General features: G+C 33.5%; 2 pseudogenes; both read right to left on the reverse strand.

The window, feature by feature from the left end:
- Positions 1-36098: 36098 nt before the first annotated feature.
- Positions 36099-36216, reverse strand: LOC120617185 (uncharacterized; annotated as a pseudogene).
- An 11255-nt stretch (positions 36217-47471) lies between these two features.
- On the reverse strand, positions 47472-48364 carry LOC120617132 (sorcin-like; annotated as a pseudogene).
- Positions 48365-72089: the final 23725 nt, after the last annotated feature.

A 72089-nucleotide genomic window follows, 5' to 3' on the forward strand; every position in this document is an offset into this window, starting at 1 on the left:
TATTTAGGGAGAAAGTCTCAGAGGTGGAATTTGGATTCAAACCCATGTAACTCAAACTTAAGCTCTTAATTAGTATTTAAAATCCCTCTCATAAAGTACCTAATTAATAAATATCTTTGGAATCAATTAATTAATCAAAACTACATCGGGTCGCAGCAGTGCCAATAATATGTACTATCATTCTAAGTTCTCTGAGTGACCATGAAACAAAAATTATAAATCTACAACTTTCATGTAGTTAGAGACCTAAAGTGGCCTGTCTATCATTTCAGAGAAGCACCTAGATGATAATGATGAAACAAGATAAGTTAAAAATTGTTGAAGATAGTTATTGATATATTGGGTTCATTATACTATTTTATCTGCCTTTGAAAACCATGATAATGTCTATAATTAAAGTTTTCTTTAAGCAGCAATTTTAAAAACTTTAATTTCAAATGCATTTGGTAAAATAATCTCTTTTACAGAATTAAGAACCCTGAGGAAAAATAAGATAAAATAATACAAGGTAAATACACAGGTAACAACATTATTTCCTTGAGAAATATTTAAAACTGATAGTCCCAGCATTCCAGGTCATTTGAAAGTTTCCAGGTTTCTCTCTTCTTCCTGTCCAGGTCATAGTTGCAACTGGGCTACCTGGCCAGTACATACCTGCCTCAGCCATGCCCTAGACCCCGAATTATTTGCCTCTGCTGTTCTTACAACCTGCTCATAAACCTCTATCCTATTATAATCACTTTATTGATCAGTCTGAACTTGTAGAGTTCAAGGTTTAATTTTTTCCCAATGCTTCTATTATCCATGCTCTGTCAGCTCTACTTTCTTTTAACTATTGGAGTGGCCATAAGGACATTTCTTATGGACTTTCAATTACAGGGAACATAATAGACCAAGAATTCCAGGTGCTCTCCTCTGAAATCTATTGTCTTTATTCTGAGGCCACACTTCCCACAGGATGCTTACAAGTAAATGACTGAGTACAGGAGGGATATTAAAGCAAGTCCATTTCTGGAAGACACAGACTCCTCTGATAGGCAACTTTGGTTAACGAGCCCCTAAGCACTTTGCTTAAACTTCCCTAGGTTGTGACATTTTGACATTTATGACATTTGCACCCAAACTTCCTTCTCTCTCTCTCTCTCTCTCTCTCTCTCTGTCTCGTTCACTGAGAGTCAGTACTGCATTGTAATCTGATGCCTAACTCTCCCAGACTCTCTAGGCTTCTGCTTCATTTTCTCTCACAGGTGGTTTCTTAATAAAAATCCCTGCTTATTTAATCACCTTGGCACCTGTTTCTTTGAGGACTGCTAATAATACAACTACATTTTGTGCAGATTCCCTAACTCCATCACCTTTCACTGTAAGTTATTTAGATTCGTTTAACTCTTCAACCCTGTATGGTATTTAACGTTTATCTCTTCCCTTCCCCCTGATTTCTGCCAAAGAAGCTGGGGGAGTGAGGGGTTGTATCTTTTTGTTCTCAGACTGCTTTCAGAACCCCATTTTAACTGTTGCCCTTTTATTAAATACTAACTATAGCTTAATGCTCTCTTCATTGTAAATGTGGATTCAAAACATAGTGAGTTCCTTGAAGGACTTCATCGGAGCATTCTCTAACCCCACCCCCATGCTATACAGTCTTCTGATAAAGGGGATTTGATTCCAGTTTAATTTCCTTCCACTCTCTGCCACAGTTCCAGCCTCTGTTGTAGAACCATTTATACAAAAAGCATCTTTTTTTGGGTGGAGTGTGTACAGAGCAGCTCAAGCTCACCTCCTTCTTAGTGTCTAATTGACACATAAAACCTCACACGTCCTCATCACATTATTAGAGGTGGGAGGCTGATTACTGCATGGCTGCCCTTTCTCTCCTCCCCACCCCCTTTCTCCACCCTGTTCTTTTCCAATAATCTTATTTCTCTATTCAAAAAAATATAGATATCAGATCAGCAAGTCACTTTGTAAGAATACTTCTCAAAGGGAAATAAAATGTCAGGATCCTTTCTCCCTTGGAAATCTCTCACCTCTGTAAATTATTCTCTCAGAACCACATTCACAGTGCTCATGAGTGGGGGACATGCTCCTCCTCTTCAACAGGAAAGGGTAGCACAAGCCTTGTCACTCTTTTCTAGGCTCTTACATAGGACTTCAACGGAGTTTGTTGAAATATTTACCCTCCCTGTGATGGTTTTGCGTAAATGAAATAGAGGAAAGGAGGTGGACAGTTTGAGAAGCAGAGCTTATTTGACCACGACCAAGTTCTGGGAAGATGTTGGACACCAATTATTTGGACTTTCTTTAGAATATGGAGAGTATTCGAAACTTCTTTGTCATCAGTTTGAAGTCCCAAAAATCAATTCCAGGAAATTGAAAAGTTTTATGAAATGTTCTGTGACATTAATTTGCTTCCCTACAAAGTCCAGATTCAACCCTCTTTGATACTGCACCCCCTTTGATACTGCTGGCACTCAATACTATTATCTCTGGCTTTTGATTCTACCCGCAAAGCACTTCATTGGAGTCCTCTTTAATGATGTATTTTCTGGATCTGCCATTCCTCTAGTTTAACTCAGAAAATGGATGAAAAAAATGTAGATATTTGCCTGCATAAACACACTTCTTTCATTTTTTTAATAAGATTTGAGTGATTATTACTTCATCATCTTCTACCCATCTTATTTGCCTTGCAGTTCTTAAATTTGACAGCAAAATGATTTCCAAAATCAGACGTCTTTGCCTCATGACACACATAAGATATTTAAAAACATCAATTTCAGTATCTTATCTAATAGTTTTTTGTTATGAATTATTCTGGGTGTTATAGCTACTGCTTTGGGATTATTTTCTTTGTGAAGAAGACGTCTGTCAAGTTTTATGATTTTAATACTGAAGAGGGCTTCTTCTCTATTTCTTAAGTACTATTTCTTAATCATCGACATGTTCTGAAAGATTGCCATGTCTGCTATGTCTGGCATGGTTGTTTCAAGAACCCAACTCTCACATAACAGACAAAGCAGCAGATTTAGCTACACTTCACTCCTTATCAAGACCTTATGTTTCCAGGGATTACTGATTTTCCTTATATTCCATATGGTCTAAAATAAGTCTCTCATATGTCTGGTCTATCTTAGATCAGTATTATTTCTATTTGCATAATTATTTAGAAACAATTAAGAACCTATAAGTTCACTTGTACTCTCTCAGACCTGAATTTCTAATCTGTGTATAAAATAATATTATAGAAAAATTGGAAGTCTTAAAAAGGAAATGAGGACATGGACTTTCCAGTGCTGCTAAGGAGCACCAATCTTGACATTTATCAATCACTGAATTTCTGTAATTCTTCCTTTTTCATGGAATTTTCTTCTGATTAAGCCTACAAGTAAGCACCCTACATAAGCATAACTTATACATGAAGCTACTGGAATGACATTTTTACCAGTAAAAAGATAGTAATAGTCACAACTCAGAATGAAAGAGGAAGAAATTTTATAGCTACAGATTCAATACTGATGCTCCTGATTTTATTAATATTTTAAAATAGAAACATTTGTCCCTTAGTCCAAAATTGTATCCCAATAGAAATCTTGATTAATTTTTAGTTACCAGATTTATTCCTTGACTGTTAATTTTCTTTTTAATTCAGTCTTGACAGACAGTATTTAGAGTCTTATTCATAATGGATTCTAAAATTTCCACTAAGACATAGCCTAATAGAAATTTTCAACTAAGAAAATATTTTTATCATAGGTTGTGCCCTTTTTTTCACATGCTCTGATATGTCCTGCAAGATCATGTTGGCTGTCTTACCTATTTGTCCCTGTGACACAGTTCATTCCAGATCAGCCTTGTTCCTTTCAGACACATTCAATGTCAAGAACCAGGAGATGACTTTATTGGGAGTTGTAGTATTTCTTAGTCACCAACATGTCTATTTCTCTTCACAGGCATCCTTTATTAAATTCTCCTTAAATTATTGACTCCCACAGCTTAATTTTTATTAGAAAAAATGCCAGATCAGGTAAACCAAAACCATAAAATTACCTTAAAAACAAATTTATCAGAGATAAAAGAAAAGAGTGGGAGAGGGAGAGAGAGAAAGAACTAAGAGAAAGATAAAGGGCATATAGGGCCACTAAGAGATAGTCACACTGATGAAGAGAACTACAGGGCCAGAATAGTGAATGAGAAGCTAATACAAAAAGAAAAACACCCTCCTTCAATATTCTAGAAAAAATGGATAATACAGTGCATCCAGTACAGTAGTCTCACTTTGGTGACTATATACACATGCAACTTGGCTTCTTGAGTTTCACCGTTCACTCTTTCTGTCTGTAACCATGTTTATATGAGTGTTGGGGATCAAGGGGAAGAGTATCAGCTCAACATTTCCAGAATAAGCTGCTTTCCACTTACTGTGAGGAAGTTTCACCTTTCCACAGGTTTCAGATATACTGACTACAATTTCTACTTGCCTAATAGACTCAACTTTAAAATGGTATTTATAATATTTTTTCTAACATTATTTTAGGAATCATGTGTACTAAATGTGGTACAGTGCAATTTTCTTAATAATTTATTTCTGACAGGAGAACTTAATTTTCAGTGAAGAGCATCATCTTATTCTTGGAAATAGTTTATGAATTTCATATTTCAATCACTCATGAGGAAATTCTTTGTAATCTCTCCCTAGGGTCTCTGTCCTCTTTATGAAGTATAATAAAAAACGAATATAACTACATCTACAGAGCCCATGCTGAGTACCAGGTACTCTAAGCAGTTTCCAAGCATATCATTCAATTTGCAAAGTAATTTTGTGAAGGAGACAATATTCACTCAATTTTAGAGATTGCAAAACTAAGAACCAGAGGTTAAAAAAATTGTTATGAAATTATAACTATTTAGAGTTTGGAAAATTTTCCATGTTTTTTCTCTAGTGATCTATTTTGTTAAAAAAAATACATAGATTTACTCCTAAAAAAGAATTTCTATAAGTTTGTCTTTCATTCTTTAGGAAATTTCAAAAAGTTCACCTAATCATAAACATATTTTCCAATCTCTTGCCTACCTCACATTTATTAGGCTACTTTTGTTCATATGTTAGCTAAAAATTTCTAAAGTTTAGTGAAATACATATGTACATGTATCATGCCCTGAGTGTGAAGATTTCACTTAAAATTTTATTCCCTAAATGGATGTCCTCATCTTCAGATCTCAAAATCACTAATAGCCACAACACATGGCACTGGATATTTACATAAACAATGGATAGGTCCATCTGCCAAATGTGAAAATAGAGTAGGTTAGAAGACAAAGGCTACAAGGAAGTCTCTTGTCACCCAACACCAAAGAGGAATGAAATTGAAGGTCCTTATGACTTTAATTAAATTTACTTTTAAAACCTAGTTCTAGAAGTCATCTCTCTCTGTGCATCCCTGCTGTCAATAATAATAACAATACTACACACACACATTGATGATACTCCCTACCAGAGACTCAGTTTTCTTCCTCCCCTGGATAATCAACAACCTCTGAGATAGCAAAAGATAGTAGCCTAAACCTGACTAATGGTCACACTGTCAGAAGCTCTGGCAAGCTAAAGATAACATCTTGACCTAAGCTATATTTCAGTTCCTGAGCTCTAAGGTGGAATGACTTCCTGGCTACTTTCCCATGAGATTGGACAGGAGGACACTGGATATTTGGCTCTAATAGTGCCAGGCAGACAGAATCTTTTTCTATAACAAACTGGAATCTGGCTGCTCCCCATACCCTTTCTGTTCTCACTCCACTTCAAATTCTGACATTCCTGATTAATCTCACTTGATAACATCACCAACACACTTTTACAGTGATTATATAGCCATTTGGAGTTACCATAAAAGCAGGTCCTCAGATAATGTTGTTTCATTCCGCGTTCTTTTGTTATAACGTTGAAGAACTGCTATAGGACCTTAGCTCTTGTTATATCAAATAGCCTAAAGTAAAGTTGGTTTTCTTGTATGTCATTTCACTGCAGTTCCAAGAACCTATGACAATAAATGAAGAAAGACTTACTGTATAACTATCATTAACTGAACAAGAAAGTCATCACAAATCGAAAAAAATATAAAAGCAAGAGAAGTAGATGCATGACAGATATATAAATATTGAGAAGAGCTCTTTTTCTAAAAGGAAGACAAAAAAACATCAAAAATGTGATCTCATTTCCAAAATGTATGCTTTCCCCCACCACTTGTAGGAAGAAACAGGCAGGGGTGAAGAACACAGCTCAGTTGCAGCAAAGAAATCTTCTGTTTATTATCAGAAAATATATTCATGTGAACTCTTTTCCCCTTACTAAGGCTTCCATGCATCTCATATCCTCCTACAAACAATATCTGGTCATTTCTTATTAGATACATCTTCTTTTAAATAATGTCTATTAGAAAAGTCCATTACTATAAGTTTTTTAATATTTTATAACACAATGGAAAAGTTTACATTCATCATTCAATATAATATGACATGCTAGAGTGAGCTGAAAAAAGTAGTCACACATAGGTTCTCCTCTCTGTACTTCCCTATCTCTTGCTTGTATTGCAAGTAAACATTGTCTGCCAAGTCTAGGATATAGAGCTCTGGCAGGGTGTTAAGCTTGCATTCTTATCTTGTTAACGAATGGATTTGCACATATGTATGATGGACCATGGATGGATTTCCTGGTTCCCATCCTTATAAATGTTTGTCTTCTTTCCACAATGTTCCTCAGGTGCATAAGGTTCAAAATTGTTATTAATATTTGCTTGGAATATCTGAAGTTTGAATGCTCAGAAAAGTTTCTCTCCAACAAAACTTTATCAAATTTATTTGGAGTTTTTCCTCTGGAATAAAGCTCATTAATAAAATATATATTAATGGTAAAACATCTTGTTCACAATGCAGAGCTTAAGACCAAAAGATGAGTTTATTAGTCTTCTGTAGAAGACAATGTTAAAAAAAACATCTCAAAAGTGTGGTGGGAAGGCTACCTATACATCACAGAAAAATTCCTGCACACTGGTCTCTAGGAAACATGCCATTAACTCCTCCATATAATAGATTCCCACCTTTATCCTTAATCTCTGGATCATTCTTTCTGAAAATTATTGGGTAACTATTGGCAAGGGAAAACCTGAGTAGGAATTCAGCATATTGAAACATGCTATTTCAAAAACACCAAAATTAGAAAAACAAAATGGAAAGAGACTAACAGAAAGTAATAAATAAGTTAGAATTACTGTTCAGAGGCACTATTGTTGCCATAGTCTCTCCTTAGAATCTCATTTTGTTTAGACTCTACAGGTTATTCTTACTGACACATAACTCACTTATACATATTTCATGAGGATTTTACATCATTTTAAAAGTCCACTTTCTCTTTATTGGCATTTCATGCCAGTTCACCATATCTAATATTTCTGAGACTTCTGTAGCAGAGTCACTGAAGTTGATTAAGATGCATGAAAAAGCCAGTTTTTCTGTATGCCATGGTGTAAAAACACACTCAGACGGACTTAGAAGTTGAAAATCTCCTAGCTATCTTACCCAATAGGGCTCTCCAGAGACAAAATATGTGTGTGTGTGTAGGGGGGGGCAGTTGAGAGACACAAAGAGACACACAGAGAGAGATAAAGATTATGTTGGGAGAAGTGTCAGCTCTAGCCTTTTCTGCTCAGCCTGTGCACACTCAAATAAGTATGGAGACCCCTTTCCAAACATGGGAATTTTTCAAGATAATTTTGAAAAAATATATTTTAAATTATCTTTTTTCAGGATAGCCTAATGTTACTTATTTTTAAATTAATTTTGTTGCGATCAGAAAACATACTCTATAATTTTAGTCCTTTGCCATTTTGAGATATTTATGCTTGAGCATTTTATATCTCTTAAAGAACATTCCATTTGCATTTGAAAACACATATATTCTGACTTTGTGTCTATTATATCATGTTGGTTGATAGTGTTATTTAAACCTTTCATGGTTTATATTTTTTCATCTTTCTACTTTTAACTTATTTGTCCATTTATGTTTAAAAAGTGCCCCACATCTCATCCCACCAGTGGCATATAGTAGTGTCTTGCTTTTTATCCAGTTAGACAATTTCTGTCTTTTAATATGATTCATAATTTTCAGTTAATAAAATTATTAATATCGTTGGGCTTAAGTCAGCCATTTTCTTAGTTAATTTTTATTTGTCCTGTGTTTTGTTCCTTTTACCTTCTTTGTCAAACTTTTTTTCACTGAGTACTTTAAAATAAAAATAATTCATTTTTTCTCCATTATTGTCTTTTGAGCTATATCTGTCTATAAATGTTTAGTGGTCACTATAGGCATTAAAACATTCCTTTTGAACATATGAGAGTCCACTCTGAAGTTATATCATACCATTTCAAATAAATGTAATAAAAACATACAATATATTTCCATTGACCCCTAAGCTATTCTTTATATTATTGTCATATTTTTTACTTCCATATATTTTATAAACTTTACAATATATCATTAACCCTTTTGCTTTAAACATTTAATTTTCTTTAAAAATAATTATTAAAAGAAAACATAATTATTTATATTTGCAGAAATTTTACATTTTCTGCACTCCTCATTCTTGCTATTAAGTCCTAGTGTCTTAACTTTTTTGTTTTAGCCTGAAGAATTCCTTTCAGATCTCATATAGTGCAAGTCTACTAGATACAAATTCACTTAGGTTTCATTTATTTAAAATAACTTTTGCTATGTGGTGACAGAAAGAAATCTCACTATGGGAGGTAAACACACGAGTGTAAATATATATATATGTCTTACTGTTGAAGTCTACAGCTGAAACTGATTGGATTTCGTTAACCAATGTCACCATAAAAAATAAATAAGTAAAATAAAATAACTATTTGCTTTTATTTGTGAAAGATATTTTCATTGTATAAAGAATTTTAAGCTGACTTTTTTCTTTCAGCATTTTAACATGTCATTCCATTGTTTCCTACCTTGCCTTGTTTCTAATGAGAAGTTTTTTTTTTAATTTCTCATTGCTTTTCACCTTATATAATGTGTCTTTCATTAGTGAGGCTTTTAGTTTGTTTGTTTTGTTGTATTATTTTCTCTTTATTCTTGGTTTTCAACAGTTTGATTATGATGGGCATTTAACCTGATTTGTATGTGCCAAGTACTTGATTCAGAAGGCTGATGATTTCCTCACAATTGGAGGAGAAAATAATTTTTTTTTTTTAAATTTTGTTTTATTCTCTCTCACTCCTCTAATTCTGGAACTCTAGTTGTGTATATATTAGGCTGCTTGCTGTTATCCCCCAAGCCAGATGCTTTGTTAAATTTTCTCAAATATTTCTCTCTCCCTACTGCAGTTTTGATAACTTCTATTGATCCTTCTTTAGTCTCCAAGTCCATCTGATGCATATTTTTTATATCTGATATTGTCTTAATTATAGAATCTGTACTTCATTCTATTTTAGTTTTCATTTTGTCTATATGATATTCCTCACTGTTTACTTAAATATTTCCCTATAATTTATTTAACATTGTTAAAATATTTGTTATGAAGGTCCTTGTATGTTAGCTCTAAAAGCTGATTATCTCTGGATAGTCTTCTAATAATTATGTTTTCTGTTGATTGGGGTGTTGGTTTGCTATACACATGTGTGTGTGTATATATATATATATATATATATATATATATATATGTGTGTGTGTATATATATATATCATATATATATCTTGATTATTCTTAGATTTTAATTGGCAAAAACTATAAACAGAAGTTTAATGTGTGTGTGTGTGTGTGTGTGTGTGTGTGTGTGTGTGTGTTTTAATTACAAAACAAACCATGCCTTTCCTTTGTGTGATAGATAGCAGGGCTGATCACCAAGGTTCTAATTCCCATTAGGCTGAGTGACATTTGGACTAGATTTAATTAGGCTAAATTCACCTGTGATTAGGCCAAACCAAAAACTCATGTGACTGTGCTTTTTGTTGATCTTGAAATAATTTGAACTTGGATGGGGCTAACATTTTATAAAATTTTAAGTCATGCTTAGATTTAACCCAGGCACAGTCCCAGAATCCAAGTACCATGAAAAAGCTCAAGAACACATTATTTCTCTCCATTTTTCAGTGCTGCTCTCTGTACAGAAGTCAGTGAGGGTGTCATGAGAATTACTAGGCCTAGACATTTACATTCGTATTTGGGGATATTCAGGCTTGTATGCTAACCATCAAAGTTATAAGACATTAATGCTCAGCTAATACTGTCTTGCCACTCTAAATTCTCTTTTGTTGCAAGCCCATTCCTCCCCCCTGCTCATTTTCAGAAATAGTACTGCAACTCTGCTTTTCTATGGAGGGTTTTGCTGTTCTTTTTCTTTTTTTTTTTTAATTGAATCCACCAAAGCTTTCTTGGAGTCACTGTTCTTTATTAGAACTATAGAAAAATCTTTGTGTTCTAGGTTTTTTTTATTTTTATTTTTTATTTTAACCAAGGGAATAAGATTACTGTGAGTGCTTTAACAACCTAACCTAAAGTAGAAATTCTCTTCCTACATTATTTCAATATTTATTTTAAACATTTCTTATTCTTTTAGTCATTTTGTCAATTTTAGCTTCCTCCTCAATTTTACCACAAAAGTTTTCTGGTGCTCCAAATTACCTACCTTACAACTAATACAGAATCCCAATAAACAAATTTAATGACAATGTTTTAAGTTCTGAATAAGAATTTCTCATGCTTTATCACCACTAATTTAAAACATTATTTCATAAACTCTAACCAGTCTTAGGCATATCTACAATTCCCTGGGTTTCCTTGAGTTAGGAATGCCCTTAGCTTCTATTCATATATATTTAGGAATTCTAGAATTTAGTCGATATTCTCTCAATCAAATCTCAATAATTCTTTTTTTTTTTGATATTCTTTTTAGAATGCAGTTTTTCAGAGAATAGCCTATCTATGGTCAAAGTATTCTGTAACCATATCAGAACAAAGATATTAGCCTGAATAAGACTATCTGATGATATGGAAAATCCTGGTGTGGGAGTATTTATCTGGTAAGGGTATTCATGTGGCCCCCTATCCACTGAAGACTGGAATCTAGTCACTAAGACTGTGAGTGACTTTTCTAACCAGACCACAGACATCATCTTTCTGCCTTTACCCTTACTCCATGAATGCTTTTTCTAATCAAATCTTACAGGTGACCTTCATATTCAGATTCAGCTTATATATGCTAACAGGGGAGTAAAAATGTATCTGAATTACATTAGGCTCTATGGGAAAAAAGTAAACAATAAGAATGAGATAGAGAGTAATATACAGTCTTAAATCTTGATAATCCTCATTTTATGAAACTTTTACCAGAGTACTGAACAAATACTAAATGCCATTGACATTCTGTGGGTATTTATACATGACAGGCTTTTCCTCCTGACTTGCAGTTTTCCTGCTCTGAGCATTTCATTCAATAATCTAAGACCACTCCTTGGGGGTTTTACTAGCAGATTTTTTTTTTTTAATAATTCCAACTGAGATGTTGACTATTTCCAAATCTAAGCAGTACTTTTAATTCATTTCTCATGTCCCTTGTCCTTATTCTTTGACATGTCAGGCATCTCATCATATTCATCATTACTGGCACATGTTGGCAGTGATACTTCATGCCAGTAACTTCTCCAAAGAACCAACAGTCCTTTTCATATGTGGACTGCGTTGTTAAAGACATACTTGTCAAGGCATGGGTTTGAAGATTTTCTAACCACCAGTGTTCCTCAGAGTCTTACAAAGGAGAAGAACTATTATTCCATTATTATTAAGCATTCATACAAATTGGAAATGACACACTAGCTGCTTCATACTTGCCTTCATCCCTATGTCAGGCACTTCTCGAACAATCTCACATTACATAAAAACGCATGAGCAGCAAAAGCAAAAGAAAAAGAACATAAAATCAAGAGGAGAAAGAGAAGAAAGAATGGAAGCAAAAAAGTTAACTAAAGACATATCGATACTAAGAATAGTGGATTTCTAATAGCGCCCCAATCTATAATCATATATCCAAATATGGAAGGTCTAAAAATCAATTCTTGGTCACATTCTTTTTATACAAACGATGAAATTCCCAGAAGAAGCTCTAGACTGTTAGAGGGAAAAAAAAAACACTCCAAATATACAAATGACAACTTCCGAAGCATAAGCATACAAGAAATAATTATGAAAGATATAAACAGAAGTAGAATGAGACAGAAAGAGATTAAGTTTATAGCCATGAAGTCAATATTATTATTCTTGATATTTAAAATTTTTGCAATAGTACTTTCCATTACCCAAAATCTTTTACTCTCGTGATACATTAAAGATATTCACGAACATGAGATTTTTTACCTTGACTTGCAATTTGTCTGTTCTAAGTCACCCTAGATGCTACATGACTTGGTATATATTTTCAGTATTAAAGAGGAGATTTTATTTCATTGCTATTGGGCTCTGCATTGTTCTCTTTGTTCAAAGCTGTTTTAAAAAACATGCAGCAAAGATAGCCCATAGTAATAGGTAAGCTATTCTTTCCTAGTTTAATTAGCAGTGAGTCTTTGTTATTGAAGACTGGACGACTAACCATATACACATCAAAGTATGATGGGTAGCCTTTCTTCCAATATTTTCCTAAAGGAAACTAAGTATAGCTACGTTGGAAATCTGAGTGACAATCAAAAACTTCATTTTTCATCAATAATTTTCTTAGGACCATCCTACAGCAAGATTTCAGGATTCTGTGATGAGAGGCTTTTTGTTTTGTTTTTGCTGAGAAGGGAGTCAATCTAATCTCTAATACCTCTAATTCCATCCATAAATAATCTTTGTTTTCCAAATATTTTGACTCATTTAATATTTCAAAAGTTCATCTGTTTGCAGAACAGCCTATCGAATCAGTAGTAATGAGAAAGAGAGGGAGAGAGAAAGGGAGAAAAGGAGAGGGAGGGAGAAGAAGAAGTGGGAGGAGGGAGAGGGAAAGGGAGAGAGAATATATGTCAGAAAGAAATGGCCAGCTGGAATTTCTTTTAGCATTTCATCTAATGCAAGTCTGCTAGGTACAAATTCATTTAGGTTTTATTTATCTAAAATAACTTAATTTGCATTTTTTTGTGAAATATATTTTCACTAGATAATTTTAAGTTGACACATTTTCTACAGTGGTGACTAGCTAACATGTGGCTTTGTGTATGAATGATCTCTTCTTCATCCTTGCTTGCAGGTAACCCTCAAGAGAAGGGTCTCAGCTCATGTTATTCAATGCAGCCATATAGCTTTATCCAGTGATTTCCTTTACTGCAGAGGTTTCAAAATTTCCACTTTTTCTTCTACTTGTTGGCTTAACTTCCACATAACATATTCTTTTTTGTTGAACATGTGTTCTACATACTACCTCACATGGTTCTTAATAATTCATACTCAACTTGAAGATTTAGGCTTAACTTTATTAGGAGCATTTAATTTCTCAGAAATATTTTTAAGCCCCGCCTATATGTCACTCATGGGGTGGTTCTCTATGTTCTTCCCAGCATCTCTATTCTCTCAGTGAAATGACACAAAAACTATTGATACGTTTACTGAGCTCATTGTATGCAGGAAAACTTTCTCAACCAATATGTAATGCATCTCTGAAGCCTCCCAACATGATATGTGGGAGCTACGATTCACTTCCTTTTAAATGTTGGAACTGAGATACAAAAGTTAATATTTTAAAAGAAGAAGAAAAAAAAAAACTTCAACATTTATAAAGTTTAAAAGCTGTGATTTGGAGCCAGCTTGGTCTAACTTCAAAATCAGTGTTCTTAAGCATGATGCACTACTGATAGGCACAGATAGGTTACAAATTAATGTCTGTTGATTGAATAAATGGCACCATCAAACAATCAACCAAAAAATGAGACTCTCCCAGAAGGAATGACCTTGGAAGCCTCTCCCGGAACATCCATGACTCCATCACAAAGAAGTCTCTCTTAACTAACTTGGTTGTGTGAACATCTCACAGCAGGAAGCTGTATGCAAATAGCATTTTTTCCCTTAGGAAAAAGTTTGCACAAATTATTCCAACTGGGCCAACACTCACTGGTAAATATTTACAATTATGAAAATCCCTTACTCCATTACTAATGACTTGTCCTTATCACCTGGCCTGTCTTGCAACATGACTTGTCAATCAATCCTGAAATATTTGCCACAGATATACCTCTTGCCCTATGTCAGTTTAATTATCAATAAACCCGTTAAAATATGTTCTGAGATGTTAATCAGAAACTTGTCAAGCCAGAGACTCTATAGTCCTTTTTACCATTCAAATAGCACATGATGAATGCTGAAATTTAGATATAGTTTAATTTTAAGTGTCAATTTAAGCCACCTGGCCTACCAGCTAAAGTAAAAACTCAAAAATTCTCACCAGAGCTCTTCCCTATATTATCTTCAATATTTCTTTTCATTTCAGAGTCTGCCCTTTCCATGTGGGGAGTCACTTATAGACATGTGAAAACGTATAACAAGGAACAAAGATATTTGTGTACTTGGCAACAATGTAAGAAGTTGAGATTGTAAAGCGCTGGGAAAAACTGGGAGGTAACTGTTCACATAGCAGTCACTGCACATTCCTTGCAACAGTTTAGCAGAGTGTTCTGAGTTGTGAGAATCTCATTGTTCTACTAGATATAGTAATCTGGCTAACCTTGATTCTTGACTACTGTCTTTCTTATTGTAATGTTAAAAATAGTGTGTTCTAAATAAACTCGGGGACACAGACACAGCTTGATTCTGTGATCCCTCCTGCAATTCTGTCTGTCTTCTTTCTTTTCCTCAGTCCATGCTCCCCCTTTCAGGTACCCTCAATTACTTCGTCGGCTGGCTTCTGACATTTCTATTAGGCATGTTCATCTGTTTGAGATTATTAGTTACTCACTGTTCATGCCTAGGCAGTTTAAATTTCTCCAGATCGTCTAGAATTCTGAGTGGCATCTCCTCTCTACTGCTCTCAGCCACATTCCTGAGTTATCCTGAAGAAAAAGTCCATGGATTCTCTTCTCATGTCCACTTCTTATTGTGTCTATTACTCTCTAACTGCTCTCTAGAATCCTTTCAAAGCTTTCTCTTCATCAATATAATTTTTCATTCATTTTATAAATGTTTATTAAGTACCTACTTTGTGCCAAATATTCTTGAGTTTTAGGGAATGCAGTATTGAACAAAACAAGATATCCCTCTCCGAATGGAGCTGATGTTCGAGTAGGAGGAAAAGACTTGATAATAAGATGATAAAGTAAAATATGTGTTATATTAGATGATGCTAAGTGATATGGAAAAATAAAGCAGTGAATGGAGATAAGAATACATAGGTGTAGTGATAGACTATAATTTTAAAAAGTATAATTGTGGAAGACTTTATTAAAAAGCAAACATTTTAACAAATTGCTGAGATAAGAAAGTGAACAATGAGGCTATCTAAAAAAAAAATTATTATTCCAGGCAGAGAAAATGACTTTATTCTCTTCAGACCTTTAAATTGATCTTTATACTTTTTATCTTAAATTTAAACATGTTTTTATTTTTGAAATACAAGATAAATTATAGTAAATATTTTATAGTATACGATGAGACATTACTATTACTAGAATCACAATAAATGTTTATTTATCTGAAGATTTTATCTATTTCACTTTGAACAATATGGTATTCCAAAAAGTACTCTAGTTAACATTTGAAATAATGTTTCTCAGTCTCTATTGATACAAGGGGGGGTTGGGCCTATGCATTTGTAGTATGTTTAGCAGCATCCTTGACCTCTACCCACTAGATGCCAGTAGCACACACAAACACATACATATTTATGACAACAAAAAATGTCTCCAGATTTTGCCAAGTGTTCCCTGAAAGGCAATATCATCCTCACCACCACCACCATTAACAATTACTGATTTAAAAGAGCCATGGTCAGCAGCCTCACAACTTCTGTAGGTAAAAATTCAGTATATCCCAATAAAAGACAAGCTTCTCCATCAAAGAATAGTGTATAAACAGGCACAATCAGTAATCTTTGTGGTTTATAGTGGCTTGAAAGTGATTAAGTGATGCTTCCCCAAAATTAATAGTGCTGCTCACACATTATCTCCTTGTTACTAAGAGGATTTTGCACCCCAGGCAAGGCAATATTACAATATTTGGGATAGATGAGGTGGAATGGGGGTTGTGCCTTCATGATTTCAAGTACAAAAAAGGTCTAGTATGAATGCAGACAAGTTCTAAGGAAAAGCAGTTTAATGAAAATGGAGAATCCGGAAATGGATTCCCCTAAAACTATACATGTTGCATAACCTACTTTTATTCTCTGATCTATTTTCCAATAGCTTTATTTCCTCCACAGGTACTTCAAGGCATTTAAAAACTCTCCTTCCTATCACAATGTCATCTAGACAAGCAAACCCTTAATTCAGATTAAATTATAAAAGCTTTTTACAGATTGATCCATTATAGCCCACAGAGTGTTTACACATGTTCCCTGGACTCTGAACTGTCTTCAACTTCATGTTAGCCTCAGACAGGCCCTGAACTGGAACTTCATAAAAGTATTTCTTCCTAACTTTAGAGTACATTAGAAAATATTGTCCCTCCAGCTTGTATCAAACATTTCTAAAATCTCTGATCTCTCTCAAATTTACTTACAAATTTGTTTTCCTTCCACCAGATCTTAAAATTGCATCTCCAGCATCTACTTCAATTCAACATCTTCTGTTTCTTTTAACCTCACAAAAAAGTTACCCAGGATACAGACAACATAGAGTGGTCAAATATCCCATTGTCCATGATGTGCTAGTGCTAGAGAATAGGTTGTATAAAGTACCACAGCCCAGGCAACTGAAGAACTGTCTCAGTTGCCACACTCCACTCCCCACCTCCCAGCACTACTGTCATTTTTTCACCAAAAAGACCTGTCCAGTACAGTTGACCCTCGAACAATACAGGGGTTAAGGGTGCTGACACCAGCACAGTCAATCCATGTATAACTTAAGTCGTTGGCTCTCTGCATACATGGATTCTCAACAGATTAAAAACATAGTCCCCAACGTTTATGATTTCATATTAAATTTATACTCAGTAGAGAAAATGTTAAGTGTACTAAGGCAAGACAATCAAAAGTAAGAGGAAAGAAAGGAAAAGAAAAGAGAAAAACTATGGAAATTCTGAACTTCAAAGGAAGAATGGTCAAAATGAGACACAGGGTCACAGAGGCCTCCATCATATCTCCTGCCTTTTAATCAGCATTTCCAATTATATCAGATATTTTTATTAAGTAGAAAAGGTGTAGAAAGTATGTGTGTGTGTGTGTGTATGTGTGTCTGCATATGTGTGTACATATACTTAGAATATAGGTTATAGATTAAACTGATAAGAGTTACAAAAGTGGGGAGACACAAGGATATAAAGACCCTTGTATGCCACTCTAAAGAGATTGTATACTATTGGGGAAGAGAATTGAACAGTAGCGAGAAGGAAACAATTTTATTGCTCCCTTTTTTCATTCAATTCTTTTTCAATGCATATAATACTTCTTCAAACAATGAAGAAATTAAACTCAAAATACTATGTTATGCTTGGATTTACACTCTGTTTTTCTAAAAGTATCTATTATTTTTTACAAACCCTTAAGTACTAAGAGCCTGCCGAATTAATAGCTGTGTATTATATAGTAAGTAATGAAATGGATTGTACGCTTAATACGGGCATAATATTCCCATTGTTGACTGCTTTTGGTCATATACACCAAATAATCCGCTTACAATTGACTACAGTAACAAACAATATACTTTAATTGTTATCTCCTGTATTATACTTATTTTTAGAGTCAGGAAGGGGCTCGAAGCTCTCTAGATAACTATCTTAATTCCAGGTTTTTAAAGTTAGGCACAGATGAAACATTTGTATTATCCCTTTAACCACACTTAGATAATGTTCTCTTCTAAATGCCTATCCAAGATCTTGCTACAGTTTAAACTTTTTCTTACTCTGTCTCTTCTGGAGACAGAAAAAATTCATCACCTTTATAAAACTCCTCAAATAGTCACAGTGGGCTAACATCCGTCTCTGAATTGATCTACACAAACTCATTGTATCTGTCCTCATAAGATGTAGTTGTTATCCCTTTAATTACTTTGGTCTTGCTTTGTAGGCCCTTATTTATTCAAATCTTTCATAAAAATCAATTATCAGAATTGCAAAGCTAAGTTCACTGTTGTACTAATATAGGGCTCGAATCAAATTCTGTTGATACTACAAATATCAAGATAATTTCAAATGATTTTGTGCTGGGGACATATTACATAATCCCAAATCTATGATGGGATCGATCAATATTTTTTATACAAATAACATCTATTGAAAGTTTACTGTGTGTCAAACAGTATAAAGTTCCATTAAAGAGACTGAAATGAAGTTATCTACAATGTGAAATGAGTTTTAATAGAGGATTATACATGATGCCATAAGCAGGGAAAGGACAAAACATTTCATTTTGTCATAGGTCAAAGAGAGAGGAGTACAGATATTCTTAGAGAAAATATCACTTAGGTTAATTCTTAAAAGAAAATGTTATCTAAATAGATGAAGAAAAAAGACATTCAAAACAAAGGACAAGTAAAATATAAAAAGATAAATCTGAGTAACTATAAATCAAACCAATGTGAATGGGACTGGATAAATCCTGGAAAGTATGGCTGGAAAGAAAGCAGGGGACTTAGATCACGTATTGCTAAATGAAATCAATACAAATAGAGATATGCAACAGATTATAAAATTATTTATGTACTAGACTCAACAGAATAAACTGTTTCTGACTCAAGTGACAGTAAGGCTAACTGTGTGTTTTTAAAAACTACTTTGTTGAAATATGATTCACATACAGAAAGCTGTACATATTTAATGTGTACATTATGAGTTTGAAAATAGGTATACACCTGTGAAACCATCGCTACAATCTACGCCATAAACATCTCAATTGCTTACTTCCAAAATATCCTCCCATCTTCTTTATTCTATTTTTTTTCTGTAATAAGAACATTTAATGGAAAGTCTACCCACTTTGCAAATTTTTAGGTGTACAATACAGTATTGTAACTGTAGGCACACTGCAGTACAGTAGATTTCTAGAACTTATTCATCTTTTATACTAAACTTTTTTTTTTGGCATGGACATATATATTTTTTTAATTTAATTTTATTATTAGTTTCAAGTATACAGTGCATTGGTTAGACATTTATATAGTTTATAAAAAAATCTCCCTAACTGCTCTTTCTCTCCTCTGGTTCTCCACTTAGCCATTACATTAATGCTAACTGCATTCCCTATGCTGTGCTCCCCATCTCCATGACTATCTATTAATTACTAATTTGTACTTCTTTAACACATTCTTCCAGTCCCCCAAACCTCCTTTCCTCTGGCCATCACCAGATTGTCTTCTATATTTGTGAGTCTAATGTGTTCTTGTATCCCCATCCCCTTCCACTCTGCTCCTGGCAACCACCAGTTTACCCTCTGCTTCTATAAGTTTGACTATTTTAGATTACTCATATAAGTGGTAGCATTGGTGCAACTACTATAGAAAATAGTATAGAGTTCTTCAAAAAATTAAAAATAAAACTACCATATGCTCCAGCAATCCCTCAGTACATATCCAAAGGAACTGAAATCAAGATCTCAAAGAGATATCTCCACTTGAATGTTTATTGTAGCATTTTCACAATAGCCAAGATTTGGAAACAATCTTTATGTCCAATGAATAGATAAAGAAAATGTGGTATATACATACAATGGAATATTATTCAGCCTTAAAAAAAAGATGATTTTGCCAATTGTGACAATATGGTTGGACTGGAGGACATTATATTAAGTGAAATAAGCCAGACACAGAAAGACAAATTTGTGTATGGTTACAAAACGGGTAAATATCAAAGCCAAAATTTGGATGCATATCTAATTTAAAGCATGCTTTATTACTTGTAACAGGCTGCTTCTGATCCTAATTAGATATGGAGTAAAGTATCTCACCTACATTATTATATACACATTACTTTTAGAGTTACCTTTATTTAAGACCACTTTATTTATTTTTATTACATTTATTGTGATGACATTAGCTAATAAAGTTATATAGGTTTCAATTATTTAGGTACAATTCTATAATACATCATCTGTATGTTGCACTGTGTATTCACCACCCCAAATTAAATCTTCTGTCACCATATATTTAACCCTCTTTACATCTCCCCCTTCCCTCTGATAACCACTAAATTGTGTCTATGAGTTTTGGTTGTCTTGTTCGTTTGTTGCTTTCAGTTTTATATCCCACAAATGAGTGAAATCATATGGTTCTCATCTTTTTCCTCAATTTTAGGAAACTAACTATACTAACTTAATGAGCACATCTTTTTTTTTTTTTTAATTGGTACTAGAACAGAAACATTGCTCTGAAATAAATGCATTCCCTAAACAACCATCTGTCAAAAAGTTATTTCAGAAATGACAGAGAGGCAATCATTTTTGCATCTTTGGAAGATTAAAATAAAAGTTTTTTAATGGTCCAAAAATGTATGATAATAAATTTTATACATGTTGATGTTTTTTTAGAATGACCACTAACATATTAATAGATAAATTGAAAGTACATTTAAGAATGAAGTTCCTTTGTCATATTATTTGGCAACTGATAGTTGCCATGGCTTGAACTATTCATATGAAAAATTATGAGTGATAAATTATTGGAGAATCATTAAATTTACTAATTAAGAATAGCTTTGTGTGTGCAAGTTTAGCTGTAATGGATACAATTGGGTGCTAATCCTCAAGTGTTTATGAAATCTTCTCTGCTGCCAGAATCCTAAAATTATCTGGATTTCTCTCTCTCCAATGTGACTTGGATAAATATTAATTTGCTTAACCAATCATTCAGTTCTATTCTCAGTGATTGAATCTCAGAAAACCATATGACCTAGATGGATTCTAAAACAATTTCCTTCATGCTTAAAAAAACAAATTAAAAATTTTAAAATGTTCCTTGCATTCATGTCTGTGGACTTTAATGCATCAAGATATAATAGTTAGGGTGCCATTTCATGAATGTGAACAAGCTCAGAAATATTTTAAAGATAACAGGAAAATGTGAAGACAATTCTGGGATTTGATGACTTGTTGAACCACTTAAATGGCTAATCTCAGAAGCATCTACCTTTGAACTTATTGTAAAAAGAAAACAGTTAATTCCTTTAATTTTAAGCCATTTTCAGCTGGATTTTCTGTTTCTTATAGCAAAAACGTCCTCCTTGACAAAAGAACATGTATTTCATATGCATGCAGTGCATTTGATTCTACATACTTCTTCTGCCTTCTCAAAAAAAAAAAAAAGACAGGGAGAAAGGTGCGAGAGGGGAGTGAAATAATTTTACAGAGTGGGGATTTATACCTGTCATTTCCTTTTATTAGCAATGGCTTGGAATGAGTGTGAGATGGGAGATATGAAACCATTTCTTTTTCCATTGTGTCTCAGTGTCCACATGTCAGTCTTATTGTGGGTCGCTAGCCCCTGAGTGCGACTTTAAGATTTGGTGCATATTTTTTAACTTCATGGCCCTTAAATGTAAGTCAACCACTTTATTTGATTCTCCTGAAATAAAACAGTCATTTTCTCCAACACTGGAAGACGGTCTGGCTGTCCTGAACTTAGTGAAGAATGGCATTCTCCTCTCTTACGTCAGAAAGATCTGTGACTGATGTGAGTCTGATTTGACAATGCAATACTTTGTTAGCTTATCTTCAAGTCTTTTCATTGTGTTCAGAGGGTTGTGGACAGCAGTAAAGTCATATAATTATTACTAAATTCTTGGAGCACCACTACGTGACAGGCACAGTGCTAAGAGCTTTAATTATCCCATTTAAGTTTCACAGTCATCTTAGAAGGTATAAGTACTAACCCAGTCTAACAGATGGGTTGCCAGCTAGATTGAAGAATCTAAAGTTCAGAAAGATATACCAATTTGTAGGGGATTTGTATAATTTCTAAGTTGTTAGCTATACAAACCATATAATTTATTTTTCCCAAGAGTTAGAAATAAAAGTTTAAATAAGAAAGTCTACTATTGATTGGCTTGTAGATAACAGATTGTTTTCTGCTAGAGTAACTTTGTTGTCTTTTGGTTTATAGGAATTAGGAAGATACTAATTGATTTCAAGTCATCCTGAACTAGGAAGACAAAAAGGGAAATATATTCTGATGTTGTGTTATTGCTATCATTGCCTTAAACCTATATTTCAAGGGTTGTTACACAAAAATATAATTGACCTGCCCATCACTATAAATACCAAATTATTAGGGAAAATAAAAGGTAGACGTGCAAAAAAAAAAAAAAACAAATAGCAAATTTTGCATGTGTACATGTATATCTACATACATATGTAGTAACTGTGTTAACATTTAAAATATTTTTATATTACTACAGGTACCAAATATATTTTCCACTATAAAACAAAGCTTTATATGAAGTTCAACATAAAAAAGGACATTTTGCTTTCCCTAGGTTGTATCTACAAGTAATCAACATATTGACCACTTTCTGGCAGATTTTTTTTCTTTTAGGTGTCTCAAATGGCACAATCAATCAAATTGACTATACAATGATCTAGAATAGCCATTAAGAAACAACCTTGAGGTGAAATGCTTTAACCTTTATGTAACTTTAAAGATTGACTTCCCTAAGGATCAATTCTTGACCCTATACTTTACCTTTGGGTAAAGATAGAGTCCTGGGGGACTCTATCAATGTAAAATTTCATTGAGGTCTTTTGCTTTCATAAGAGTTGTATGCAACTTCATTTATCGTTTTCTTTCAGTGGAAAGATATCTTACTTCAAATATCCTAGAAATCTCTGAGAATTAATTCTGCTATAGCTCCATTTTCATTTTTTTTTTTTATTTTGGGTAAAATATATGCAATTAAGATTTTTTTTTTTTAAAGAGAGCTATATGGCAGCTCTCTCTTAGCTAACATATTTCATAGGATAATTTATTTCAGGCTAAAAAAAACTAGAGTTGAAGGATAATGTCAGACTACAAACAAATGCATATTGCCTGTGTGTAAGTGAAGCAAATTGGTTAATCCTCTTTAGAAGTATAATAAATACATGATGTCTGCTATGTGAAGTATAAGCTGCTTACCAAAATATTATGAAGATATTAGAAGAGAAACTTAGAGACTAATATCCCTTATGGGTACAATCACAAAAATTATCAACAAATTAAAAATTTTAACTTAACAATATATAAAATATATATTATATCATGTCAATTGCATCTCATCAGGAATACAAGGTTAGTTTTTTGTTTGAAATCAATCAAAGTAATTCATGGCATTAACAGAGGAAAAAATATATATATACATATATATGTACCTCAACAGATACATAAAAAAAATTTAACATGCAATGATCATTTGTGATTTTAAAGAAAATATTCTCAGAAAAATAAGATATAAGTTAATCTTCTCAATCTGGTAATTGTGAGAAACAAAACACTAATGGCCAGTATATACTTAATGGTGAAATATCAGTTTCCCAAAGGTCAAAAACAAGTCAAAGATATCAGTTATTTAATTCTAGTTAACATTATACTAGAAGATAATTAAATAAAAGGAATAGAGATTAAAAAGAAAAAAGTAAAACTGTGCCTACCTACATATGAAACTGTTATGTAGAAGAAAATACTATTTAAACTATAAAAAATATTCTAGTGATAATCAGGTCAACATGCAAAAAATCTACTGGTTTTCTATATATTACCTGAAACTAGTGGAAATGAAATAGAAGCAATATCATTTATTAAATTATCAAACGACATCAAATACCTAGGAATACATCTAACAAAAATTACTACAAAATACAAAACCTTGCTAAGAGAAATTAGACTTAAAAAAAGATCTAATACGTTCATGTGTTGGAAAATTAAAAATTAAGATGTCTATTCTCTCCAAACTGATCTATACTAGATTTAGTGTAATTCAGTGAAAATCGTAGCAGAATATTTTACAGTAACTGACAAGCTGATATTAAAACTTTCTTAGTAATATGAAAATATCAAATAGCCAAAGCAATCATGATAAACAAGAGCAATGTTAGCAAACTTAAACTACCTTATTTCAAGACATACTATAAAGCTACAGTAGTCATACAGTGTGATATTAATGTAAAAATAGATAAATTCAACAGATAATTGGTCAGATATAGATCACACATATATGTTTTACTGATTTTCAACTAAGATGGAAAGTTAATTCAGTGGGTGAAGGAAAATATTTTGGTACTTACAAAATATATTCATATGAGGAGGAAAAGAAACTCAACCACTCATTCCATACACAAACATTAGGTTGGGATAGGATTATAGACCTAAACATTAAAGCTTAAACCATAGCAATTCTGAAGGAAACATTTTAAAAAATATGTTTACAATATCGATGTCAAGTCATCCTTAGAGACTTAAGAATTTATGAGTATCATAGGATTTTAAAAGCTATGTACTCATGGGATATATGGAAAAATGATATACTATTTACCTATTATGGTAACAAACATTGTTAAGTACCTAATTCTATGCTAGTTGTCTGGAATATAGCAATGAAGTGTACAGACAAGATCTGTGCTTTCTTCGAATTGGATATAAGGAATGAGGGAGGGAGGAAAGAAGGAAACATGGGAGAATAGAGGGGAGAAGAACAGGCGGAGAAAGAGAAAGAAATTAGGAAATAGTACAGATTTAAAAAAAAAAATCAATTGTAATAGATAAAAGAGAAAAGAAACAGTTTTGGTAACTCCCTAGAAACAGTACAAGAGCTGGAATGAAAAAGGAAAAAAGCAGATAATGATAAGTGACATCACCAAAATGGTGATATAGGAGACCCCATTCTCTGCGCCCTCACAGAGATCCAACAGACATATCTACAAACAAAAATAGTTCTGGGAGAGCTCTGGAGTACAGTCAGTGAAACAAAAAATTTGCGAATAACCACATAAAAAGAGAGACAGCTTCATTTTGCCTGTAACACCACATCCCCCAAGCCAGAATTGCTCAGTGCCAAGAGGGAACTCTCCAGCTAGAAAGAGTTCTCCTTGCTAGAAAAGAAAGATCAGGGTGAGCAACCAGCTTCCCCAGTCTTTTGGAGCATCACATGAAAGTTCCACTTCAATTTCACCTCACCCAGACCAGCAAAGCTGAGACATGCAGAGATGGTAGAAAACAGGAAGAAAAGCAGGGGCTACCAATGTTAGCCACAGGGCAGGAGTGATGTAGTTTACAGTGACCTTCCCTGCACACCACTGAGTAAACCAAAGGTCAGCAGAGCTTCCCCAGATCCTGCAGATTTCATCGGCTTTCATCCCACAGGTTTTGTGTTCACTGATGCCAGCCACCTGAGTCCTTCCAGCAACTTCCCCCACTCCCCTCCAGAGCCTCAGATCTGCACTGGTAGCCATCCTGAACCTCAACAGCTGCATAGGGCAAGATCCTAGACTTGCCCTAATATCCTCAGTGTTGACCCCTAACACCTAGCAAATACTTGAGGCTAGCTCCTCCAGCTGTGTACTTGTATGCCAGTGGTTTGACACCGTACTTAGCCTCCACTGCTGTGTGCATGCCTGGGGAAAGACTGCACAACCATGACAGGGAACACCAACAGCTAGGGCCCCAGAAGCTGCTGTGGGCCCAGACCAGGCCATGTCTTCTATGACTGGCCTGTACCACTGGACTCATCTGCACCTAGTCATTTTTACAGAAATTTAAAAAAAAAATTCTAAAATTGTTATGGTACTGCAAAGACCCTGAATAGTCAAAACAATCCTGAGAAGAATGATCAAAGCTGAAGTTATCATACTTTCTAATTGCAAATTATACTCCAAAGTGACAGTAATCAAAACAGTATGGTACTGTCAACTAATATTTGACTAGGGGGCCAAGAATACTTAATGGAAAAAAGATAGTCTCTTCAATAACTAGTGGTTGGAAAACTGGATAACCACATGCAGAAAAATAAAATTGAACTTCTATCCTAACTGCTTATAAACTGAACTCAAAATTAATTAAAGACTTAAACATTAGAACTGAAACTATAAAACTTCCAGAAGAAAACAGAGAAAAGCTCCTTCACATTAATCTCACAATGATATTTTGCACATGATATCAAAAGCACAAGCAACAAAAGCAATAATCAATCTGTGGGACTACATCAAGCTAAAAAGCTTCTACATAGCAAAAGAAATAATCAACAAAAAGACAACCTACAGAATGTGAGAAAATATCTGTAAAACATATCTGATAAAGATTAATATCCAAAATAATATAAAGAACACATACAAGTCAGTAACAACAAAAAAAAAATCTGATTCAAAGATGGGCAGAGGAACAGAATAGATATTCCCTCAGCACCCTCTACCCCCCAAAAAACATACATATGGCCAACAGGTACATGAAAAGATGCTCAACATCACCAATCATCACAGAAATGCAAAACAATACTACAATGAGATATCACCTCATATCTATTAGAATGGCTATGTTAAGAAAAAAAAAAAAAAAGAGAGCAATAACAAGTGTCAGCAAGGATGTGCTGAAAAGACAACCTTTGTGCACTGTTGTGGCAGCCACAATGGAAAACAATAGAGATTTCTTTAAACATAAAATAAGCTATCACATGATTCAGCAATTCCACTGATGAGTATATAGCCAATAAAAATGAAAACAAGATCTCGAAGAGATATGTATACTCTCATGTTCATTACAGTATTAGTCACAGTAGCCTAGATTTGCAAACAACCTATGTGTCCATAAAGCTGGAAAAAAGTAGATAGAATGGATCATCTTGGAAATTTTCACTGACTAGTCATTTCAGAGTGAAATTTCTATACTCCTATGATGTCATCACTCCTAAAATAACAACTACTAGAGAGAGCATCCATGAGTCCATAAAATTTACATTTAAGTGGCTCTCTGGATCTGGTTTTAATTATATTTCTATTTTTCAAAGTTTACTCAAATCATAAAAGTTCTTGAAGGTAAACTAGAAACTGATGTAAAAATATTAGATTTGTGAAAATTTTTCTTTCTCTCAAATACCTAAAAATCAGTCATATCTTTGGCAGCATATGTTGTCTACATTGTCCTACAAATCACCATTTGTGTACCAGTTTATCAAAGATTTTGAAATCATAAATAAAAGTGCCAGTTTTGTTAATTGATGTACATACATGATTTTTAAAATATATTTATATTATAGATGTGCGAGTTAACTATTGAACCCTTGAAAGGATTATGGCAAAAAGCACTAAATAAAATGAACTCCATTTATGACTCTGCAAAAGATTAGATTATAATTTTACACCTTTTACTTTAAAAGTCACATTTATACCGTTTTTCTCTGAGATATTAGTGCTCTCTGAAGTTATCTTTCTTCCTTAAAGTAGCTGATTCAGTGTATAATTTTGTATTTAATGTCGCCTTTATTAAATAGGCAAAAACATTCCAGCCAGCTCTCTCATCTCTGACATTTTCCACTGAATCAGTTGCCACTAAAGCAATATACATCTTCTTTATTGTCAAATACAATTAGTCTGAGTTTTTATCTACCTATATCTTTCATTCTTAGCATATCATCCCAGCAAGTTGAATTCCATGTGACTTGAGAAGAAAGTTTATCATCTGTGTTTCAGTCAAAATACAATATTTAAAAGTGTCATAGTTTATATAACAATATATTTATTGTTTGTGGTATTTTTCCCTAATCTCGATATTGCGGCTCAGAATCATACCTGCAAATAATAAGAAGCCTTTGCATTCTAAGGGCCTCCAATTATTGAGGCAAGCCATTTCTTCAGAGGATTTGCAGAAAAGTACTTTGTGGAGTCTGGAATGCCTTATGCATGAACACAATTGGAACAGGTGGACTACTTTTCCTACATATAGACAAGCCAAGGATGCTTTGAAGAAATCAAGAAACTGTTCTTCAATGGATGAATGAATAAACATACATAGATAAAATATTATTTATCTCTAAAAAAGAAGGAAACTCTGACATTTGAAATAACATGGATGAAGCTGGAGCACATTATGCTAAGTGATATAAGCAAGACACAGAAAGGGACATAGTACATGATCTCACTTATATGTGGAATCTAAAATAGTCAAATTCATAGAATGAGAGAGTAGAATGGTGGCTGCCAGGGTTTAATGGGGGGAGGAAATGGGGTGGTATTGGTCAAGAGATACATTTTTTTAGTTATGAAAGATGAATAAGTTTTAAAGACTTAATATACAGCATGTTGATAATAGTTAACATTGTATACTTGAAATTTGTGAAGATACACCTTAAATTTTCTCAATCCATACAAACAACAGAATGGTAACTATATAGAGGTGATGAATACGTTAATTAGCTTGATTGTTGTGAACCTTTCACAATGTATACATGTATTATAGCATCGTCATATACCTTACATGTATACAATTATTATATGCCAAAGATACTGCAATAAAGCTATTTTTAAAAATTCATGTATTCGAACCACCCTTTTTCTACTAGGTTGGAAACTATTGAGCATCTTTTCTGTAAATTTTCTTTACCTCTCAACCAATATAGCACCTATTTTCCTGGGGCATGGAGGATATTGGGCCTGGAAAACGGTTAATCTTCTTGCACTTCTACAATTTGTCCTGGTTTACAAGAAAGCAACTGTGCAAGTGTCCACCGAAGGGCTACAGAACTTTAGAAGCTCAAGTCTGAAAAAAATGGAACCTCTCTAACAAAAGCTAAGGTAAATAAAAAAGGTAACATAACCAAGCAATAGCTCCCATTCCTGGAAAATGTATCAAGAAAGAGAGAAGACGCTCAAGGTCCTCAGAAGAACACACTAATATGCTCAACAAAAGAGGTAACATTTGGCCACCTCATACACAGAGGGAGTGAGAACAACAACTAGAGAGGTTGTGACAGTTAATTTGCAGGAGAAAGCAACATTTTCCAGTCAGATATATAGACATTTCTTTTTTTTCCCTCCCCATCATGGTTATTATAACACCAGAGAAGAGTCCCTCCACAGAGCTAGAATTAAGTCAAGCAGTACTAGAAAGATAAGAAGACGTAAGAGGTTTAAATCAAAATGGTATTGAATTTTCAAAATGAACAGGACTGATTCTCAGAAATAAATAGACTAAAATCTTTGAATAGTCAAAAATTATGAAAAGTCATGATATCAAGAGGAGATATTTGTAAATATATATTCTTTTTATTACTTTTTATTATGGCGACATTTGTTAACAAAATCCAGTAGGTTTCAGGTGTATTAAATACCTTTTTATTCAGTGGAAAATAGGAGTATAATACAGCCTGGCTAGGCACAGTTATTATTAAAAAAAATTTATAGCATCAATGAGCTGAAATCTACCAATGATTAAATTATATTTGCTACATGCTAGCATATTTTGAAAATACAATGTAGTATAATGAGTACATAATTTGGAATTCATATTCTAGCTATGCCACTAATAATGTATTATTAAGTACCTCAGTAAGCTCCCAAAATCTTCTCTAATTTACAAGATTATTTTGGAGATTAAGATAATGAACCAAAAAATAAAATAAAATAAAAAACTACCTTATAAGCTGCAATATAATTTGGTAGAACTAATAGTAATGCAGGAGAGATTTGGAAGCTATGTAATGTGTGTCTGATTCTATGGCATTAATCTTTTCCTCATTGTATTGATGCCTTTCACCTCTGTTTTCACAACATTTAGAAATTTTCAGAATATAAACTTTAATGTACACTTTGGTATGAGGTGTAGTTTACAAAGAAGATGAAATTTATGGGATAATCTGAGACAAAAGGTAAGAGAAGACTGAATAATGAAAGTTAAGATTATCCTATGTTTGCTGTTCACATTTGTTCATGTGTTTTACCCACATTAAGTCAATATCTACTATATGTCAGTAGACATATAACAGATATAACACATATTTGTATAACGTGTATGAAACACGTATATATAACGTTTATATAAACATATGTATGTTCATATTTCTGAATGTTTAGGAAATTAAGTTTTATGAAGATAAAAATAGTAGAAAAGAGTATAGAGAATGATAGCTCATGAGGATAAATCTGGCTTTTTCTAATGAGGTGGCCAGGAAAATGGTCTCTGAGGAAATATTTAAGCACACACCTAAATGAGATGAGAATATTTGTGTCTAACTAGTAGAAGAGCTTCCCAGTCACAGTACTGGGAGAAAAGGAACTGTTCCTGGAAGACACTGGAAGGATGCAAGAAATGGTCAGACAAGAGGTTGTCCCAGTAGTGAAAAAGGGGTCAAGAAGCACCCAGATTGTAAAGGCATAAAATGTGCTTGGAAGCTAATAGATTAAAAAAAGAATTTTATTGTTCAAAGATAACTGGCAAGTTTATAGAGGAACTGATTCCTGCGAAATGTTTTAAGCTAATATTGTGCTACCCTTGAAAGAGGCTTGTGTTTGTGGCACAGAGTGGTACAGATAAAAAATATTTATAGTCACTATTTATTTTATATGTAGATACCATAATACTTGGATATGAATGGATAGAGGGATAAATTACGAATAGCTCCAAGATTGTTGTATTTTAACGAGATAGATAACAGAGAGAAAGAGGAGATGTGATCATCATGTAATCCAAGATTCAAAGAGTTTGTGTCTTCTATCCTATTTGTACCTTATCCTAAACTTGTAAGCTAATCCAAAATCTTTGTTTTAGTTCTTACAGTGTATTTCATGTTGGTTTAATAAGTCAAATGTTTAAAGCATTTTGATTTGGTCTTTGAGTGTTTCTGTTCTATGACACCTAGGATAGTTTGCCTTGTAGTATACTTAAAAGCTACTGTTGCTTCAAGGTAATTTTCCATATGATAGAGAAACAAAGAAATAAGGCAACAGTTGGAGAGATATGGAAATTTTAAAGAGGACTTTTAAGAGGAGAGATAATACAGATTTATTTACTGCTAGCAATGACTCATTAAGTGGGGGCAGAATTATGATGCAAGTTAGAGAAAGAAAATTATGTTCACACAAAAACCTGACCACAAATATTTATAGCAACTTGATTCATAATAATCCTAAACTGGAAGCAACATTAATGCCTTTTGATGAGTGAATGGTTAAACAAATTTGGTTACATCCACACCTTGGAATATTACTCAGCAAAAAAAGGAACAGGTTATTAATACACCTAACAATTTGTATCAAGAGAATTTTACTCACCAAAAAAAAAAAAGCCAATCCCAAAAAGTAACATGCTCTATGATTCCATTTATAAAACATTCTGGAAATGACAAATTATAGGAAGGGAAGACAGATTCATGATTTTTTCAGGAGCTATGGACGAAGGAAAGGAGGTAGCTGTTTTACATAAAAGGGTGACGTGGGCCGATAGAATTATTTTGTGCCTTCACTGTGGTTGTGGCCATATGAATCTCCACATGTGATAAAATTGCATAGAACTAAATACACACGCATATACACACAATTGAGTGCATGTGAAACCGATGAAATTTGAATAAGATCAGTGCATTGTATCAATATCTATTTCTTGGTTGTAATATTATAATACAGTTAAGTTAAAAAAGATATTACCATTGAGGGACATTGAATGAAGGATATATAAGATCTCTCTGTATTAATCCTTTCAACTTCTTGTGAATCTACATTTATCTCAAAATAAAAGTTAAATATATGTATATGTATGTATGTATGTATGTGAAGTATATGTATGTATACATATATAGAGAGATAGATATAGATATAGATAATGTGTGTGTGTCTATATATTCAGAGATTGTGTGTGTGTGTGTATATTCAGAGAATATACACACATACACATTATCTATATCTATACCTATTTTATATATTTGTATATTTAACTTATTTTATATATTCTCTGAATATATAAAAATTGGAAGGCAAAAATTAGTGAGCATGAATATAGACAGTACCTAGATAGAACTTTGCCACAAAAGAGTCTTGAGAGGTGAGAGAGGACAATTTCAGAGACTGGCTTTAGATGATAACGTAAATAGCTTATATATCATGCTAGATTGGGAAACAGTGCATAAAAAGCAATCAATGCATTTCAAAACATTACAAAACAATGAGAATGCAATATATTATTAAATGTAGAAAATAATTTGATAAAATTAAACGAGCTTTCATGATTAAAACTTCCAGCAAACTAGGACTATAAGGGAGCTACTTCAACTACCTCGATTTTAACAAGTAGACCTACAGAATGTTGATTGCTAACAACCTGCTTAATGATGAAATATTGAGTGTTCTTCCCTAAGATTGGAGTAAAATAACGATAATTCAGTATCTTTTTTTTTCTGTTTATAATTGTACTGGAAGACCTAGCTCATACATTAGGATTTGTATGGTGTGTGTGTGTGTTCTTTAGCTATTATTCACTACTTCTATTTTTAATAAGAAAGAATACCTCTATTTAATTTATTACAGCTGTAATATACAAATACATCAACTTATGTTGTATCCTTTTCAACATTAAACAAAACCATACTTAATAGTACAAAACCTGCAAAAATACCAACTTTTATTATATCATTATCCACATTAATAATACAGTACATCATTGTGATCACTTTACTAGACACCTAGATCTGGATCTGCAACCATATATAAGCCAGCACCAAGAATATGCTATAAATATTTAACAATCTTCTTCATCATTAGAAAGCTAAAAGCCATTCTCCTAAACTCTTCTATTTTTTTTTTGGCATACCAGAAAGCATAAAAGCAAATCAGAAAAGGCAGTTTGGCCTCCATAAGTCTTCACAGATTAAGGCCAAGTTAACTCAGACCCCAGTTCTTATTTAAGATGGTGATATCTAACCTTCCCATGGGTATGAGCTATGGAAAGTTAGCATATAACAACTATAAAAGAGAGCCTCCTGGAATTCAGCCAAGTATGCTAGAGCCTGGAAGTGATGATGCTTATTATAAATGTTCGTGGACAATCTCAAGGACTCATGATCAGTAGGAAATCCCAGCAACTTCTGATTAGTGGTCTAGATTCCAGGCAATGGAAGCAGACATCATATAAAGACATTCTGGAGAACAATAGAATAGATGGAATAATTCACATTTGGAAGTAAAAAGAATCCTTGAAAATAGGCTATTTTTTAAGTTGAACACATGAAATAACAAAGAAGCATATCTCTTGTTCAAGGTCAGAGACATAAAAGATAGCTGAGACAAGAATCAGATTTTCTCCTGCCCAGTTCAAAATTCTGCCCTTGATAACATAGTGCCAGTAATCACCATGCAAAAATCCATATGTAGGTGCATATAATCATCTCAGGAAATATTTGACATGTTCTAATGGTAGTTGTGTCTTCATTCATGAGTTTTCTGTTCCATAAAATATTGAAGAGGGACCAGGTGCTGCATTCAGATGAAAGATTTGAGCAGAATCATATCATCACAGATCATCCAACCTGGAATGCAGTAAAGTGGAGAACTAGTACAGTTTTGAATGAGTAACTAGCTGATGGAGCAGGACCATGTGGAATGGCAATTTTCATTTGAATGCAGCAATGAAGAGCTTTGGCCTCCAGTTAAAACATGTTGGAACATGTTCACATTATAGTTATCACTTCAGCTTGAAGGAAATTAGAACCCATTCAATGAATGATTGATAAATTGGCTGAAATTTATTTTTGGAATGTCAGGAATCTAAAGAGACTAACATTAACCATTGTACAGAACATATATTTTTTTCTATCCCCTTTCATTACATTTATAGGTTGAAGAGAACAGTTTCATATTATGACTTTCGTGAGCTTTGGGCACTTTTGCCTTCCTTGACCCGTTCGTCCACAAAAATATTAAAATTATGTTTTTAAAGTATATTGGCACAAAATGAATATATCAATAATATATTAAAACAATTTCTTTTACCTAAAAGTTTATTTTTTTCTAATGAAATTTTTAAAAATTAAAACATTCTAATGAGCCCCTAAAATTATTGTGAGGCTGAAGCGATGTGTCTTTTGTTTTTAGCCAATAAGCTCCTCCATAGAAGACAGACATCCTTCTTTAGGAGCTGAAGAAATCACTTGTATTTCACAAATCAGAAGTGTAAGGAATGCCAACACTTGCTCAGATGTCTTGAATTTGTCATCAGTAGAAACATTTGATTCACCTATAAATGCAATTTTTCATATAAAAACAGGTTCTTAATCACCTCGCCATATTTAGAACTTAAAAGTGACTTTAAAAAAAGTAGAGATCGGTCAAAGAGTTTCACTCTTTTTCTCTACAGTCACACTTTATTTTGAGCATGAAAGCAGTTTACATTGCAAAAGTCAGATTTACCACTAACAAAATCAAAAACAGTACTTTGAAATAAATGTTATGTTAATGTATATTTTAAACACTTTCTTTTCTATAATGGGCTAATTTCATTTTATTGCATAGGACTCATGGAGGTGGAAAAGAAAAATTTTCTACATGTGAGGTTTTAGAAGAGAGTTAAACTAATTTTGCATCACTAGGCTGTCAACCATATACTTTCAGTGATTCTTGTGGACATGTCAGGATGAACAAGCAGAAATAATATCTTGATAGAATAAGACAAAGGAGAAATATGGAAGAGAAAAAATGGTGACTTGCTTTGTAGCCTATGATTGTTAATGTTTGATATTAATAATTAAGGTTTCCATTATGTTTATTTATGTGACTGTCTCCTTTTTCTTTAAATAACTGCAACAATTACCTGTGAAATCATTATATATCAAAATTCACTGCTTGAAAACTTCCAGATACTAACAGATCTTTATGTAAAGTATATATAAACATGTCTAAGCTGTTTTCTTTTGTCTTTAGATTTATTATATCTGGGTATACTTATATGACTAAAAGAGAAAATGCCAGTAAAAGTCTCCTTTATTTTTTTCTATTTTATATTATTTTCTATATTAAAATACTTTCATAGTCCTTGATAACATTTTCAATTGTACAGGGGGACATGATGTTGCATAAAATAATCTCTGGAGGTGTTTTGGCTTCTACTGTTATGGTAGCAGCTTCAAATTTCCCCAGCTGTCTGTCTCATAAAAAATTTAACTGGAATCAGGTGCAGTAATATGTTGAACTTCTGGTTGAATGACACGCAGTGATTCAATCCAGAACCCAATCATAGTCAATTTATTAAATTGAAGAGTGCTTTCAATCTTTCAGAGAAAGTCCATGACATAAATCCAGAGGATATGTACTCTAAATTTAGCTGTTTATTTGACCTTATCGTGTCTGTTTTAAGACTACTTCTGGATTGGGTCATATGTGATAATCTCCCATTTTTGGCAATATACAAAGGGAAAACAAATCAATGGGGAAAGGATAAAATTGAAGTAGGAAACTACAGAATAAAATAAGTAAAATTGCATACCTCACAGAAGAAACACCAGTTAATATCACAATTCAAGAACTTCCATTCTGTTTTGTTTTTCTATCCTCATGGCTAATGTTACCAATATCATTACGATGTAGTTCTTATAAAAAAGACATTTTTGCTTCTCATTACATCATCTGTAAGAAATATTTTTCTGCAAATTTTTGAAATTTCAATATTGAGAAACATAACAAATTCCATGCCACACTTACAACATGAAAGTGCTTCTCACCATAATCACCATACAACCTACTAGTGGGATAATTGAATAGTTTTGGTGTTTAAAGTATGGTCCATATGTGTAAAAGCAGAAATGGTAAATATTTAAAATAAAAAAAAATTAGCTCTGTCCCATGTCAGGTGAAATTTATATTTCCGATCTTCTTATGGAAAGGAGAAATGTGGATATCTAATTTTTTTTTTTTTTTTTTTGGGCGCAGCAACCCTTGGTTGACCTCACAGATTGCAAAGTCCTCATCAGTTTACAATCCCTTATTTTTTTCATTTTTTATGCCTACAGCACCTGGTCTTCCTAGGTAGTATCCCATCCAAGTACTAACCAGGCCTGACCCTGCTTAGCTTTTGAGATCAGATGGATTGGGCTTGTTCAGGGTAGTATGGCAGTAGACTAGATACCTAATTTTTTAGTGCTGATATTTCCCACTTGTACTAGGGGTGATTTCTTTCTGATTTAGTATTCAATAATTTAGTTTATTGTTTAATAAACTTGGATTTACCAGTAGTTGGTTTTTATCAATTGGTATCCATTCTATCCCTAAAGATTTTTTGTGTATTTTTGTTTGTTTTACATTTCCAGTTGTGCCTCTAAAAATATGTGGAGTTCATCCTCAGAATCTGAAATCTTCGAAAGCTACAAGAAAGGAAAGTTTGCTGTAATTTCATGAAAGCAGCGAAATACCCATTGAGTTTTTATTTGTCCATTCATCATTTCTTCAGAAAACTGCTACAATCACATCTTAGATCACCTTCTGGTTTAAAAAGAGAAAGGTTTGAATACTTGAGATCAATTACTGGCCTTAAACTGAAGAACTCCTTGAGCATTACCCTCCAGAGCAATATTAGTCTTGAATAGTTGACATAATTCTGAAAAAAAAAAAGATTGTGTTTGGAGGTGTTTTTGGAGTACGTAGCTTTACATTTTTATTTGAGTTTTGATACTCTGATTTTGATTAGAATTGGTATCAGATCTTGCTACTGGCCATTAGACCCAGTTGGATAATCCTAAATATTACAAAAAACTTGGAGGCCATATGGCCCAGTTCAGGAGCAAAATTAAACATGGTCTCCACTATATATTTAGCAATTAATTACCCAGGCTCTGTTTGTATAATCAACATGACAGTGAATACAATCCTATCTTAATGGTTAAATATTAACACCTCAGTGATAACAGCTAGATAGATGTTTAACTACTCACACCCTTACCATTACCACCACTGTGGGACACCCAAAAGATTGAATCGAAGGCCCTCAATCTATAGAGAAAGAAAAGCGGGGGTGGCAGGGGATAAAAAGCCCCACTGCCTTCTCTCCCTGGAAAAACAAGAAAAGGAATATTGCAGGACATAAACGTCCCTAAATTAGTTTTATATATGTGTGTATGTGTGTGTGCATATACATACACATTTGGTACACACACACACACACACACACACACACACATACACATATATATTTTTTCAAACTATGAACAAGTCTTAGAAATGAAATGAGAATTTGATGTAATTTAAATGTCTTAATAAAAAAGGCATTTATTACAGAAAATTAGTGGGAGAAAAAATAGTATTTAACATCGGTAGAAGAGGATTATTAGATGCCCTGGAACTGAATAATTCAAAACATTAGAAAAAAGGATAGAAAGAGGATGTAGGAACTCCTATAATCTGACTAATTAACTTTAAGTTATAATGAGAATTTAATATAAGTTTAGTATTAATTAGTAATTAATATTTGTATATCTATGTGTGTATGTACATATATGTATATGATGTGTATGTCTCTTTATACTTAAAGAAAACTCTGGAAAATTATATATTTCTTATTCATTGAAGTAATCTGTTAATTTAAATGATTTGTTATATTTTTAAATTTCTGAAACGAATGTCCAATTTAGTTCTTTCTGATCTGAATAGTTTCCAATTGACACTTCCACCAAAATTCTGATACTCGGAGTTTATTCACAGGTCAGTTATTCAGCGTCCTATGAAAGCGTGACAAATCTTATTACTGTCTGTGTCTTTTCTTGGATCTATTAAGGAATTAGGAAATTTATTAACTCCACAGTAGTTCTCCATGTAGGAGAGAGAAACACCAATATGTACATTTCACTAGAATTCAAAGACCAAGGAAATCCAGGAGAGAACTGCCTAAGGACTGTGCCTATGGAACAAATTCAGGACATTCTCCCAGAACAAAAAAAATATAACTAGCCTGTTTCTGTTATTATTTTGAATCAGCTACAAGTTATTGAAACACATCTAAAACTCAAGACTAAGATCCTTAAATAATTGATATGTTGTTTATAGAGGAGAAAGATATGGAAGATTAAGGTTTTTAAGAGTATACATTACAAACAAAAGATCAATCAAAAGAGTTATATTTATTAAGATTTTAAATACTTCACTCTATTCTCTTCTTGCTTGAATGTACAAGAATAGTACACCATGAATAATTAGAACCTGTTATGGGTTCTCACTGACTTCAGCCAGTTTTGTCTGTTGTGAATTTTGATAGCCTTTTCTCCTAGGGTATCAAGCAATTATACCCTTCACTAGGCAGTTGAATAATTTAGCATCTTCTTTTGTTATACTGAGTAATCATAAATGTAAAGAGGAACAGAATCATAGTCCTCTAATCTACTCTCCTGCACAATGTAATTTTTAAAAAAACATATTGGGAAAATGGTGATCCAGCTTTTACTTAAATACTTCAATGAGAGGTAGTTCATTCCTAACAAAGCAACACAGTCCCTAACTGAATGTTTTTAACTTTCTAATGTTAGACTTGATGTCGAACTGAAGCATGTTTTCATGTTAACATTGGACTGAAGCATGTTTTCATGTTAAGTCCCCATCTAAGAACTTCAGAAGGTAGACATGATAACCATTCAGATGTCTAAAGGCAGCTATCGGTTTCCCTTCTATATTATATCTCTTTTCCAATTCTTACAGAAATTCTAGATGTGGTAGTTCCTGGCATCCCTATGTTTCATATTCTCCTCTAGATGAGCTCTAATGAGTAACTTGGTTATAAAATATGCCTGCCTGCAAGAATAGAAACATTTCACAAGCTAGTACTGTTTAATAGAGAATATACGTATTAGTGAAGGTTGATGAGAACAAAGAAGTGAGTTTTCATTTTGTTTCTGCCATTCACATTGTACTTGACTGTAGGAAAACTCCATATTATCCCAAAGATTCTAGGGAATTATTAAATTTATGATAAGGTATTATATTAAAGTTCTTTGACATTCAGGGATAAATCGTGTCAAATAGATACAAAGTAATGGTTGTAAAATAATGATTTCTATTCAGCTTCTAAAAGGAGTATTTAAAATGGTGTCAGCGAGTTGATATCAGTGTTCCTTTCAAGTATTACAGGAATCATAGCTAAATTTTTAGAAGCTCTGCTTTATAAATTCCTTGTCTAGGAGCCTAGCATATTCTGAAATTCTAAATGATACTTTCATTGATTGCTGCTTTAAATGTTAATTTCACTAGTTTTGCATTTCACATTTCTACCTCTTTTTGCTACTCCATGGCAAGTAATAATGCTGAACTCATTTACAATTTGTTGTTAACTTTATTAAAATTTCCTGAAATGACAGTCTAATTGTTTAAGCCATGGAGACAGTTTAGTTTAGTGGAGTTTCAGGATTTCTGATCAGATGAAATATCTCTGTAGAAATTCTTTGTGCTAAACAAAGACAACACCACACAATAAGTATAATGCATGTTTACATTGCTTTATATGCTATTCATTCTTTTAAGTAATATCTAAGAACAATCTCATATGAGCTCTAATCTCACTAAAATAGAAAAACACTAGGAAAAGCCAATTAAGATTAATACAAGCTATTATCACTTTACAAATCACACATCCTTCACGTGGCAGTTAAAGTGATATTCCTAATTACAAATCTGGTTATAAGTTCTTTGTACAAACCTCTGAAGAAAGTGTTTAGAGTCATGTCTATGGATATTTCACCTTCAGAGATGAAAAAGAATAGATGACAACTTTTATATAAAAAAATTCAGCAAGATTTTTTCCTGACTAAAAACAAAAGAAAAGTATTTATGGGTCCCAGTCCTGACAGGTCCCAGGTCAGGCTGTGATCTAGGCTTGCGGCTAGGAATAGGACCCTGAATTTAGAATGTTACATTAGTGTAGTAGGGTGCCTGCACCTAAAATATGTAAACATAATTCAGCTTATTGTATCACTCATGTGAGGCTGGATGCCACTATTGTACTCTGATATATGTGGAGCCCAAGAGTCCTCTGGGAAGAAGGGGAGCAGAAGAAGAGCAGAAGCAGAGGCACACTCCCCACAATAAAGTTGGTGCCTGTCGTTTCATTCTCATGTCAGCCCCTTGTGCATTCTTCCAACTGGGCATCTCACCACTGAAACCTTCCCTTCTCATCAGCTCAGGGCTGACAGTCATACTGAACTTCTTTCACTTAGAACAATTATAATAAATTTTGTACTACACAAGAATGTTTTTAACTTTGTTGTTAATAACTATCCCAAGCAAGATAGAACAGATGAAACTACTGGAATTGTTGTGTACTTTTCTGAATGAATCTTCAGAGCAAAGAAGCCAATGAAAATTAAGGAATACAGACCATTGAAGCTGGATCTTGCTTGTTTGAAGAGGAGCAGGGAGAATTAGACACTATGAAATGTATTGATGTGCATATCTTACATGTTTGAGATCTTTGAAATAATTCCCATTCAAAGTAGCAACAAATATTGGGACACAGCAAATGTAAGACGAAGTCCATAGGTGTCACTTAAAGAACGTCCATGCTCTGCCACCACAATCTAGAGCAAAAATAGTAACATCATCATATTTTTCTACTTTGAATCCAATCTTGGGCCTAGGGTTGGAAGAGTCTGGGGAATAAGCAAATTGTAACATTGCATGACACGTTTTACTTAAATGCCTAATACTAAATGTGCTCAATTTCAACCTTCAATTCTTTTACCACCCTGGAAGTCATATGTAATAAACCTCTAGGAATGCTCTACGAGAGAATTCCTGGAACCTGTAAATAGGCTACTTTTCCTGCAATAGGTTTTTGCAGGTTTGATAAAGTTAACAATCTTGAAATGAGAAAATTATCCTGGTCTTTACAAGTAAAAGAGAAAGGGAGAGGTTCAGAATCAGACACGCCTGAGGATGCTACATTCTTGGCTTTAAAAATGGAGGAAAACGTACTTGTCAGGGAATGCAGGAAGCGTTTAAAAATTGGAAAAAACAAAGAGACAGGTTTTCCCTTGTAGCTACCAGAAAAACAACAACAACAACAACAACAACAAACACATACAGCCCTGCAGACACCTTAATTGTAGCTCAGTGAAACCCATCTCGGACTTCTGACCTCCAAAATTGCAAGATAATAAACGTGTTATTTTAGGACATTAAGTTTATGATAATTTGTTATAGTAGCAATAGAAAACTAATATAATGGTATAACATTACTGGCAACATAAAATCCAAACTTCACACTATAACTTCAAGTCCCCTTAGACCCCTATTGTACTAATTTCTTTATTTACATCTCTCAATACTCTTCAAAAAGCTCTTACCTCTAATTATAAACTACTTCCTATATATTTTTTTAAAATCCTGTACTTTTTAAAATTTAAACTTTATATTTTGAATTTGGGGTTTATATGGGGTTTAAGAAATACAGACAGTTCCCTTGTACCCTTTGCCCAGTTTCTTCACAAAGCAACATCTTTCAGAATTATAGTTTAATATCACAAACAAGATATTGACATTGGTATGGTATGGGAACAAAACTCCCTGTTGAAGGTAGTAAATCAGAAAGATAAACTTGGGTGCTTGATAACCTTATAAGCTTCTAAACTAAACTACACTGAAATTATCATACCGCTTCTAGCTGCTACTTATGTGAGATAATAAATCTTCTTATTATTAAAGCCGTATTTAGTTTCAACTTTTCTGTTAATTTTAACCAAAAGCATTATAAGTGTTTCAAGTTATAGCACTGTTTTAACCTAGCTCTTTAGTGCTGTTGTGCAAATAGACAATGCAAAACTGACATTCTGTAAAAATCAGTGCAGTTCAGAAATACTTGCCAGTGTCCCCAACATAAATTTTGGAAGCTGCCACTCCAACCTAACAACAACTAAAAACCTGAGCAAACTGGAAAATCAATTCTTCTTATATGCATAAGAGAACTGAGGTCACAGGGCAAACCACTGCCCAAAATTGAAGAGACCAATAGCTGAATACAGAGAATCGTAACTTACAAGAGCAGAAACCCAGAAGTTGAAAATTCCAATAGAATCAGTGCTGGTGTAGGGAAACCAGAACTGTAATTGATGAATTGCAGAAGGCTCAGTATAAACCACTCTAGAAATGAAAAACTCCAGGAGACTCATTCATGAAGGGGGTTGGGGAGAACCCACACTTTTCTGGGCTTTACCTTGTAGACTTGTACCAAATTCCCACATTGAACTTTAGAGAAAAATCTCATCCTACTTACTGCAGGATGAGTGGAAAAGGAACCATTTTGAAATACACCAGAGCATTCTGTTCTTCTATAAAAGGTCTGCCCTCAGGAGAAACTACTTAACCAGAAACTAATCTGCAGGTGTTTAATCAGAGATTAACTGATCTAAGGGAAGAAAAATACCCATCCTCCGACCTCAGATGGCTCTAGTCTTCCACGTGGTGAAAGGGAAATACCCGACCCCAGTCCAGTCTAGCCACGCTGTCCCACCTAAGGTGTTGTGTGTGTGGGGGGTGGGGGGAGGGCATGCTAAAAAACACTGGTGACATTCACAGTCCATAGGGACAGGCTAACTGAAAGGCAGAATTAATCATAGAACTATAGAATACTTCATCTCCCCCAGCATTGTACCACCACATTACTAAAGGCCTATTTATAACATTTTTTTCTAACTCGGTGTACCATGAAGATTTAGACATAGCAGGAATTATCAAACCTGAAATGTAAAACAACTATGATTAATATGCTAAGGTCTCTAACGGATAAAGTAGACAATATTCAACAACAAATGGGTCATATAAGCAGAGAGGTGGAAATCTGAAGAACCAAAAAGACACACAAGAGTTCAGAAATATTGTTACACAAGTGAAGAATGCCTTATTTAGGCTTATTAGACTGAACACAGCTGAGGAAAAAATTGCTGAACCGGACAATATCTAAAGAGAAACTTCCGAAAATGAAAAACAAACAGAATAAAGAACTGAAAAAGAAAACAAACAAACAAACAAACAAAAAAAACACTACAGAATAGCCAAGAACATTGGACAACTGCAACAGGCATAACATTTGCATAATGGGAACATCAGAAGAAGAAAAAGAAAAAAAACAGAAGAAATATTTGAAACAACTGTAACAGATAATTTTCCAAAGATTAATTCAGACACCAAAGAATAGATCCAGGAAACTCAGAGAATTCCAAGCAAGATAATTTTTTTAAAAAATTAAAAAAAAATACACATAAGTATATCCTTTTTAAACAACAGAAAATCAAAGATTAAAAAAATTCTAAAAGAAAACCTTGCCCATAGAGGAGCAAAGATAAAAACATTAACTTCTCCTCAGAAAACATGTAAAAAGAGAACAGAGTGAAATATTTAAAGTTTTAAGAGAAAAAAATCCACAAACCTAGAATTCTATACCCTGAAAATATATTCTTTAAAAATGAAGGAGAAATATAGACTTTCTCAGTAAAGCAAAAATTGAGAGAATTTGTTGCCATTAGACCTGTGTTGCAAGAAATATAAAAACAAGTTCTTCAGAGATAAGGAAAATTACATAGATCAGAAATCCAGTTCTATATAAAGAGCATTAGAAAAAATAATTGAAGGTAAAATAAAACTTTTATTTTTTTTTTATTTTTAACTGACCTAACAGAAAACAATTTGCCCAAAATAATAATAGTAACAATAAATTTGATCATGAATATTTATATACACATCTTATATGTGTGTGTGTGTATATATATATATATATATATGTTTATATATATGAAGATATATGCTTATGTATGCTTATGTATAAGTGAAATAAATTACAATGATACAAAGGACAGGAGGGAGAAATGAGGATTGATCTATTATAAAGTACTCACACTATTCTTAAAGTGGTATAGTGTTATTTGAAAGTATATATTGAAAATTCTAGAGCAACCACATACAAAAAAAAAAGTAATAAAAAAAACAGGCAGTGTAAATGATATACTAAGAAAAGAGAAAAATAGAATCATATAAAACATTCAAAAAAAAACAAAAAAGAGAAACTGTGTGAAAGGGAAAAAAGTAGGAATGAAGAACGAGGACAAATTAAAAATAGTAATGAATATGGTAGATATTAATCCAGTTATAGCAATAATCACTTTGAACATCAGTGGTCTAAATCCACCAGTTAAAAGACAGAGATTGTCAGAGTGAGCAAAACACATGAGCCAACTATATGTTTTCTACAAAAAAAGAAAATGCACTTTAAATATAATGACACACACAGATTAAAAGCAAAAGGGATGGAGAAAGATACATAATATTAAGACTAATCAAAAAGATGTGGTATAGCTATATTAATTTTATGCAGAACAGACTTCAGACCAAGGAAAGTTATCAGAGATAAAGAAGATATAACAATCTTAATGAGTATGCACCTAAAAAGAGAGTATCAAACTACATGAGGCAAAAACTGATAGAACTGCAAGGAAATAGTTGAATCTACTATTATAATTGGACACTGAAACATCCCTCTATCATAAATGGACAACACAATAGAAAATCATTAAGGACATAATTGAACTCAATAATACCATCAATCAATTGGGCATAATGAATATCTAATACTGCTTCACCCAACAACAGCAGAATATACATTCTTTTCAAGATCACATGGAACATTCCCCAAGATGGGCCACATTCTGAGACATAAACACGCCTTAACAAATTTAAAACAATAGAAATCTTATAATGTCTGCTTTCAAACCACAATAGAATTAAACTAGAAATCTATAACAAAAAGACAGTTGGACAATTGTAAAACAGTTATAAATTAAATAACATAAATAACACGAGTCAAAAAAGAAATCTCAAGAGAAATTAAAAACATTTTGAACTAAATTTCAATGGAAACATAACTTATCAAAATCTGTGGGATGCAGTGAAGGCAGAGCTTAGAGGAAAATTCATAGTATTGAATGCATACATTGGAAAAGAAGAGAGACTTAAAATTAATCATCTAAGCTTCCCCCTAAGGACCTTAGGAAAATAAGAGCTAATTAATTTTAAGTAAGCAGAAGAAACTAAATAATAATTAGAGCTGGATCAATGAAACTACAGGCTAAAGAAAGTCAAGTTCTGAAACAAAAAGAACTTGTGCTTTGCAGGTTCAGAGATTGCATTAATCAATATTTAAATGGTAAAATAGACTTTCATACCTGGAGTAAACTCCAGTTGATCAGGGTCTATAATTTTATTCTTTGCTAGATTATATTTGCTAATATTTCATTGAAGATTCTTGTATCTAAGTTCACCATATATAGAATTTGCAGTTGACATCTTTCTTTCAGTACTTGAAAAATGTTGTGTCAATTTCTTTTGTCCTCTATGGTTTCAGGTGAGAAATCTGATTCACTCAATTCAAATTGTTGTCCCCCTATAAGTGATACATCTGTTGTAGTCATTACAGAGATGAAATTGAAACCCCACCCAAAACTTAGCTTAGATTTGGAGACTGATGGTGCCAGACATGCACCAAGAAGGTAAGAAAGGGTTTAGTCCTCATATAATATTTTCTGAAAAGCATGCCAGTTTCCCAAATATTATTCCTAATATCACTTGAGGTAAGCAGGAAAAGATCGGCTTGGATTTTATTCTGATTAGGGGTGTCAGCTTAGGTACCAGTTCCCTGCATGTGGGCCACATTTGGGCTGGTTTCAACTTCCCATCTGTACCAAAGCAGAGAACATCAAGATTTCTTATCCATTTGCTCAGAAGGACAAGAGGTGTGGTGAGGTTGAAAGCTGTCAGTGGTCAAACACACAAAGATGAGTCAGATTCGTTATCACGATGTTGTTTCCCTTTGGTTGCTTTCCCAATTTTCTCTTTGCTTTTAGTTTTCAGATGTTTAATTATGTTGTATCTTGGTATGAGTTTCTTTGGGTTTGTCTAATCTGACATTCACATACTTTCTTGAATCTATAACTTTATGTTGTTGTCCCTTTTACCACATTTGGAAGTTTTCAGCCATTATTGTTTCAAATACTTTTTTCGATGCTTCGAAATATTTTATTTTCATTGCTTGCCAAATAATCGATCATCAGAATGGTAACTCTCACATTATTCTGCTTGCAAGGAATAAACAGACTACTTTCATTATTTTATCTTTTAAACTGTCTTCCAAATAAGAGCAAACTAGGCCAGTTTTAAATTTAAGAAACAGAAACATTATTGGTACCTATTACACCTACACAATTTTTCATGTCCAGATCTACTGCAGGAGGTAATAATTATCTCCTTTTCAAAGATTGGGAAACTGAGGCTCTGAGATTATCGAAAATGATCAAACCACATATTTAGCAAGAGGAATATTCAGCATTAGAATCCAGATCTTACTTAAAAGTACGTGGTTTAATTTTTTTTTAAAGCCTTCCATTATAAATGTACTACTTGCTTATCAGAGAACATTCGGAACAGTAGTATGAAGGAAGAAAATTAACTCATTATCCTGACTCCCAGGGCAATCATATCAACATGTTGGTACACTTTTTCCAGTCCTTTGCTGTGTATATTTTTAAATGTAAGTGTGAATACATGGCATATCAAAATAGAAGTATCAATATTTAAAAAATTGACATTTTCTGGTTTTAAAAAGAGAGCATACACATTATAGAAAACTTGGAAAATGCTAAAATGTATAAAGAAAATTAAAACCATCTAGAATCCTATTAACTGAAAATAAACAGTTAATGTTTTCATATATCCCCTTAGTCTTTTTCTATCAATTTTCTTTTTTACATAGTTAAGTTCATAATATAAAAGGTTTTTAAGTATAGGTAACAAAGGTCTACATGGATGATGACAAAGAGGATATTGATGACAGAATTTACCACTCAAGTTATTCGACAGGTTTTCAAGAGGCAGAAAATAATCACTCATGTTCCCCATCCATTTATATGGTCATCAAAACACCTGTAAGTCTTAAAGGCTGTGCTAAATTTTCACTAAGGTGAACCCTGACATGGATTACCATGGCTTTTTTTGCATCCAAATAGGTCTAAACAATTTTACATAAGGAGACTCCACGCATGAGGCTTTCAATACCACACAAAAGCCTTTGTAGAAGAATGACAACAGCTGTAGTCTGATGAACAGATTTTAGTATAGTACAATGATAAATATATAATATGCCTTAAACATTGTACACACTTAAATTTACATAAAAGAGTTTTAGCAAGAAAACAAGTCATATGACAATGGCTCAAGAAAATTCTAAATGTTATAACAGACCAGATCTTATATTAATAAAATTCCAAAGAATTTATCTAAACTTAAAACAGAACTTCAGATGTACATAAAGTAATAAGTCTTTACAACATCTGTTAAGGAAAAGCGCCAAGGCGAGTTCACACATTACTGAATGAAAAGAGCAAGAGCAAAAGAAAACTCCAGCTGGAATGTCGATTAAGTTCACAGAGGTTTCTCTTGATTGAAACACTTAGGACACACTGAATGAAATCATCATATGAGAAATTCACAACACTTTGCTGAGTAATATCCCGTCTTTGAAAACTGTCTGTTAGAGTTCGCAGTTTGAGGCAACAGACTATGTAGTTATTGAAGGTGATCTTTCTTTTGGTGCTGTATTGCTTTGCAACCAAATTCAAGGCCTAGGAACTCAACTGACATCCCGCCGTTGTCAGGGCCTTCTGCAGTTCTTGAGGATCCACTGTTCTACACCTATCTCTGTCAAAACTGATGAAACGTTATCTCCAGCTATTCAGTACAGACCAGAGTTCTTTAAATTCAGTGAAACACATTGTGCCTGACATCTCTCTATCCAGCATCGAAACCATAAGCCAACACATATCCAGGTTAAAAGTTTGATATTCTCCAGCAATGACCAGCTGTGTCAGGCATCTCTGCAATTCATCAGCATCTATTTGCCCATCCTGTCCAGCTACTGCTTCAGAGTAACCATACAGTGGATCCTGAGTTTGTCTGGGAAACATACACCCTCCCAGAGGCCCCCTATACATGCCCCGGTAGTACATGCCGCTGGTGCCAGGGTGTCTGGGGTATGGCATCATGCAGACTCTAATTATTTTTTCAGTCTCAATCTCTCATTTTATCTGCAAATTAGTGAAACAAAAGCTAGGCATCTGGTTATTTTCCTACAGGATTCTGGTACTCCTTTTCTTTTCCCCCCAATTTATTCTATTTTGGTCCATCCTCCAGTTCACTGATTCTATGACTTAGGTCACTCACACTAATCACCTCATTCATCCAAGTGGGGATCCATACTCAGTTCCCCTCGATCCCACTACCACCAAGGAGAAAGTAGGCAGAGGACTGACTCATATAGCTTTGTTGTAGTGTGGGAATGGAAACTCAATTTCTTGCTGGCCCCTCCTCTCCAGGCTCATTTTACACACACAAAGGTTAAGGGAGAAAAGCTGAGTGCCAACTAGCCAACTTTTAATAACATTTTTGTTCATCTTATTGATAGCAAGCAGAGATGAAGACTTAGTTCTTCATGGGACCTTATCCACTTGTTGGGGGTGGCGGGAAGACAACAGGAAACAGAATGCTATCAATACCTCACACCCTCGATTGCCTTATTTCAAGCAGTTTCCTCTACCAGAAATCTCTTCCCCTTTACGTTCATGTGGACAACTTTAGTTATCCCCACCAATAAGTCTCTTGAATTTTCAAGTTAAAAATTACCATCTTGGGAGTCTCATAGTATTTGTAACTCAGGATGTATTTTTTCTCTTTATATGTTTGTTTTTCCATTGACTATAAATATCTCAAGGATAGCTTCTCCAGCCATACGCCATATTAAGTGCTCACCATTGAACTGAACTGAGTGGATTTCTTGGATTGTAAACATTATATAAAGTTTGTTATTTCTTTTTATTTATAGTAAAATAGTTATAGGTTTATGTAAATTACAAAAAAAACCCTAAAATGTGGGGTAAAAGTAGGTGGTATAAATATAACCATTTCCCCTTCACTAGTTTATCTCTGAGAATGGCCTAATTACCATCAAGTGAAAAGATTCTTGCTTGATCCTTTCTCAGAAGGGGAAGTGCAGAACAATATAATCCAGAGCAAGTTATAAACATTATTTTAGAGTGAACTTGAGGGAAGTGATAGGAATAACAAAAATTGAAGGAGATTTATTTTTTGGTAGTTGTCTCTAGCAATAAAAATTGAACATACCTTTATTATAAGTCTTTTATAAAAAATAATTTTTAAGTTGAATTGTTCTTATATTATTTCTCAAATCCACTTCTCTGCAACTATTTTTGCTTCTAACAACAAAAAAAGTTTTTATGTGACTAAAAGAATTTGATGTCAACCCATCGACAACATCAGATCATTACAATTCTTTTACACTGAGGAGTTTCATACTGCTGCAGGTTTCTTGGATCTGAGATTCAAAGGCAGAAATATAAAACTGCTGCTGCATTTGACTGGATTGCAAAATAAGTAGCACAGTTAGCCTGGATGTTAGAAAGGAACTTTAAAGTGCTGGAAGAAAAAAAGCAATCCTTCAGGGGTTGCTCTAGGAATTTAGTCTGAGATCTGCCAAGCATCTGCAACAGAAAGAACTTGTGTTTTGTAGCTTCTTATAGGAGAATTATAGGAAAAGTTTGAAATCCTGACTCTACTACTTATTAGAGTGAAGTTGATCACGATATTTAAATTTGCGGCCTCAATGTCCTCCTCTATGAATGAAAATAGCACAAATTCACCAAGGTTATTCTGAAGCTAAAGTGAAATAATGTGAACAAGATGCTTTGTCCCAAACTTAGCATATGGAAAAGAATATTAGTTAATGTCTTCTTCCCACAACATTATCAAGGACTACACAAAGGGGAGCGTCAGATTTCTCATCAGAAAATGAAAGCAAAACAAAGGATAAGAACAATGGCAAAGCTCATGTCTGTGTGAAAATTCTGCCCCTCCAAGAGATAAACTAAAAATTTTAAAGACAAGACTGTAAAAACCTTCACTTTTGAGAAAAGAGACAATTGCAAAGCAGAACCCCTAAGAGTGATCATTCATATAATGAGGATAAGTGTGGCAAAGAGTATTTTCAATGAGAATATTGGAGCTTGGAAAATGGGGTTATCAAAAGTTGCATGATTCCTTTATAATATCTTTTGAACTTCTGAAGGTGATAGAGCTAAAATCACAGCCAACTAAAGCAGCAACAACATGGCCAATGGAATTCTGGAAGAATCTGTTATATGTTCTCTTTGTTCTTATTACAACCATAGATACTCTTATGTCTATGACATCAAAATACATCTCAGATATGATTACTTCTCACTATCTGTACATCTGTTGCCCTGTTTCAAGCCACTAGCATCTCTGCTGGTCCTGAGTCATAATCTCCTAACTGATTGGCCAACTCTGACTTTCATCTCATTCTTCACAAAGCAGCATAAGTGGGGCTTCATGTAAGTCAGCTCCTGACACCCTTCTGCTCAAAATGCAGGAGCTTCACATAACATAAAATAAAACACAACCTCTTTACTACAGTGTATGAAGATTTACATAAACCACCTGCTTCCTTTGTCTCTAACCTTATCTTCAGACTTGTCTGCCTCTCTCCTTCAGTTCTAATCACATTGTCTTCTTAACATCCTTCAAACACAGCAATCCCGCCTTATGGCACTAGCAGCTTGGCTGCCCACCATGTCTTCCTTCTCTTACTATGTGTGTGTCTTAAGTCAGATATCGTCTTTTTAGAGAGCTTTTCCTAAGGGGAGTAGTACGCATGATGACACAGAAGCAAAAGAAATTATTTCTTTAATGGCATCCAAAAAATTTATTAAAACAATACTACTAAATCAAATGATTGGAACATAATATAATCATTTCATATGAAGCAGGGTCTGACTCACTTTATTTAAAATGGCCACTCTCTACCCTGTCACATTCTATACATATTTGACAGCTACAGTTTTCTTCACAGCACCTATAACTACATACTTTTTATGTCATATATTTATTTGTATCTTTAATTTTCATTTTCCGTCTCCCCTACTAGACTGTACGATCCATGAGGATAAAACTGCCTCTGTTGTTTACTGCTACAAGTGTGTCTGTTGTAGAGAATGATGTAGTAGGCATGGCCACCTCTCCATCTCTTGGTTTGATGTAATCTTGTTTCCTAGATCCCATTTCTGAAAATAAAAGTTTAAATGATAGAAAAACTTGATTTTAGACTCATATATATATCTCTCTGTCAATTCTGGACAAGCCACTTTCTAACTGTGGAACTTATGCAAGCAAATTAAACTTACTGAGCTTTGAGTCTCTTACTGGTAAACTAAAGAAAATAATACCTCAAAGAGTTGTTGCAAATATTAAAGCAACTTACTTTGAAACTATCCAGCCCAGTCTGGGCTTATGGTTTCTATTTGGTAAAATTGCATAGCCTTTTCCATCACCTTTATCTCTACACTAAACTGTTTCTGTTCCGATTTCCTAGCTGGGCTCTATCCTTCCTGCCTTCAGAGATCCTCACCATTCGAGGACATATATCTCCATGCTCAGGCTCTGTGTTTTATTCTTGATTCTTCTGGCCAGACCCAATGAATAAAATACATGTATATTCTTTTTTTTATCTTTGCTCTTTTTTTGAAATTACATATTTCTACCTCTGTTTGACAATATGGTGGTACCATATCCATTAAACATGATGATATTGCTTGGTTAATTATAATATTGATGGTTTCTTATTTTCTCAGTTTTTTATTGCTTCAGATAATAGGTAAAAGTTAAAATATGTTCACTTCCTTAAGCTCAGCAGCTTATAATGCTATTTGTAACAATATAACATATCTAAAATAAATCCCAATAGTAAACTTGAAATTAGAGTCTAAACAAGCTACCCTTCTAAATTTAATATGCCAACCATTTTAATTTCATGAGTAAATCAAGAATACTAGATATAATTTTTATACTTTGAATCTAACAAAATAACTAGATTTATAAAGAAAATTAACATATTACTTTTTTTATATTTATACACAGTTTTTTAAAAATGTAATTTCTTCACAAATTCAGAATTTCCAGAAATATATATTTTCTGGAATATCCTGTATGAGGGGTTAAACTCTGAAGTGAGTCTTGTGTTTGGAGAGGCTGTCTAACCAAAATGTTGGGTTGGTCAGTGTGGGGCACTGGTGTTCAGGGCTGCAGTAGATGCAGGATTAAGAGGATGCATTGCCACTTTACTCAGTGCTTGGGATTACATCTATTATCTGCAGAGCATGACTAAACTGTTATTTTATCAAAGTGTGTTCATTTATGTGTTATGAATATATAGTGCTTAGTAATATACATACATTTTTGTTTTGTGGATTTGCTTTGATTGTGTGAGTGGTATAGTCCTTAGAAATTGAAATGAAAAATGAAAAAAATAGGTGCAAAACATTTTTTTAACAGTTCTTGTAAGAGTACTAATGTTGCAAATTAGTATGTCAATATAGATAATATTGATAATATATAGATAATATAGATAATGCATATTTAAAATGAGGTATTTACATGATAACTAAAGGTAGAATAATATCAAATAATAAAGAGTGATTATCATGGTTTGGGAAAGGACTTTAAAGTTTAACCTGAGATCCATAAGATAAAGATTTTCTTCAGACAGAAACAAAACTATCAGCCAAGGCATTGAGTTATAAAGAGAACTTACAAATAGAAGAAACTAAAAGAAGGTCAAGGTGGCCAGAACTTACGTGGAAGAGGAAGCAGAAAAAAGTTAACTTGAAAGGTGTGCAGGGACCAGATTGGGTACAATCTAATGGGTCATTTTGTATTTATATCTGCAATTTTATTTTGTATTTGCAATTGTATTTGCAATTGAGTAACATTGTGAAATTTCAAGATATAGAAGGTTTTTGTTTGTGTGTGTGTTTGTTTGTTTAAGGAGAATAACATGGTCCAATTCATAATCTAAAAAGATTGATTGCTAGGTTCAAAAAAAGATTCAAATAAATGTGAAACTGGTTAGGAGGAAAGATATAAGATAAAATTTAAGTAGTTTGACTTAAAATAGTTATAGAGTAGTTAGAGAAAAATGAATGAGTATGCAGTATATTTAGAAGGCAGAAATAATAGAAGTTGCAGATTGATTCATATGGGATATTGAAGGAGACCCTAAAGTTTCCAGCTTAAACATCTTGGTAGGTAGTTTTAACAATTACTGAAATGAGGAAATCACAGAACAGGATCAGGTTTGTTGGATGAAATCAAGAGTTCTTTTTGGAAAATATTGTTTAATATATCTATGAAGCATCAATTCAGAAATGTCAGGTAGTCCAGTAATTATATGTGTCTAAAGGAAAAAGGGAAAACTATACAGAAACAAACCTATTATGAGTTATTACTATCAACAGAAACTACAATGTCAGTTCTGACCATTCTTTGCAGACAAGTCTTCAAAAGTCAAATATAAAATGTATGAATTATTCATGTGTTGATTAAGGAAAAGTCAGAAGGAATTATGAGTACCATTCCCCAAGATAATCACAATGGTTTCCCTCTGGTGTTACACTCTCAATAAGTTCTCATTCAAATTAGAAGTGCATTCCTAATATTTCAGTGCTCTCTGAAGTAACACTTGAATCCGTGGAGAGAAATAGCTAATAGCAAATCCAAAGATAAAACCACTCTGGTAGACATCTTTATTTTTTAGCTACATTGACTTAAGAGTAATCTAAAAGCACATATGATGTTAATATAAGCCTAATTCTTAGGTTACTATTTAACTACTAAATTTAGTCACCAATGACCAGAGTAATAGTCCATAATTAAGGAAAGGACATTCCTTAGTTTTAAGTTGTCTTGCCACATGACTATGAGTGAGACCCTTCTTCATATGGAATGATTATATGATCATCTGATTTAGTAGTATCATTTTAATAATTTTCATATCGGTCATCGTTCCACTTCCAGCAACCTGTACAATGTCTGACACATAGTAGTACATTATTGTTGAATGAATGAAGGAGTAGCAAAATTCATGGGACCTAAAACTAGCAAGTTAAATCTAGGAACTTTGTATTTTGCAAGTTTGCTTCTCTCGTTTTTGTTGTTGTTTTTGTTGTTCTCTCTAATCTGAATGAAAACTATTACTCTCATAAAATTTGGTTTCGTTTGTTTTTGCAGAAACACACATACTGTTTTCTACAGAAATAATAGAAGCATTACTATGTGTTAGACATTGCTCTAATTACTTTAAGTGTAGTATGAACTCATATAATTTCTTCTGCTCTCCTTTGAGATAGTTGTCTTAATTATCTGCATCTCACTTCAACAGGTCATATAGATAATAAATCTGTAGAGCTAAGATGACAATATCTCCTGTTTCTTCTTTTGTAGAAAATTTGGTAGGGTTTTTAAAATGTCTATTGTAAGCATTGTTTGTCAGAGGTCTCCCCTGTGTCTCTAAAGGTCAACCCATGATTTTGCAGATGTTATGCTCAACATCTTGAACTTCTTTTTGACGATCCATCTGTGTATTGGCTCATGAGAGCATTCAAAGACCAGCCACTTGCCAAATCTCCTTTTGTACTCACTTTCCGCTTGCCTCTCTCATGTGCATAGTTTCCTGGAGAGTCAGAGATGCATAGATAGTTTATCTAGTCATTCATTGGCTCTCTTATTTACAGAAACTCTTGATAAAGTTCTAGCTCAGCCACCATTCACTCCAACCAGGATCACAGTCTCAGGCTATCAAAGATGTTATTTTCCTCCATTTGTGTCCTACTACATTCACCACTTTAATATGGAAAGTTCTGTGTTTTTACATTTACATAAAATCAAATCCACATCCTCTGGTAGAAGAGCTACAAATTTATGCAGCCATTCCCAAGCTGGTAAATTAACATTTCTCATCATTAATGCTTGGAGTAGGTAAAGAATAGAGCAACTCCAGGCAAAAAAAAAAATTGAAGACATATTTTTAGTGAATCTTTCTAGTCAGTGCTGTTCCCTACAGTTACTAAGTTATCTATCCTGACAATTTTCATAGTTATACAATACTATTCATTTTTTTAGATGATAGAATTTGAAAGGAATGTTTATTCTTATGAAAAAGGTCATAATTTGACAATTTTAAATTATATTCAAACATCATTAATTCTGATTATACCAATTCTGTATTTAGGACCAAATTAAGACTATCTAGCTATAAAAATGAATAATCAAAAAAAGAATTTGTAAATACAAGGGAAATATTTTACTCCATAAAATAAATTATTTTAGCCTCCTGAATACCTTAGAAGTACCTAATTACATATTCTAATTATATATGTTTCATATGCTGATTATAAGTAATCTTTAATGATTCATGAAAGCTGGTCTTCAGGCATCTTAACGGGCCATATATTGTTGCCTCAACATATTATTCTTTGGACCTGATCACAAGAAGCTATTTTATTATCGACTACACCAAAAAAAGAGAGAGATTTCGGAGATTCATTGTGAATATTTACAAAATGTCTGTAATAAAGAAGACAATTACTGAGTTGTCAAAACCCTGTCAACTCTTAGCTAATTCATTTTAAAAATTAACTAGCCTTTGAGGCTAGGTTTGATACACATGTGTCTCTAGGATATCTATGCATACATCTCATAATTAATTATATTCAATATGTAATAGCTCCATACACATAGAAAGCATTGATAATTATTGAATGAATGAATGACTAAAGATCTCTAATTTTTTTCTTCGGTGTCAAAATAGACATAACATCAGTATGACTACCCAGTGCAGTTACTCTGAATAACTTAATGTTGAATAATTAATGTGTCATATACACACTAAAGGCTAGGCCCTTGACTGGATGCTCTATATAATTCTCATTAAATTATGGAAACATATATTATTCTCATTAAATTATGGAAACATATATTATTACCCTTTTTATATACTGGAAGGTTACATATTTATCTGAGACACAGAAAAAATACATGCCAAAGCCAGACATTTTAATCCATTTACTAGACTCCAATGCCTATAAACTTTATGATTCCGCTATGAAAAATTGCATGGCAAATCACTTAGAAAAATCAAGCACTATATAAATAGAATTTACTATTACTTGAAAAGAATCACAAAATCCTAAGAAACCTATAAAAATATACCAAAATGAGTCTGCTATAAAATCATTATGTCTTCCTTTGTTAAATTTTTTATCAGCTTGACAATACACTTGGACACTTGAATAAGGTGTTCACATATGTTAATAAGATGTTTGTGAAATGTGAATTGGGAAATATTTTTAGATGAATTCACAAATGCCTTAGTAATCATATGTATTGTTGAATAAGACTTTGATTTCAATCTTGAGATAAATCCTCAGTGGAATTTATACATAAAGTCATGGCCTTATCTTCATCTATAATTTTTTTTCCATGCATTAGTTATGAACATAAAAGGATACTTATATTTTTTGGAGACAATAAAGTATGTAGAAAGCAAGCAGTATAGTAATAAAATCAAGATTCAACATGACAGTGGAGAGCTAAATTCCTAATCTAATATAAAGACAAAAAAATCCTACATATATTTTTAAGCTCAAAAATAACTAACAAATTTATGGAGGATTAAAAAATGTTTGACATGAGTTAATGTAAATGTTATCTGTGATTGCAGGTCTCCTATTGAGCTAGAGTTCCAAATGGTTGCTTACATTAGCTAGCCAACCTAAGAAGCTTAAATAAAGAGATAATCTCCCTTTAATGAAACAAGGGAGACCGAGTTTACTCCATGCTACACAAACTACACTTAGAGTGTTATGTACAATTCAATGTCATTTAAACATATATATAAACTAGCGTAAAATAAGAGGAAGAAGAAGAAATAAGAAATAAACTTAGCAGGGGACCTGAAAACATCTCAAATAGGAGCTAAGTGTAGAAACTTCCATGTGGCTTAGAAAAAAGTATAATGAAAAAAGAGGCATGGAAGTTATTTTTAAAATGTCTAAAGAATTTTCTTATGAAAGACAGATTAGATTCACTCTATGTGGCTCCTAAGAGCAGAACTTAACCAGAAGTGGAAATAAGAGAAGCAGATTTTGAATTAACATAAAAACAAGAGGCGTAAGAACAGAATGTGTTGTTTTTAGAGACAGGGACCTCTCTGTCATTAAAGATAACACAGCAGAAAGAAAAAAAAAATGTACGTTAGGTAAGTGGGAGATTGAATTACCAAACATAATTTCTTTGATTTTTAATAATGGTAAATAGCAATAATCACAATGATAATGGTTCACCCCTTACTGTTTTTAGAACTAATCTTATCTTCCATTTTTTGAAATACAAATGCTTTCTAAAACTATATAATCAGAGATAAGAGAATAGCATCCTCAAGTCTCTCCTGTATAATATAAACTCCCTTTCCTAGATCTTGTATTCAATTCTTGTTATCACTCAATTATTTTTCTTCTTTTCTGGGTCCAGCTTCTTGAATACAGTTTAACCTCGCTGACTCTAGACACCTTTCATTAATTCCTGTTCCCCTGAATTCTGGGTTAAGATCACTATAATTTCTATGTGAATGCATTTCATCTCTTGATTCATTGGACAGATCTGTTGACTTTAGAACTGCTAACCACTCACTGCCTAGAATTCCCTATACCTTTGGATTCTCTGAGGCTAAAGATATTCTTTGCCATCCAAACTCATGCTGGCTGAACTCAGGAACCAAATAGATTCAAATGGTGAAGAATACTTTTTCATCATTTAATCTATAATTCTCTGACTCCTCATTACTCATTTTTTTTATGCATTTATCCGCCTCTTTTTGTTTCCCATTTCCCATTTTCCAGGGTTTTCTCTTGTTCTCCTGTTACTTTTAAGACTTCACCTATTTTGATGGTTTCAAATACTGCCTATATAATAATAACTCCCCAAATTATATTTTTAATATAGAACTTTTCACCAAGCTTCTGTCTCATATGCACAACTCACTGCTCACCTGACCCCTGCGATATCCCCTGGAACTTCAAACTCAGTTTTTCTAACATTGAACACATCTACCTCTCCTTTAAATTTACGCTTGTGTTTTCTATCTTAGTCATGGGTCTCATTATCAACCTAACCATTCAATCCATTAAATTATCTGTCATTCTCAACTACCCTCTTTCCCTCACATTCAACAACTGACTGAAATTTTCTCAATATAAATAGGTTGTGATAAAGCCTCATATTGATGATTACAACCCTCTAAATGCTTCCGTCTGTTTCTGCTCCCATTCTAACCTTTCTGCAAATCCAGCCTTTATCTTCCCCCAACTAAACATGTCATTTCATAGATTAAAGTACTTTTAATAGTCCTGTCTCATGTTGACAACCAATGGCAAGAGCAGAGCTAGCAAAATCAAATGTCTTCTTGGGCCAAATAAAAATAAAGGTAGATGTGTGTAAGTACATATAAAATTTTGTATGAGAAGATGCCACAACAGCACAATAAAGAATGAATGTCTTCAGTAGAAACCTTCTCATTCCCAGGGGACTGTTGCCATGAAAAAATGAAGAATTGGTGCTGCCAGGAAAACAGAAGCAAGAGATATCAAAGATCTGACTTCAATATTAACTATCTAATTTTTAATATTGATTTAATATGGCCCTCCTCCCAAAAAAAGAGTCTCTGTAGAATTTGGTTTTTTTGACACTTGATCTACAGAATCTCCTTTCTATCCAATCTCCTTATCTCTGAATATAATGGCTTTTATATCTTAACGTCTGCCAACTTCAACTCCTATCTCTCAATTCAGGCTCTAGCAATAACCAACTTCTTCAATTTCTTTATATACACTATGCTCATGGTGCTATCACTGCCTAGAAACTCTTACCAACATTCTACACTTGGTTAACTTCAAAAATTCTCTCAAAACAAAATTTAATTTTTATGTCCCCAGGAAATTTTCTCAAAGTTCTAAAATTGGACTAAATCTTCTCCTCTATTTCCTATGTCACATTGTTATCACTTCTAGTACAGAACAGATAATGTGATTTTCAATGTATTTGCTTGAGTGTCTGTCTCACAAGGTAATAATCTTCTTGAAGATGAGGATCAGTTTTTAGTTGTGCTGTATTCATATCACTTGTAATAATAATAATAATAATAATAATAATAATAAATAATGTAAAGAATAGAAATATCATAAATATTTGTCACATTCTTGAGCCAACAATCGGATCCTTTGATTTGTCCAAATTTTAACTGTTTTTCATAGTTTCTTTTAGAAAACAAGTTCTGGTATCTCATACTTGCCTTTTCTTTGCCTTAGTAAAACTCGTAAGGATTAGAAAGTTGTGTGTGCTGAGTTTATTTAAAAGATTCAAGATGAATTTATTCCTCTTGTCAGCTCTGTGCACACAGTAGAACCAGTTCACCATTTGGCACCTTAGTATGTTTCATTTTTCTTATCTTTTTCTTCCCTCTGCTTCACTTTTTTAAAAAACTTTTGGTTTCTGGCAATGTTTTCTCACATGGAACATTTTTTTCCATTTCTCTGAAGAGTTATCTGTTTCTCCATCTTCAAATGACTCCCCAAGTTTCAGTTCTTACAATGAGCTTTCTTTGAATAATTCCTGCATTCCTCCAAAGACAAATGTTTATGCTGCTGTCTGTTTAGACTTTCCCAGAGTTTCCGCTCTATATGTGCTTGTGCCGAATACCAAATTTAGATTGTTTAACGTTAGGAAGACTAAGCCTAACTCATTTAGTAATAACACGGAGTATGTCACTACCCTACAGTGAATGCTAAAAACTATATTATTTACTTTAACTTTCCAGAAAGAATGAGAAACATGCATATTGTGGATTTGTAAAGCCAAATCATGCTTTGATTGTTATCATGTTTTTGTTGCTTTAACTTTCTTATGTGTTGAAAAGCTAATAAAATTGCTTGCTGACCTTCTCCTAGCCTGTTTTACTATTATGGTATTATACAATTATTATTATTCCCAAAGTAGTTCAACTGAATTGCAAGACAATGTGTACATTAAATATTACATCAACTTTTCCCAATATACATTTCAAAATTGTTTCATTAAGTCAGCTGAGTAGAAGAAAAAAGAGATCAAGGTAACTTAGTTTTTGCTGTTTTCCAGGTACTATTCTCTGCATACCTACTTATGTGTGTATTAATGCTGTCATTCATTTTACACGTGAATAAAAAGATGCTAAAAATGATTGAGTCATTCACTAAAGGCTATACAATTAGCAAATAGTCAAATCAGGATGCTAAAACCAATGCTATAACCACTACACTTGTACACTCAGCACCAGGGTGCAGAAATAGAACCAGTGAAGGTGAATAGTACACACAAAGAAGAAAAATCTGCCCTGGAAGCAATTTTACAAGACATGACATTAAATAAACCTGGTCATACCTATGCATATATACCAGTTTGACTACTTCACATTGGTGAACAACAACAAATTAATTCAATAAAAGAAACAGTAAGACAATTTTTTCCTAAAAACTTTTTTTGGAAATCAAACTGAACTATCAAAACTAGATTGTGTTTTATATGTAGAGACTAATGATGTCACTAAATATACTATTAAAATTCTTTGAATATTTAAATTATTCTTTAAATCAAGGTATTCAAACAATATAAAAATACTTCCATAGTCTTTTTATTTTAAAATGTCATTTTAAATTAATATTATCAGCTTTTTTCATAAAATTATATTTGGCAATAGACCGCCATCTTTGTAGGGATCTAAAAATATTAATGGAATTTGCAATGACATATTTCCTGCTCCTCAAAGAACGTGGCTCATTATTTTATGGCAATCATAGAAAATAGCAACTGATGGATAATGGGCTGGCACTTTGATGATTTTACTTACTTTTTAGCAGATCCCACTAGTTCATGAAGTTTTGAAATAAATGTTTAGCAACACTATTATTTTGCATACTTTCAAACACATATATAGAGAAGAAAATAGTTAATTTTGAAAGAGAGACCAGACTGGTATTATCTTAAACCACATAGAAAGATATTTGTCATCAGCCAATAATTTTCTGAAACGACTACTGAAATGTATTTAAATTAACATTTATGATATAAAACATTGTTTGAATTTTTAAATGGCAACAGTCTTAACTGTTGAAATAGAGAATAAAATGTCATGAAAAAGAATATTAGAGAATATAGTCTTTCCTCTTGATTTAAAAAAAAAAGTTTCTCTATCTTATAAAATTTTAAAAACAAAACAAAACAAAAATACATGATTTGTTTACTCTCTATATTTGTGAATGATTCAAATGGCATTATTTGTATCAGCTGAAAATTTTAAATATATTTTAAATTATCAATAATATCTCCTCATGGTGACTAGTAGACCAAGGCAAAAATACATAAACATATGAATTCTGTCCTCTGTCATCTTTCATGCCTAAACTTTAGAGGTAAACAGGTACAAAAATTTGATGTGTATCCATGCAATAAATCTATGCATGTTTATATTAGAGACCGGGTGGAGAGGGCTGATATATTTGCTTTAGTAAGAACCAGTTTATACCATCTTTATTAATCTGAACTTTTTTCTCTACCTCACAGGATTAATGATATATAGTTCTTTCTTTCTAAACTTGCTTTATTTTAGAACTACCTATATGGTAGTTCTAAAACCCAAAATTTATCAACTTTTTCTGAAAATCTACTGAAATATTAGAAAACATATCCCCAAAAATGTAGCCTCCTCATTTCAAGTAGTCACAAAGAAAAATAAAAATCATTTCAGAAAAGTAATTTAGGATCAAAGCGCTATACAGATGAGTAAACTTATCATTACTATTATTTTCATTAACTTAATTAATGTTAATTTTTACTGAGTGCCTTGAATAAACTTCTCACTACACTTACTCATTTAAATATGCAATCTCATTTAATAGTTCTTATAAGAACTGTAATATTTAGGAACCATTATAATGTCCATTTTAGAGAGAGATTAGTAATTTGCTATCATGGTCTCAAAGCCAGAATGCAACAAAGACCTACAGCAAATGTAAAATAGAGCATCCGCCTCCCCAGAACAATATTCGAGTAAGAAATGCAAGATTTTAAATCAGAACTGTGGAAATAGAAAATGGAAAGAAGAAAAAGGAGAAAAATTAAGAAACCTTAATTTTTTTATTACTCTTCTATATCATTATATGCATTTGCTCATAAAAATTGTTTATAGCATTTCCACATCTTGGTATATTTAGAAACTCTGTCACGCTAACACATTTTCTAGATTATTATACAATAACTATAGTAGATACTCCTTTTCAGAAGCTTGTGGAATTTACATGTGAAACAATAGATTTTTTCATTGACCTCTATTTTAACAACTGGCCAGTAAAATTGACAGTATTAATCCACAATATGCTAAATGTGCATGAGGCAAATAAGCTACTTTCAGGTAGTGGCATCTTACTTCATTAAGTTGAAGGCTACGTAAATTGATAAAATATGAAGGGAACCATCTTCAAATATAAGCCCTGGCCTGCCAAATATACTATTTGAGAGTATATGCACATATATTTAAGTTGAAATAGGTAATAAATGCTTGTCTCTTTTTTTACTGATTTCCTGCTTTAGCACACTTTTTGATTAACCAGTCATTTTTTTGTTCAAGATCACATTAGATAAGAAGGTGTCTAAAAAAATATATTTAGCCACCACAGGAGATATACATAATCAAAGTAGGTGACTTTCTATGTTGTACTGAAAAGTACCTGATTTTTTATGTTTTAAAAATAATTTCATTTATTTAACAAAAATAAAAAAAAAAAAAACATATAAAAGCACCAAGGGAAGTAATAACAGACCTAAAGATCCTATGAGTTAATGTCTGCCATCAATTTCTACTTTTGATTATTTCTTGGCTTCAGGAGATAAACTCATTTAATAGTACCAGAATAATTCTAGCTTTCTCATCACATCCTGATTTGGGAATTGAATGACATGAGCCACACATTTTCTTCCTTTGACTCATTGACATTTGACAAAAACCAACCAATTTCACAGGACTTATAATTAATACTGTTTTAATAATACTAAAATGCTAGAAATGTAGAATAAAGTAATGTATCTTCTTATACTTACAGACTATTTCAATTCACTCCAGAGAAAATTTTTAGTAATTTTGGATTAGCAATGGAATTCTTGTGGTGATTTGGCCAGCAAGTTGTCCAGTTACAGAAAACCATCTTGAGAACCGGTTCCTAGAAAAATATCTGCTTTTGTGGTTTTTTCCAAATAAGCTGACTCTGAAAAATGTATTTAAATAGTTAATTTATTTGGAATATAATTCCAGGAAATGCAGGTTGGACATCAGGAAAATGAGACAGAGAAGGGAAGACAACTAAAAAAGCATGTGTATAAGTCAAGATTCTACTTAGGGAAATAATTCCTCTTAGCTTAATCTCACTGATGCTGGTTTGCAAACAGGCTCCCAAACACAGAGGATAAGAAGAGACCAAATAAAAAGGCATGCCACTCCAAATTCGAAGGTGGCAGTTTTAATAAGGAAGGAAACTTACTACATACAGGTTTGTCTCGGATGTCATAAGATAAGTGATCACACCTGCCTGCCAAAATCTTAACTTGTGTTTAGGCACAAATACTATCCAGATGGTCTCAATAACACATTACTATCTTGAGGCTATGTCCTCAAAAATAGCTGCTCTTAGGTCCAGGAGGGCCCTACCCTGGTAGTGTGGGAGCTAGACTCCCTCCTTATCTTTTGTGTGGGAACTGACCTTGTGTCCGGGTTGGCAACAGTACATGCTCACCTCCCATTTTACTTGACTTTCCTCCCTTCTTCATCAATTTACCCACCTGAAATATTCCCACCAAAAAAGCCTGCCTCAAACCTCATATAAGTTTCAAGTCTTTTCCCATTCAGGGTTGATGCCATCTTCTGCTCAGCCTGGCTGTCACTCAGCTACAATAAACCTTGCTTAACCCCTTCGACCTTGCATTTTCCTCCTTTGGCGAACCTAACAGCTGTCATTGTGGGAATGGTGAGAAGAACGTACATTCCAAGGACAGGAGAGGAGGTGAGGAGCCTCTAATTGACAGGGTCCAGCTCTTGGGTCAATTGATGGTCATATCCTCTGGATGACTTCCTCCAGCAAGTGGGGAGTTCTGGGAACCTCTATACAACATTCATTTCAAATTGTTGTATTTATACAACAATTACCATTAGCTGAAGACCCCAGGAAAAAGAAGAGATATTAATCTGACACTGTTGGCCTGGCAGGTAGGCTAAAGGCTCCAATGATCAAAACATTAAGGAAAAAAAAAAATTAAAACAGGTTTTAGCAGTTGGATACCTGGCCTCTGCACTGATGTAAGAAGAGAACAAGTAAAACCTGCTCCAGTGTGCTATATCTTCCAGATTATCTCCTGGAAGCCGTTAACTGGCAGCTTTTCCTTCCGCTATTTTAATTTATAGATTTTCCCCTTTATCCTCTCTAATCTTCATCTTAAATATTAGTATTGCTTAATATCATGAATCTCACTTTCGTCAACAGCAAAATGAGCATCCTGCTCACTGGTTTTACATATGTTTCATAGGAAATATGTTTTTATTTTTAATTATGCTCTCCTATGAAGTGTTTCATGTAATCTAGTAGGAATTTTGATCACATGATATCTCATGGGACAGACTAAAAGAAATATATATGAAGAGGCATGCATTACAATTAGAGTACTTCATTAGCAAGTTAAATGTGAAGGAATATGAAAGGCAAGAATTTCATTACCAAGAAAAAAATAAGAACACTGGTACTGCATAAATGAGTCAAACATTGTCTCTGTACTCCAGCTCACATTTAAAACAAATATGCCATGTATTAAGAAGTAACAGCTAAGTTGAATGTTTTAGTCACTAAAATAATTGAAAAAGTAATTGAAATGTTCTAATAAGGAAAATGCTAACACCAGATAGCTTTATCTATGTTTTCTAAGAATAGATAAATCCAAGCTCATACAAAAATTCACAGAATATATAAAAGGAGAAAACTTCCAAGATATTTTATGATGCTATTATTCTAACATAGTTTTAAAAAGCAGGGCTCTTGTCAATATGGTAAAGTAGGTAAACACTGAGCTCACCTCACAGTCTAAGTCAAAAATTATAACTAAACTAAAGAACTACCATCAATGAAAAACACTTGAAGTCTACCTGAACAGAAGTCCTATAACTAAGACATACAGAAGTCATGATGAAACTGGTCAAAGGGTCAGAGAGTTAGAAATGGCTGGTTCCACACCCACGTATGGTGGTTAAAAATCAAGACAGATATCTCGGCTATGAAGGTCCCACCTCAGGAGCAGAGTGTCGTAGCCCCACATCAGGCTCCCCAGCCTAGGGTTCCAGTGCTGGGAAGAGAAGTTTCTCACAATTTCTGGCTGTGAAAACCAGTGGAGGTTGTGGCTGAGTGAGACAAAGGGTGGCTAGAGTACCAGGCATTCTTCTTAAAAGGCCTGAGGATGGACTTAAACACTGATGGACTCACTCCGAGATCCAACACTGGGGCAGCAGCTTGAAATATGCCAGAAACATACAGGGAGGAACTAATTGTCTGGCTTCAAGGTGAGGGCTAGAGGGGCAGCTTTCTCCCAGATGGAAGTGCTAGCAGAAGCTATTATTTCTTTGTTGAGTCTTCCCACTCCCAGTGTGAAAATGCAAGCAGGCACCATATCTGAATCTCCATCAACCTTGCTAAAATCATTTGCTTTGCCCAGATGATTTTCGCAGACCCCACCCATCCAAACTTACAGGCCCACTCAAGCCTCTGCCAGTAGCTTTTCTATACAAACAACCTGTCTTGGCTCATGCTGGGGAGTTTCCTAAATCTCTCAAAGGTTCACAAATCCCAAACAAGGAGTATCTAGCCTCAGCGTGCCCCATATCTCTTGCCAGGCAGCTCCAACCTGGCATTATGGCAGCCAGCCTCAGTTCGCAGCTTAGCCTCTCTAAAGCACCTCCAAGCCCAGCACAAGTGGCAACCATCTGCAGATCATTTTGTAGCTTACACTAAAGGGCATGTGCAACCCACACAAGGGACACACCTGGAACACCCAGATTAGGTGACCAAGAAGACTGTGTTGCTCGGCCCCAAAGATCACTTACTTCATAAAACCACTCTACCAAGACTGGGAGACATAATATTTCTACCTAGTACATGGAAACATACACAGAGAGATAGCCACAATAAGGATACAAAGAAACATGTACCAAATGAAAGAACAGAGCAAAGCTACAGAAAAAAGAACTAAACAAAATGGAGACAAGCAGCATATCAGATGCAGAGTTCAAATCACTGGTTATAACTCTGCTCCATGATCTTAGTGAGAACTTAAAAAAAAAAGATAGGAAACATAAAAATGGAGATAGAAACATAAGAGAATTAGTCAGAAATAAAGAATACAATAACTGAAATGAAAAATATATTAGAAGGAATCAACAATAGATTGGATGAAACAGAGGATCGAATCAGTGATTTGGAAGACAATGTAGCAGAAAACACCCAATCAAACAACAAGGAAAAAAATTCAAAAAAATGAGTATACTTTAAGGGGCCTCTGGGACAACATTAAATGCACCAACATTCTCATCATTGGGGGTACTAGAAGGAGAAGAGAAAGAACAAGGAACTGAAAACCTATTTGAAGAAATACTAAAATTTCCCTAATCTGGCAAAGAAATTAGCCCAGGAAGCACAAGATGAGCCCAAACATTAAACATATGATTAAAATATCAAAGGCTAAAGACAAAGAGAGAATCTTAAAATCAGCAAGAGAAAAGCAGTCCGTTACCTACAAGGAGGACCCATAAGACTGTCAGTTAATTTCTCAAGAGAAACTTTGCAGGCCATAAGGGGTTGGCATGAACTATTCAAAGCAATGAAAACAATAACAGATGAAGAGCTTACCCAACAAGGAAAAGCTAAAGGATTTCATCATTGCCAAGCCAGTATTACAGGAAATGTTAGAGGGACTTCTTTTTTTTTTTTTTTAATTAATTAATTTATTATTTGATGGTGACATTGGTTAATGAAATCCAATAAATTTCAGCTGTACACTTTAATAGTAAGGCATGTGTATATTTAACTATGTGTTCACCTCCCAAAGTTAGATTTCTTTCTGTCACCACATATTTGACCCCTTTTACCCCATCTACCTCTCCCTTCCCCCAGCTCCTACCTTCTGGTAACCACTAGTCTATAATCCATGTCTATGAGCCTCTGTTTGTTTGTGCTGTTCATTTGCTGCTTTTACGTTTATATCCCACATATAAGTGATACCATGTGATTTTCAACTTTTTCTGTCTGGCTTATTTTGCTTAGCATGATTATCTAGAGGTCCATCCATATTGTTGCAAAAGACAGTATTTCATCTCTCCTTATGGCTGAGTAATATTCCATTGTGTATATGTACCACTGCGTTTTTAGCTAATCATCTATTATAGGACACTTCGGTTGCTTCCATGACCTGGCCACTGTGAATAGTGCTGCAGTGAACATCGGTGTGCAAATATCTTTTCATATATGAGTTTTCAAGTCTTTTGGATAAACACCCAGTGGAGAGATTGCTAGATCATATGGTTGATCAATTCTTAGTTTTTTGAGGAACCTCCATACGGTTTTCCATAGTGGCTGTACCAATTTGCAGTCCCACCAGCAGTATCTGAGGGTTCCTTTTTCTCTGCATCCTCTCCAACATTTGCTATTACTTGTTCAGTGGATTATAGCTATTCTAACAGGTGTGAGATGGTATCTCATTGTAGTTTTGATTTGCATTTCCCTAATAGCTAGCGATTTTAAGCATCTTTTCAAATATTTGTTGGCCATTTGTATGTCCTCTAAGGAGAAGTATCTGTTCAGGTCCTCTGTCCATTTTTTGATTAGATCATTTTCTTTTTTTGTTATTGAGTCGTATTAGTTCTTTGTATATTTTGGATATTAGGCCCTTATCGGAGGTGTTTCTTGCAAATATATTTTCCCATTCAAATGATTGTCTCTTTACTTTGTTGGCAGTTTCTTTTGCTGAGAAGTTTTTCAGTTTGATGTAATCCTATTTATTTATTTTAGCTTTTACTTCCCTTGCTTTTGAGGCCAAATTCATAAAATCCTCTTTAATTTCAAGGTCCTTGAGTTTTGTTCCTATGTTTTCTTCTACACATTTTATTGTTTCAGGTCTTATATTCAGGTCTTTAATCCATTTTGAGTTAATTTTGGTGTGTGGTGATAGACAACAGTCTAGTTTCATTGTTTTGCAGATGGCTTTCCAGTTATCCCATACTATTTATCGAAGAGGCTTTCCTTTCTCCACTGTATGTTTTTGGCTCTTTTGTCGAAAATTATTTGCCTATATAAATATGGGTTTACTTCTGGACTCTCGATTCTGTTCTGCTGCCTGTTTGTCTGTTTTTTCTGCCAATACCATGCCATTTTGATTACTGTCACATTGTAGTATAATTTGAATTAGGGGTGAGTGATGCCTCCTGCCTCATTCTTTTTTCTCATGATGGCTTTGGCAATTCAGGGTCTCTTGTGCTTCCATGTAAATCTGATGATTTTTTGTTTTATTTCTTTAAAAAATACTGATTGGATTTTTATGAGGATTGTATTAAATCTGTATAATTCTTTAGGTAATATGGTCATTTTAACTATGTTGATTCTTCCAGTCCTAAAACACAGAATATCTTTCCATTTCCTTGTATCTTCTTAGATTTCTTTTAATAGAATCTTATAGTTTTCATTATATAGGTCTTTCACATGTTTTGCTAGATTTATTCATAGGTGTTTGATTTGTTGTTGTTGTTGTCGCAATAACAATAGGAATGATTTTTTCCACTTCTTTTTCTGATGCTTCATTATTAGAGTATAGGAATGCTATGGATTTTTGAATGCTGCTTTTGTATTGAGAAATCTTACTATATTTGCTTATTGTTTCTAGTAGTGTTCTTGTGGAGTCTTTAGGGTTTTCTATATAGAGAATCGTGTCGTCTGCAAATAGTGACAGTTTGACTTTTTCATTTCCTATTCGGATGCCTTTTATATCTTTCTCTTGTCTGACTGCACTTGCTAGGACCTCCAAAGTTATATTGAATAACAATGGTGATAGTGGACAGCCTTGCCTTGTTCCTGATCTTAGAGGGGAGGTTTTTAGTTTTTCAACATTAAGTATAATGTTGGCTGAGAGTTTCTCATATATGGACTTTATTATGTTAAGGTACTTTCCTTGTATACTGATTTTTTTAAGTGTTTTGATCATAAATGGATGCTGTATCTTGTCAAAGGCTTTTTCTGAATTTATTGATAGGATCATCTGATTCTTATTTTTTAATTTGTTTATGTGGTATATCACATTAATTGATTTGCGTATGTTGAAACATCCCTGTGTCCCTGGAATGAAGCCCACTTGATCGTGTGGTATAATCTTTTTAGTATGGTGCTGTATTTGGTTCGCTAGTATCTTTTTTAGGATTTTTGCATCTGTGTTCATGAGAGATATGGGTCTGTAGTTTTCTTTTTTTGTGGTTCGTTTACCAGGTTTTGGTATCAAGGTAATATTGGCCTCATAAAATGAGTTGGTAAGTATTGCCTTCTCTTCGATTTTTTGGAAGAGTTTGAGGGGAATAGGTATTAAATTTTCTTTGAAAATTAGGTAGAATCCACTGGTGAAGCTATCTGGTCCTGGACTTTTACTTCTTGGTAGATTTTTGATGATTGTTTCAATTTCCATACTGTTGATCGCTCTATTTAGATTTTCCAGTTTTTCTTGATTCAGTCTAAGATGATTGCATTTTTCTAAGCAATAGTCCATTTATTCTAGGTTATTATATATTTTAATAGTATTCTTGTATGATCTATTATATTTCTGCAATGTTAGTCATAATTTCCCCTCTTTCATCCCTGATTTTGTTTATTTCTGTCCTTTCTCTCTCTCTCTCTCTCTCCTCTCTTTTTTTTGTGAGTCTAACCAGGGGGTTGTCAATTTTATTAATCTTCTCAAAGAACCAGCTTTGTTGCATTTAGTTTTTCTATTGTGTTTTTTTTTGTTTTCAATTTCATTTGTTTTTGCTCTAATTTTGATTATTTATTTGATTATTTCTGCTGTCTTTAGGCCTCATTTGTTCTTCCTTTTCTAGTTTTATAAGATAAAGCCTAAGGTTGTTTACTGGAAGTTATTCTTATTTTTGGAGATAGGCCTGTAATGATAAGAACTTTCCTCTTAATACCACTTTTGACATGTCCCAAAAGTTTTGATATGTTGTACTATCATTACCATTCCTTTCTATGTATTTTGATCTTCCTTTTTATTTCTTCTCTGATCCAGTTATTCTTCAGTAGCATATTGTTTAATCTCCAAGTATTTGTGCTTCTTCTCACTTTCTTTTTGCAGTTGATCTCTAGTTTCAAGGCATTATGATCAGAGAATATGGTTGGTATGTTTTCAACCCTCTTATATTTGTTGAGGCCATCTCTGTGTCCCAGAATGTAGTCAATTCTTGAGAATGTTCCATGTGCACTGGAGAAGAATGTATAAGCACTGTTTTAAGATGGAAGGCTCTGTAAATGTCAATTATGTCTAGTTGGTCTCATGTGTCATTTAAGGATGTTATTTCTTTATTGATGTTCTGTTTGGATGATCTGTCCATATACGACATTGGGATATTAAGGTCCCCTACCATGATAGTGTTTTGGTCTGTTTCTCCCTTTCGTTCTGTTAGTAATTGCTTTACATATTTTTGGCTCCCTGTTTAGGAGTATAGATATTAATAAGTTTTATGTCTTCTTGGTGTATGATTCCTTTTATCATTATAAAGTGTCTCTCAGTATCTTTCTTTATCTTTTTTATTTTGAAGTCTATTTCTTCTGATACTAGCTCTGCTATCCCACTTTACTCTGAATGCCATTTGCTTGAAATATCATTTTCCACCCTTTCACTTTGAGTCTACATTTGTCTTTGGAGCTAAGATGTGTCTCCTGGAAGAAGCATATGGTTGGGTTTTGTTTTTTGATCCATTCTTCAGCTCTGTGCCTTTTCATTGGTAGGTTTAGTCCATTTACATTTAGTGTGATTATTGAAATATGAAGTCTTCTAATAGCCATTTTACCTTTTGCTTTCTGGTAGCTCGGTGTTTCCTTTGCTTCCTTGTCCTTGTGTTTCTGTTTTCTTTATTTTGGTTGGCTTTTGTGGGTTTTTCCTCTGTTTCTTCTTGTTTTATGTTATATATTTCAGTTCTGAATCTTTAGTGTGGGGTTACCATTACAAATATGTAAAGAATAGTTATATATATTTAGTCATCCATTTTCTTCTGCATGTGCTTTATCTCCATTCTCTTTTGCGAATTTGGATTTTTGAATCCTCCCCTTTACAGTTATTGCTGTGTCATTTTGTCCCTATGTATACTAATGTTCATTACTATATTGCTATAGCAATTCTTATTGTTTAAGCTTATAATGCCTTGTTCTTAGTAAGGATTGTACTCCTCTACCTCTATTTGACTGATAGTCACCTTGCTCCTAATCATGTTTTTCCTCGGTTTTAGATGGGCAGTATTTCCTGTAGTGCAGGCCTCATAGTGGAGAATTCCCTCAACTTTTCTATGTCTGGAAAGGTCTTAATTTCTCCCTCATCTAAAGAAGAGCTTAGCTGGATACGTTATTCTAGGCTGGTAGTTTCTTTCACTTAATATTTTGAATATTTGATTCCACTCCTTTCTGGCTTGGAAGGTTTGTGCTGAGAAGTCCGACAATAATCTAATGTGTTTTCTTTTATAGGTTACCATTTTCTTCTCTCTAGCTGCCCTGAGAATTCTGTCTTTGTCATTGTTTTTTGATAATTTGAATATGATGTGTCTTGGTGAAGGCCTTTTTGGATTGAGAAAATTGGTTTCTGTTGACTTCTTGAATTCGAAGCTCTCACTTATTCTTTAGATTTGAGTAATTCTCATC

This window comes from Pteropus medius, unplaced genomic scaffold, assembly GCF_902729225.1.
Source record: "Pteropus medius unplaced genomic scaffold, Ma_sr-lr_union100, whole genome shotgun sequence".
NCBI lineage: Eukaryota > Metazoa > Chordata > Mammalia > Chiroptera > Pteropodidae > Pteropus > Pteropus medius.